Source organism: Thalia democratica, chromosome 8 (assembly GCF_965202585.1).
Source record: "Thalia democratica chromosome 8, ktThaDemo2.hap1.1, whole genome shotgun sequence".
In the NCBI taxonomy this organism is placed as follows: domain Eukaryota; kingdom Metazoa; phylum Chordata; class Thaliacea; order Salpida; family Salpidae; genus Thalia; species Thalia democratica.
In genome coordinates, this window is record NC_139172.1 from 29,048,873 (window position 1) to 29,109,820 (window position 60,948).

General features: G+C 27.6%; 3 protein-coding genes across 4 annotated transcripts; 2 read left to right on the forward strand and 1 right to left on the reverse strand.

Moving 5' to 3' along the window:
• Positions 1–9,039: 9,039 nt before the first annotated feature.
• On the forward strand, positions 9,040–14,526 carry LOC145842353 (threonine--tRNA ligase 1, cytoplasmic-like). The gene is made up of 15 exons (XM_082949778.1): positions 9,040–9,132; positions 9,264–9,359; positions 9,509–9,614; positions 9,870–10,020; positions 10,172–10,296; positions 10,415–10,547; positions 10,632–10,760; positions 11,027–11,272; positions 11,446–11,612; positions 11,986–12,157; positions 12,321–12,449; positions 12,602–12,780; positions 13,166–13,295; positions 13,634–13,855; positions 14,285–14,526. The coding sequence occupies exons 1-15, from the start codon at positions 9,087–9,089 to the stop codon at positions 14,393–14,395; spliced, it is 2,142 nt and encodes a 713-aa protein (XP_082805904.1). The 5' UTR covers positions 9,040–9,086; the 3' UTR covers positions 14,396–14,526.
• Positions 14,527–25,096: 10,570 nt separating this feature from the next.
• On the reverse strand, positions 25,097–39,021 carry LOC145842605 (threonine--tRNA ligase 1, cytoplasmic-like). 2 transcript variants are annotated; one of them, XM_082950075.1, is made up of 16 exons: positions 38,759–39,021; positions 34,704–34,803; positions 34,129–34,254; positions 33,513–33,618; positions 33,083–33,233; positions 32,810–32,934; positions 32,412–32,544; positions 32,108–32,236; positions 31,507–31,752; positions 31,128–31,294; positions 30,353–30,524; positions 29,897–30,025; positions 28,495–28,673; positions 27,306–27,435; positions 26,760–26,981; positions 25,097–25,590 (listed from the first exon to the last, which is right to left on the reverse strand). In XM_082950075.1, exons 1-16 carry the CDS (start codon positions 38,984–38,986, stop codon positions 25,474–25,476), a joined length of 2,460 nt encoding a protein of 819 aa, XP_082806201.1. In that variant the 5' UTR covers positions 38,987–39,021; the 3' UTR covers positions 25,097–25,473. The 2 variants fall into 2 exon arrangements, with proteins under 2 accessions (XP_082806201.1, XP_082806202.1); XM_082950076.1 differs by lacking the exon at positions 38,759–39,021 and adding an exon at positions 35,371–35,440.
• Positions 39,022–56,004: 16,983 nt separating this feature from the next.
• LOC145843119 (N(G),N(G)-dimethylarginine dimethylaminohydrolase 1-like) lies at positions 56,005–59,816 on the forward strand. The gene is made up of 6 exons (XM_082950580.1): positions 56,005–56,153; positions 57,213–57,348; positions 57,753–57,861; positions 58,269–58,465; positions 59,447–59,587; positions 59,712–59,816. The coding sequence occupies exons 1-6, from the start codon at positions 56,005–56,007 to the stop codon at positions 59,814–59,816; spliced, it is 837 nt and encodes a 278-aa protein (XP_082806706.1).
• The last annotated feature ends 1,132 nt before the right edge of the window (positions 59,817–60,948 follow it).

Genomic DNA, 60,948 nt, shown 5'->3' on the forward strand with positions numbered 1-60,948 from the left:
TACATCAGTTATTTTCCAAAATGGCTTTTAACAAAAAAAAAATATCATAAGTTATTAGTCATAACTTATTATAGGTATCTAACTAAGTAGTCTATGATGTGAAATGTTTTACCGGTTAAAAAAAAATGTTCATTTATTAACTTTTTACCAGGAAATTTTTGTACACAGGTTTTAACCATATTTATATAAATAATCATTTACAATAGTTTTTTACTTCATAATTTCAGTTTACAAAAAAATTCTTTCAAAAATACTGTACTAACTTGTAAAAAATTAATCGGATATAAAATAAAGATCATATCAAATTTATGCATAAATTTGAAATTATTTATGCAAAATACTAAGTTTAACATATTTGACAATTTATGAAAAGAAACAAAATTTAATTTTAAAGATAAACACTAGTGTTATTGTAAACAACAGATTTTATTTTATAAATGTTTTTTTTTAATTCTAACTTTGTAAATTTTCAACTTTAAGTAAACGTAAAAATCTTCATAAAAAATCGAGAATTTTAAACTTAAAGAGAGCATTTCTATAATTAAAATATAGATTATAGTTAAAATATTTTATGTATTTACCGTTTAAAATCTTTAAAGTTTTGATAAAATTTAAAACTTCTTTGTTAGAGTGACAGGTAAAAAGATAATGAATCTTTATTTTTTTTACTTTAAATAAACTAAACACTTCTTGAAACAAAAAACTAGTTCTAAAGAAACTCTTTAGAAAAGTTATAAACGAACTTTAAGTAAAACTAAATTTAAATTCTTACTTTTAAGAGGCAGCATAACATACGTTTAATTAAAAAAATAATCTACCAGGTTACAGTAAACAAAATTATAGTAAATTATAAAGTACACTAGCCAGAACACTATTCCGAATTCAAAATTTAATATTTTCAAATAATTACTTAAAGAAAAAATTGTAGTTAAAAATAAACTTAGCTTGTAAAGAACTAAGTAACTTTGAAAATGATCTGAGCTTTTGAAATACCATAATAAAATAAAGTTTACTAATCTGTTCACTGTTTATCATTTATAACTTATTTATTTATCAAAGAAAACAAAGCAGTTTAATGAATTAATCTAGATGACAAAAAAAAAAGTCTCTTCAACAAAATTAAGTGCTTTTCTAATTTTGACGCAACTTTTTTTAGGTATACTGTAAACACTTTAACTGTAACTTGGATTTAAAAAACAAAAATTTGTTTTACTCACCTAAAAAGTTAGTTTTAATCTTTATAACATAAATAGTTTGCTACGAAATTTTTTGAAACAATTTGAAAAAAATGTAACAATATTAGGCCAGCTACCAGCCGAAATCGGCTATGCGTGTTGCGAAAAACAAAATAAAATAATAATAAGTTATAAACAAAGTGATGCAATAAACAAAACAAACAAATAATAAATATATGTAAAAATTTTTTTAAATTTTTAATAATTTAAGTTAATTTTGTTTATCATTTTATTGACTATTCGGTTTCTTAAAGTCTTTTTCTCCTTCTTTCAGTCTTTTGTGTACAGTAGATTGCCGTTTAGCGCGGCCATTTGCAGGTAACTCCCACCCGCTAGCTTTTATTTTTAAGCCATATTGTTAATGCTTAAGTCCTTAAAACGTATTTTTGTACTCAGAACTCAGAAGCAGCTATGTCCGATAGTAAAGTGACAGATTGCAATATAAAAAATACCATGGTTGAAAAAAGTTATTATAATTAGTTTTTGTACGTTGAGTTTTTATTAGTAGTATTTAATTTGGCTAAAGGTATAATACTAGATTAGTCAGTTTAAATTAGTTATGTTCTTTATTTAAATTTATTTAGGAATGTCTCTTTTTTACTTTATGTTGCAAAATTGAAAATATTTTTGTAAACAATTATGCATATAGCCTTTTATAACTTAAAATTGACAACAAAGGCAGAGTTTTATACTTAAAAAACGATTTGTATGCTAGAATATATACACTGGTAAAAAATACATTTTTGTTGAACAAGTGACGTTAAGTATAAGTGACCATAAAGCGTTGACGATCAAAATCTGAGATGCTAACAACGATAAAAACCATAGGTTGATATAAAACTAAATTTAAGTCTTGAATTGTATTGTCAACATTGTTTTATTATTTAGCTTAAACTTAAGGAAAAATTTGCGTATCTAAGAAAGTTTAGCGGAGAACTTACACATTAACAAGTTCTAAAGTCATTAGTTTGCTCTGAGTGCTGAGAAATGATAACAAAAATAATAATAAACAATGATGATCCCGCTATCAGCTGAAATCGTTTATGCAAGTTGTGTATATAAACCAATTATGTAAATAGTACACAACAATAAAAACAAAGAAGAACACTCTGATGCAACTAAACAGTATAAATAAATAAAAACGAAACAAAAATGAATTCGTTTTAATTTCTGGCCTTTTTGTCTGGTTCGGATTTTTTAAGTATTGCTTTTCTTTCAGTTTTTTTAATTGTAAGACCGGCGTTTCTCGCGGTCAAACTTTGAGAAATAGAACAATTAGTATCATCTGTATGCACATTGTACAAGCTTTAATATTTTGAAAACAACTTTAATTGTTTCATACTGAACAAAATTCTAAACGATTGGTACTAACTGAACTAAAACTAGTGACGTACCGGACTCACTATCCGGGTCCGGATCCGGCCGGATCTTGATATGAAAAAAAGATCCGGATCCGGCCGGATCTTGATTTTAAAAAAAGGTTCAGATCCGGTTCCGGCCGGATCCTAACAGAGATCCGGCCGATTCGGATCTAGTTAGTAAAAAAGAGCATACAAAAAAGTATTTTTTTCATAAACAAACTCTGTGTAAATTAAAAAGAGTCATTTTCGTCAGTTAAGATTAAATACCTACCGTGATTGGCCCATTTAGTACACGTGACTAATTTATATTTGTTTACATTAAACTATGAAATAAACATTTCAGAAATGCAACTCTTTATCTATGTTGTAAAATTAAAAACTTTACTACCAAATTGTCAACCTTATGGCTAGCTGTTCTACTGATAATTAAATTAAAGTAGTTTTTTTCAGTTTTCAAAAACCTCATTCTGACACAGGCTAGTTTATACTAACTCTAGCTAGTTTTTTTTTTTTGACTTAAACAGTGGCAACCCTGCTAGTTTGAAAAATTTTAGGAGTTTTTGAAAATCTTAGGCTGCCTCAGGCTAGTTTAGTTTTTTATAAAAACTCAGATTAGTTTTAAGATTTTTTGAAAAACTCAGGTTAGTTTTCTTTAAGATTTTGGATGAGTTTGAGCTGATCAAGTTTTCAATATTTTGTAATTTTCTAGTATATTTAGTTCAAGAACTTGATTTCAAATTGTTAATTGTAAATATTATCTAAATTTGTCAGCCTTGTGGCTAGCTGTTCTACTTATTATTAGTTTTAAGTTTTTTTTTCAGTTTTAAAAATTAATTCTGACTAAGGCTAGTTTATACTCAATTTACAGGGTTCCCATATCCCTAAATTTTTGTAATTTTCCAAAAAAAAACCATTAATTTTCCTAAATAAAATTGAAAAATCATGAATATTCCTAGATTTTAGTGCTTGACAAATTTTTATGATACATATATAATATAACTCATTTTCCGGGTCCGGCCGGATATTGCCATTTTTATCTGATATCTGGAGCCGGCCGGATCTTGATATGAAAAAAAGATCCGGATCCGTCCGGATCTCGATTTAAAAAGATCCGAATCCGGTTCCGACCGGATTTTAATTTGAAAAAACTATTCGGATCTGGGTCCGACCGGATCCTAATTTGAAAAAAAAGTCCGGTTCCGAAATTATAGGTCCGGTAATTCACTAACTAAAATAAAGTGAGCGAAAGAATGTTGATTAAACTTATTTTACAGATGATCCTAATTGTTTTATTTCTCTAAGTTTGACCGCAACAAACACCGGTCTTCCAAATTAGAAAAACTTAAACAGGAAAGAAAGCATGTCTTAAAAAACCAAAGCAAACAAAGAGGCCAGAAATCAAAACTAATTCATTTTTGTTTCGATTTTATTAGTTTGTACTTTTTGTCAACTTGTTTGCATCAGAATGTTCTTTTTTTTTATTGTTGTGTACTCTTTATATAAGTGATTTTTTAGTACAACCTGCATAATTTTAATGTGCGAACCTCAGCTGATAGCGGGCTCATCATTGTTTATTGTTATTTTGATATTATTTCTCAGCACTCAGCAGTCTGAGCACACTGATGACTTTAGAATTTATTAATGTTTAACCTCTCCGCTATATTTTTTAGGTACGCACATCTTCCCTTAATTTTAAGCTAGATAATAAAGCAATGTTGACAATGCAATTCAAGACTTTTATTTAGTTTTATTTCAAACTATTCGTTGTTGGCAACTCAGATTTTGATCGTCAACGCTTTATGGGTTACACTTGTTCAACAAAAGTGTGTTTTTTTACAAATGTATATATTCTTGAATACAAATAGTTGTACAGCATTGTTTTTTAAGCATAAAATTTTGCCATTTTTGTGAATTTCTATTTTAAGTTATAAAAGTCTATTTGAATAATTGTTTGCAAAAATATTTTTGATTTTGCAACATAAAATAAAAAAGAGACATTCGTAAACAAATTTAAATGAATAAAATAACTAATTTAACTGGCTAATCAAGTACATATTATACTTTAAGCCTAAGTAAATAGTATTAATAAAAACTAATTAAAATAACTTTTTTATTTAAACAGTGGTTTTTTTTTTAATATTGTAATATGTAACTTCACCATTGGACATTAGCTGCTATGAATCCAGAACTAAGTTTTAAGGACTTATTTAAGTAGCATAAAAATAAGAAGAGACAGGAGTTGCATGCAAATTACCGCGCTAAACGGCAATTTACTGTACACAAAGAATATTGCATCACTTTGTTTATAACTTATTGTTATTATTTTTTTATTTGGTTTCTCTATGCACAATACGCATAGCCGATTTCAGCTGGTACCAGTCCGATATTGTTTTTAACTCATCTAAAAAAATTTCTTGGCAAATTATTTTTATAATAAAGATAAAAACTAACTTTTTATATGAGTAAAACAAAGTTTTTGTTTTATAATATAAGTTACAGTTAGATTTTTTTTTACAGTATACCTAAAAAAAGTTGCGTCAAAATTTGGAAAGCACTTATTTTTGTTGAAGAAACTTTTTGTTTGTTATCTAGATTAGATGAAAACTGCTTTGTTTACTTTGATAACTCAATAAGTTATAAATGATAAACAGTGAACAGATTAGTAAACTTTATTTTATTATGTGTGGTATTTTTAAAACTCAGATCATTTTTAAAGTTACTTAGTTCTTGACAAGCTAAGTTTATTTTCTTTAAATTTTTTCTTTAAGTAATTATGTGAAAATATTAAAATTAGAATTCGGAATAATGTTCTGGCTAGTATACTTTATAATTTACTATAACTTTGTTAACTGTAACCTGGTAGTTTAGTTTTTTAATTAAACATATGGTATACTGCCTCTGAAAAGTGAGAATTTAAATGTAACTTTATTTTAAGTTCGTTTATAACTTTTCTAATAAGTTTCTTTAGAACTAATTTTTTGTTTTAAGAAGTGACTAGTTTATTTAAAAGAAAAAAAATATTCACTACCTTTTTACCTAATACTCTAACAAAAAATTTTTATGATTTATAAAAACTTTAAAGATTTTCAACCCTAAATACATAAAATATTTTAATCATAATCTATATGTTAATTATAGAAATGCTTTCTTTAAGCTTAGAATTAACGTTATTTTATGAAGATTTTTTCGTTAAGTTAAAGTTGAATATTTACAAAGTTTATACGCAAAAAAAATCATTTAAATGATTAAATCTTTTGTTTACGTTCACATTACTGTTTATCTTTTAAATTTAGTTTTGTTTCTTTTCATAAATTGTCAAACATGTTAAACTTAGTTTTTTGCATAAATAATTAAAAATTTATGCATAAATTTGGTATGATCTTTTTCTATTTCCGATTAATTTTTTACAAGTTAGTACAATATTTTTGAAATAATTTTTTTTCTAAACTAAAATTATGAAATAAAAAACTATTGTAAATAATTATTTAAATAAATATGGCTAAAATCTGTGTACAAAAACTTTTTTGTGAAAAGTTACTAAAAGAACTAATATTTTTTTAAACCGGCAAAACATTTCACTTCACAGACTACTTAGTTAGATGCCTTAAATAAGTTATGTTATGACTCATAACTTATGAGAACTTTTTTTGTTTAAAGCCATTTTTGAAAATAACTGATGTAACATTTAATTTTAAATTTTAAACCATGCAACTTGCATGCTTCATCATGCACAGATTAATTAAGCTTGTTGCTTGTGTAGTGCTTACTAATTGTCATTAAGTTCGACAATATTAATTAAAGAATAATTAAAATTAAAAGTTGAAGCCGTTAGAAATATACATAGAGTTGTCTTTTGTTTTTAAATATTAAACAAAGTTCGTAGGATTTTAGATTATATAAAAAAACTGCGAAATACAAATGTTACATTTATTCAAACACCGTAGAATTTACAGTACATGATAACTTTCAAAATTAACTTCAGTTTAAGACTTATAATTTAAGTTGTTAGTGAGAGCTAAAATCATCAAAATTTCAAAAGCAAAAGAAAAAATATAGTATTAAAGTATAAACTAAAAGTATGTAAGAAATAGTTGAAGCTGTCTTTTTTTAATAATGCCAGTAAAAGTCTTTTAGTTGAGTTAAAAAGAAAAAGTTTGAATCAAATTATTGATATTTTTTCTAGATTGTTCCAAAAAAAATCGATATAATTATAAATGAAACAATATAAAACTTTATTACATTAAATGGAACAGATTATTTTTCTAATTTTATTTTAAATCTAAATATGTCATAATGATATCCATTGCATCAACATTTTTCTGAAACCATTTAGAATTCCGAATATCACATGCAGAATTCCAATAATTTCCTAGTTAACTCTATTTGAAGCAATAGCTCTAAATCTTTCTGGACAACTTTGATTGTTAAACATTAAAAATTTTTCTCTGTGAATTAATACCTAAAATAAATAATTGGAAATCTACTAATATATCAAGAAATTTATCTTTTGTAACACATTAAAAAATTCAGGAACTATATTACTGGTAGACAAAGTTTTAAATGTCTAACAAAATACCAAGTAAATAAGATTTTTTTATGGTAAAAAACATCAGTCTCAAGCCATAAATTGCAATGATAAATGTTTTCTGGGGAAAAGTAAGTGTGTTACATGATGTGTAATTTTACTTGACCCATTAATATTGAATCACACCAACAATCCAATTGTGTGATCACTGCCACCAGTGAAATTCACTATCAGTTGTTGAAAAAATAAATTAAACCAGTATTATAATGAAAACATTAGCATTGGATAATTATCTTAATACCTATGCAAAATGTATTGGATCCGAAGTTTGGACCTTAGAGTTTTAAGCTCAATTTTTTCTACTAATGGCTAATAGTAACACAAACACACTGTGAACGATTAAAACCGATTTAAAAAAAGTTTTATGATGTAATTTTTTGTTTTCAAAAAAAAAGATCTGGAAATAAATTAAAGTTACAAAAAGAGATTAAAATTACATAAAATCAAGAAATTCAACCACAAAACTTTTTATTAAATTGTTTTAAATTGTTTACAGTGTGTTTTTATGACAATTAGCCACATATAAAAAAAATTAAGCTCAAAACTTCAAGATCCCAATTTTCGGATCCCATTAATTTTGCATTGGATGGTTTTTAGAAAATTGGTTGGTGCCAAGGTGAAAGCTTCTTCAAATCATCTATAATTTTGTACAGAGTGTTTTCAAAACTGATGTTTTTCTACCTTTAAAAAAAAAAAAAACCATTAAGTTTTTCCAGCTGGATAATCATAAGTAGCTGTAAAAATAAGCACCCTAACATACACTCATATTTTACTACCTACTTGAGGCTATAGGGGGATCCAACGTTTTAATTTAACAATAAGGGCTGTAATGAAATATACAGCTCTAAGCTTTTTAGAAAATCTTGTCCTGATTTTCATTCTAGTTCTTGTATGAAATTTAGTTGTTCTAGTTTCAAAATTTTGATATTTTATAACCAACTTTGTTAAAATATTAGATTTTTATTGGTTTTGATAAATTTAATAAATTTTCCAAATTTATTTATGATTTTTATGGTTTTAAATATGGTTGACTCTTGAAAGTTTTTTGTCACTTTGGATAGTTTTTTTGACAAAGAGTGGCATCCCTGAGAAGACCAAAACTTCTTTTATTTCAAACAAATTGTAAAAATTATTTTTACTGGTTAAGTATAGTTGTGTAGCTACATACTGAAATGTTTGTCTAATTAAATTTTCTTCAGTTGTTATGTTTAAAAACTTGTTAAAACTGAACAGACCTTTCCTGCAGAACTTTCAAAGATTTAAACAGGTAAAAAATTTAGTAGTTGCTGCAGTACTCTCTAAAGCCTTTTTTTAAATGAATTTAAATATTTGTTTTAAGGACTAAAAGTAATTTCAGTTTCTTAACTTTTCTTTAACACATTTTATTTTAATGCAGAGTTGCCACACACTCCAGACATTTAGGATAAATCCAGATGTTTTGAAATTTTGAAATTCTAGGATGACTTAGTATAGCTCAGGATGTTTTGAATTTGTTTTTTAAATTGAGCTGACTCACTATAGTTTAGTTTTTTTATAAAAAACTCAAGATAGTTTTAAGACTTGAAAATTTCTAGGCCAGTTTTTTCTACATTTTGAATAGAATTTAGTTGATTTAATTTCAATATTTTGTTATTTTATAAACAACTTTGTTAAAAAATTTGATTTTCTTCATTAAAAAAGATTTTAATTTTTAATGGATTTGATAAAACTTAAGATGACTTACAGTTTTTTTGAAAAATTTTTGGTTACTCAGGTTTTTTTTTATGCCTTGAAGAGTTGTAACCCTGTTATTTTCATAAACTAATATACTGTTGTTTTTTTGTAATCTTTATTACAAATTTTTATTTAAATTTTCAGTTTTATAAAGTAATTAAATAAAACTAATAGACTACTTCAAAAAGTGTTATGGAAGACATCACACAAAAAATGGCATCTGTAAACGTGAAAAAAGGTAAAACTTATTTACTTAATAATAAACAAGTTTTTAATGGAAAACTGACAAACCTAAATAAATTAAAATTATTTAAAATATTTTTTTAATTTGTTGAATACTTCTAATCGGCTAATTATCTTGCTGTACAGAAGGAGTTATGGAACTCGACCCAAGACCAAAGTACATTGATGACAGAGAAAAGCTGTTTTTGCAGTTGAAGGAAGAATCTGATATGTTGATGAAAGGTTTTTCATTATAACATGTATTAAATTAGTTTAAAGTATAATAAGTATTGAAATTTTGTTCAGAACATATGTTGTTTGCATAAAGTTAAAACTTGTGTTATTACTTCCTCAAATATAATTTGTGTAAAATGAGAGTATAAACTCTGCAGAAAAGCAAGCAAACTCACAACCTATCAAAATTACCCTTCCTGATGGAGAAGTATTGGAAGGTAAATCCTGGGTCACATCGCCAATGAGCATTGCTGAAGGAATCAGGTTGGTTTTTTAATGAGTGGTTAATTGAATTGTTGCTTTATGATGCTGTAATGCATTTGTTTTTTACTTTTGTTGTACTAATAATACATATATATATTAATATATATATACATATATACTTGAAGCTGGTAAACTTTTAAAAACTCCAATGAATAAATGTTTTACTGACTTATACAATTTTCTTAATCTAAGTAAATTTTAACTAGTAGATAACATAAAAAGACAACATTTTATTCTTGTGAACCATAATAACAGCCAAGGACTTGCCCAAAATGCTGTAGTAGCAAAAGTCAATGACCAAATGTGGGATTTGGACAGGCCTTTTGAGGAAGATTCATCTCTGGAGCTGATCACTTTCCAGAGTAAAGACAAAGATGGTAACAAAGTCATCAACAGTGATGCTCAGGTTTGTAATTCTTTATTAAACAAGTATGCATTAAAAAGCTTTAAATAAAAAACAATTTTAAACCAAGCTTACGTTTTGAAGCTAAATTGCATGTGAAATGACTAATGCATTTATTTCTATAATTTTTTAATTGTGAAAATATTTAACACAGTACGTGTACTGGCATTCAACTGCTCATGTTTTGGGTGAAGCTCTCGAAAGAGTTTATGGAGGGGAGTTGTGCTACGGACCTCCAGTTGACAACGGATTCTACTATGACATGCACATGGAAAATCAGTTAGTTTAAATATTAATACAGCACTTATAATTTTATACAAAAATATCTTCAAAATTCAAGTAGCTTGTTCAGCAAGCTTCAAGTCAATTTTTAATAATACAGTCAAATGTATTGCAGGCAAGTTTCTGACAAGCACTTCCCAGAACTTGAAAAGGTGATGAAGAAAATTGCTGCGGAAAAGCAGCCTTTTGAAAGGCTCGAAGTCAAAGTTGAGACGCTCAAAGAAATGTTCAAGTACAACAAGTTCAAGGTATAATTTAAAATTTATTCAATCATTTTATTTAGCTCAGGTGTTATTAATGAATGATGATTTTCAAACCCTTTCAATTCACAGTTGCGCCTGTTGAACGAACGTGTGAAGACGCCAACAACGACTGTCTACAGATGCGGATCCTTGATTGATCTTTGCAGGGGCCCTCATCTCAGGCATACTGGAAAAGTCAAAGCTTTCAAACTGTACAAGGTGCTAATTTGTATAATTAAAAACAATTATACCTTTAGTTGGTATACTTTTAAAAAGTTCAAGTTTAAATACATTTGTACTAAATATAACTCTTTAGAAGTAATTATTTCCATTTAATAAACTAAATACAACAAAAAGAATTTAAAAGTGCAGTCTAGTTTATAAACATTGTCTAAACAAGTTATTTAAATTTTGGTAATCCTAATTTGATAAAAATGAGGAAAAAAATAGAAACACCCAATTTAACAAACAACGCTTGTACTAAGAACTCTTCAGCGTACTGGGAAGGCAACCAGGACATGGAGACTCTGCAGAGAGTGTACGGCATCAGCTTCCCTGACAAGAAGGACCTTAAAGAGTGGGTGGAGTTTCAGGAGGAGGCGAAAAAGAGGGACCACAGGAAGATCGGCAAGGAGCAGGAATTGTTCTTCTTCCACGAATTGTCACCTGGAAGCTGCTTCTTCCTGCCCAAGGGACGGTTCATCTACCACCAGCTTGAATCTTTTATAAGGGTGGGTTTGTGTTATAAACTGATTATATAAAATTGTTTAGATAAATTTTGTTCAAAATAAGGCATATGTTATGTAATATAAATCTTATTGTTTTGCTACATTACCTAGTAAAATGTTTTTTTATTAGGTAAGTTTTAGTTCATGTTTACACAGTTTTTCAATAATTCATTCAGGAGGAGTACAGGAAACGTGGATTTCAGGAAGTGATCTCTCCGAATATTTACAACAGCGACCTGTGGAAAACATCTGGTCACTGGCAACATTATGAAGAAAACATGTTCCGCACCTCCATTGAAAAACAAGTCTTCGCTCTCAAGCCCATGAATTGTCCTGGCCATTGGTATGTTTTACTTTAGTTGAATAAAAAAGTTTAACTATATACAAATTATGTATATCTTAATACTAGCTTCCAAATCACTTCAACTTTGTATAAAAAAAATATCTTAAAATTTTGTTGATAAAAAAGGTCTATTATAATGGTTGATACTAATATAGTTTATTAAAATTGGAGGTTGGTATTAAAAGAGAATTTGTAATAAGCAAAATGTTGTCAAGCTAACAAAATAACAAAATGTTGCCTCAGCTTTTCAAGACCAAAATAAATGATACTAATACAGTTATTGATTATATATATATAATGTTGCCATATCATTTTATAAACAAAACTGACATAAGAGTTGACTAAAAATGTTGATTATGTATTTGTTATACAGTTTGATGTTCCGCCACCGCAGCCGTTCGTGGAGAGAATTGCCGTTACGGATGGCTGATTTCGGTGTGTTGCACAGGAACGAGGCGAGCGGAGCGCTGACTGGACTGACGAGGGTCAGAAGGTTCCAACAGGACGATGCCCACATTTTCTGCATGCAGTCGCAAATTAAACAGGTGAAGAAAAAATTTGTATTAAGATAAAATGTTCATTTTATAATCAAATAGTTATTATTTTTTTTAAATTCTATAAACTTGTCGGTTGATAAGTGTTTTTTATCTAAGCTTCTCAAATTGAAAAAAATATACACACACTGTAATTAAACTTCTTTATTCTTAGGAAGTGGAGGGAGCTTTGGATTTCCTGGAGAAAGTATACAAGGTTTTCGGTTTCACGTTCAAGCTGTTCCTTTCCACCAGACCCGAAAAGTACATGGGTGAACTTTCATTGTGGAATGCTGCTGAAAAAGTTTGTGTTTTTAAATAATTCAGTTGTCAAAAAATAACATACATATAACCGACAAAAAAAAAATTAAAGACATTTAAAAGTCGGAAATTGTATGGTTATAAAGCCTTCATACTTAAATTTTCAAAACATTTCAAATAAACAACTTTTTACAGAAACTGCAAGAAGTTTTGGACGAATCGGGTCACAACTGGGAGTTGAATCCGGGCGACGGGGCTTTCTACGGACCGAAAATAGACATTCAGATTTGCGACGCTCTGAGGCGGCCACACCAGTGCGCCACGGTACAACTCGATTTCCAGCTTCCCATCAAGTTCGACCTCAAATACGTCGGGTGAGAGTTTTTGAATTTTCAGAATAGCATTTTAGTTTAGCAAGTAAAAGTAATTGTTCATAACAATTAAAGTAAAACAACTGGTGCAAGATTTTTTTCGGGCAGACCTAAGCAATGGGTTTGTAAGTGTTTTTGTATTTGTGGTGTTCAAGTATCTAACAATAACAATAAATATCTACTCCGAACGAGTGTTATAAGAAGTTAATGTAACATGTGTATAAAAGTTTATGGTGAGTCTGATTTATATGCTTCAGTTGATTGATAATCCTTTAAGTCTTAAGGAACTTATCTAAATGCTCAAAACGTGTATTTCGAGTATGAGCATGTCAGATAAAATGTAGCTGTTTTAATGAATTAACAACATCATTTGTATTTTTTTTATCAGACAAGACGGAAAGGAAGACGAACGTCCAGTCATCGTACATCGTGCTATCCTCGGTTCAGTTGAAAGGATGATCGCCATTTTGACCGAAAATTTCGCTGGAAAGTGGCCGCTGTGGCTCTCACCAAGACAAGTTTGTATTTATATCAGTTTTTTGTAAGTAGTTTTATAAGAATATTTTTTGAGTGTATGGTTCCCTAAGGGATATGGGTTTCAATAAAAGTTTAAAAACAGTCTGGTAGATTTTGTAATCATATTTAAATAATTTTTGAAAAAATAAATAGTTGTCTTTCTAAGTCAGTTGAACTTTGTTTGAGTTGTCTTCACTTATAACTGAACACAAATTAAAAAAAAAAGGCTTTATACATTGCTCAGTTTAGATGCAAATGACTGATTTGTCGAAACACAAAGCAATTTCATTTCACAAAAACTAAAACATCATATGAATTATATATTTTTCCATCCAATCAGGTGATGGTATTGGCGATAAGTTCAAAATTCGACGGTTACGCGCAAAAGGTGCGGGATGAGCTGTACGCCAGCGGATTGGAGGCCGATTTCGAAGATGATCCGGGGCTTACCCTGAACAAGAAGGTGCGAAACGCGCAATTGGCGCAGTACAACTTCATACTGGTGGTGGGTCAGAAAGAGGAGGAGAACAACACGGTCAATGTCAGGTCCAGGGACAATGAGGTTTGTTTTTGTTATTTATATTACTTATAAAAATAAGTTGTTTATGTTCTACAAAAAAAGCTTAATATTAATTTTTATTCTAATTTTAGTTTAAGGTTAACATTATTTTTTTATCAGAAAACTTTAAAATGTAGCATGTTTTTTAAAACCTCTTAAACTGAACTTAATTTCAAAGGCAATGTATTTTGATCTATTTTTTCTAAAAAGTAAGTTTTCTTATCTCTCTACTTTTAAAAAAAGGTTTTGAATTAAGTCATGGTTGCTACTTACACAGGAGTCTAAATTTTACTTAATATTTTTTTATCCCAGCCTAAAAGTTTATTTTGGTGAGATTTTATAGAAACAAATTAGTTTCATATATTGTATAAGTATACCAATCTCATTTAAAACAACCTTGTTTTAAGATTAAAACAATAATATTTATCACAGCAACACGGAGAGTTTTCTGTTGGAGATTTCGTGTCGAGGGCCAAGCAGCTGATCGCAGAAAGGCACCAGCACGCAGAGAAGGTTTTCAAACCTCAGCAACAAGAAGAATAAATATTACAATCATCATGAATTTTTTCAAGTATTCGCGCTGGTCTTTTTGTTTCGTTTGCGTTTGGAGCCCAATGCATTTAATAGAATTACTTGTTTTAGTATATGGTACATTTTAGTTATTTTTCAATCATTTGCTGGATGAACTTACTAGTTTTGTTGATGTAATAAAATTTTTAGAGTTGAGAGTTGTTATTTACCATGTAGTCATCTTAAGTTTACTTATAAAAACTAATAACAATCGCATGGAAACAAGTAAAAGTCAAAATAATATATATTGTTTCTTGGCCTTGTTACACCAAAGACTTGTAAAACTAGTCTTCAACTTCCGTATCTGATTTCAATTTAATCATTATGTTTTGTGTGGGATTAACTGAAAAAAAAAGTTTATATTTCGGTAATTGTCTTGGCTACGTCTTTAAGTATATTTGAACTAAAACGATATTAACCAGGTTTTCCCTTTTTTTACATAAAGCCCCTTTAAAGAAATTTAAAAATCTATGACCTCTCTCTCAAATAAATCAATGTTTCATACGTCTATGAACGTTTTTGCTCTTCATCGTTAACTTCAGAACGTCTAGTTAAAGTTTCAAATTGTGGCCCGAAGGTTCTAGGTCTTTTAACAATACATCGTCATGCGTCTAAGACGTAATTTTCAAACCCTTATGTTTAGAAAACTTTACCTGTAATTACGGTCTTGAGCAAATTTACATCTAGCTGCCAAATATATTTTAACAAAAGACACTGCTTCAGAAATGACAATATATTAGTTTCTACCTAACCGTATGCTCTAGTCTTTAATTTATAACTTTTGACAGGTGCCAAAAATTTGTTTAAAGTTATATTTCATTGAACTACATAAAATATAATATATACTACTGGTTGCTGCTTAATCAGGTGAGGTTTTGAAGTTTTTGCGAAAATCTCACTAAATTGCCATATGTTCATAAACAACCACTTCCTGAAAAGAGTAGCTGTTTTATTCTGTGGTCCGGAATAGTCTCTGACAAAGATACAATAAAAGTTGGCGTGTACTATCTTTTTTGAATTTTATCAAACTATTATTACTATCAAATCCTTATAGAAAAATGATTTAAAGCAGTGTTTTCCTAACTCATTTTCATAATTGCCCTTTGCCATAAGTAAAAGAATAATTGCCCCCGTTTAATAATTATCCTCCTTTGCTAGTTGAATACACATTTACGTTTTCAACCTTACTAGTTATTGCCCTTATTACCTAAATCGGCTTAAATAAGCCGTATCACCCTTTTTTTTGCAAAACTCTGCTGTAAAGCTCCTGTGAACTATTAATCTTTTTGTAAAGAACTTTCTAAAGTTAAAAAAGATATATATATATATTAGATATACAAAAGTTATATGATAGTAACTTAACAAAAAAAAAATAACTATGACATACTAAATGAATAGCATATTACTTGTTATTGGAACATATGTTATTGGAATAAATAGTAACTGACGTTAAAAAAATATTTTTAAGGAATAGATCAACAAAATTTTTTTATTAATAATGGTTGCCACTTTACCTGGAAAAACCTAAAATTTGACAATTTAGGCTAAAATAACCTGGAATTTTAGAAATTTTGAAAAAAACCTGGAATTTTTATCAAAAAACCTGAAATTTTTAACATTTTCAGTTGTAAATTTTGATTTGTCACAAAAAATCTATCAGATAATTAACATTTTTTGTCATCATCAAAAATATTTTTTATTAAAAAACACATTTAAAGTAACTTAACAGTATCTTTTCAATAATTTTATACTATCTAACACAGTTTCTTAAATTGAAATTAATTTAAAACTAAAAATAGACCCAAAAATGTGTACTTTTAAACACCTGGAAAAAATTTGGAAAACCTGGAAAAAAAATTTGAAAAAACGAGTGGCAACCCTGATTAATTAAGGAACTATAAATACATAAATAACAAATTATAATTTCCCTGTTTGGATTTTGAAGTTCTTAAGCAACAAATTTTTGTAACTTTTGAAAATTGTAGTCTTGAAAACTATTATGTAAGTTCACTACGATACCGATGGTATACTTACTCCCACCCGCGCATGTTTCTACCTATTTTTTTTAATCTTTTTGGTTAACATTTTCATTTATTTTTACTGCTACTGTTACTCCATACTCTTGGTCGGTAAGTAGTTCTCAAATTTGATTGGGTGAGAATTGTGCACGGGTGGGAAATGATTTTGGGTTGGAATTAAGCAGTTCCCGTACTTATAACAATATGGAAGTTCTACTTAATCTGAGCATGTAATGTACTATTCGTCAAACTAATCTGATTTTTGTTAAAATTTTATTAAAACGTAGTAGAGTGTATCTTTTAAAAATGTATCTATAGATCGATAAATAAGCCTCATAAAATTTTTGTTATTGTACTTTAGAATGGTTTGTCTAAACAATAAACTTTAAATGATACATATGTCTAACCCTGGGGTTGGCAGACGTTTGGCGGTTGCGAACCAAATTTAGATAATAAAAATATTTGCTGGCTGTAGTTTTAGTTTTTACTCTTTATATTAGTGCCGAAATATCTAGTGCAAGTTTTTAAAATCCCGTAATTTTTTTTAGCACCCTTAATTTTTACTCTTCATTACAAACCCCATAGTTTAAATTCCTCAGAATTTTTATTGCGGGTTAAAGTTATAACTTTGGTTGGTTGCATGCTTTGGGCCGCAGTTTGCCGAACGCTGGTTTAACCAGTAATACAACTGTCTTTATTTCTGGTAAGTATGTAGAGCACAGTATTTAAACATATTATGTTAATAAACAAGTTACCTGATTTCAGTAGGAAGTTTGAAATTAAACTGTTTTACGAGGAAAATAAGTATATTTAGAAGAAAAATTAAAGCAAAAAATACCAATAAAGTATTAGTAAGCTCTTCCTATTTATCATACAAAACTCAGCAGTTAATTTACTTTTTCTTTACTTTCTGAAAACTAAAAATACATACAAGTTCAGACTTCTAAATAGTTTCTTGACATAAAATTAAGTTTAAAACTTTCAGCTTTGTTTATATTTTACTGCTACTCCATTAGTCATTTGAGATACTAAACACAGAAAAAAAGCTGATGTCTATAGGTTATTAAAGACCTAGTGTTTACATCTTTACAAAGCTATATACATGGTTGCCACTTTACCTGGAAAATCATTGAAAAACCCGGAATTCGACAATTTAGGCAAAAATAACCTGGAAAAACCTGGAATTTAAAATAATTTTAACATTTTCAGTATTGAAATTTCGATTTGACACAAAAAATCTATCATATAAATAATATTTTTTTGTCATCATCAAAATTTTTTTATTAAAAAACACATTTAAAGTAACTTTACAGTATCTTTTCAATGTTTTTATACTATTTAACACAATTTCTTATATAAAAACTAACTTAAAACTAAAAATAGACCCAAAAATGTGTACTTTTAAAAACCTAGAAGAAATTTGGAAAACCTGGATAAAATTAAAAAAAAAAACAAGTGGCAACCCTGTATATAGTAAAATTCTTTTTACAAAAATATGTTTGAAAGACCTTCTAGATTTATGTAACTCTCATCAGGAATATCAAATAGTTATCGAAATGCTAACATTTGTACAACTTATGTAATCTATTGATCTTGTTCTGATGTTTAAGTCGTCACAAAGTTAAAAAATCTTTTTTTTAGACATACGAACAATTAAATTTTACTTAAACTTTATTTTAGGCTAACAACTTTTAAAAACTGCACCTAAAAAGTCTGGTTTCTAAAGTATTCAGTTTTTATGTAAATACATTTATATTTAAACTTTTATTCCAACCTGTATAAAACTACTTAAAAACATACATTTCAACTTAAAATTATAAACAATTGGTTGTTTTTAAAAAATTTAACACAAACTATGAAATATTTAAAAATCAGTAACATTTTTCTAAAATTTTAGCCAAAATTGAGTAAGTCTCAAAAGTTCATTATGTAAGAAATTAGTTCTTTCAGACTAGTTTAGAAATATTGTCGAGCAAACAGTAAGCTTATTTCGAGCACGAGGTCTCCTCACTTGAGATGTTGTAATAATGTTTTGATAAAAAGAGCTTTTTAATTTTAAGAAAAAACAACTTGAAGGCTAACTTGTAACGGATATTCAAGTAAATGCAGATAATATTTATTAGTTTAAAACTAAAACTTGTCAATAACTCTCTAATGAACGAAAAAATCTTTAGAAATAAATTCACGATGTGGTTTCAAAACTTAAACAACTAGTTAACAAAAATAAATATCATTTAGAAAAAACGAACAACTTTAACTAGGGATCAGCTCACTGCGGCCGATTGGCTAGGTATGGCCCATTAGACAAAAGTTTTTGGTCTGTGACGTGTTTTTTATCTAAAAAGAAATAATATAGAATTAATTGTTTATGGAACGACAAAAAAGCGCTCAAAATAGTTCGTCCTAAGACCTGGTGAACAAAAAAACTTTTAGTTATCAAGACGTACACCACATAGATACAGGTTAACGTCTTGTTTTAATAAATGACGTTTTGATTTAATAAAGTACTACGGTCCGTGATGAACTGTTGTTACTAAACTTGACCCGTTCCTCATTACTGGCTGCCGAAATTTGTTTTAAACCATCACTGCAACTGATGACAACAAGTATTGCGTTCCGTGCTTTTATTTTTTAAGATCGTACATATTTTTCTTTACTTCTTTTAATGTTAAACTTGTTAAATGATAAATACTTCATTTAATTTTGTTTTTAAATCTATCGAAGATTTAGGAAACACACTCAAATTTCAATATAGTAACAAAACTTATAAGTTGTTAGAAAGATAGATCAAAATAGTTATTAATGCAAAAACCTTACAGCTTTAATTAAAATATAACTGTAATAAACTTTTTAAAGTTTTTGACAAAACGAACACGCAGATTAAAGAGATAAGTTTTATGATTAAACAATATATTTTACTATTTTTAAATTACAAACTTCTTTTACACAACAAACTAAATAGTATGTTTAGAACAGTAATATATTAGAACAACTATATCAATAATAACATTACAATTCTGAATAGTACTTATTTTTAGAAATATTCTGTAAAAAAAAAATTGTTGTAAAACGTATTTGATCAAACTGAAATATTACGTAAACACTAAATAGTTTACAGTATTTTTTTTTAAACTAACAAAGTTTTAAAGATAAATCTTGTTTACTAAGTTTGAAATTTTCTAAAAATCAATAATATTTAAATAAAAAATGGTAACTATTTAACACAGACTAACGATTTAGTAACAAATTAATTTTCATTTGAGGATTTATAAATGAATCTTAGCTGTAAATAACATTAGTTTTTTGTAAATAAAAGCGTTGTAAGTAAAGTAATTGTCTTAGAAAAGACGTTAAAATGTATCTCAGGTGTGCGACTCGATAACCGAAAGGTTCTTCGTGCACCAAGTCCTAGGAATAAAAATTTTAAAAATCTTTTTTGTCGCTCAATAAACTATAAACTAATAGCTAGAACTTGTTGCAATAAACCCTTACAGTGTACAAATAAAAGTTTGTTTAAAGAAGAGTATAGGAGAATTTTGTTTTAAGTATGCTAAAAACTAAAAACATTATAAAAAGTAACAAACCTGGGTTACTGAACGTCAGTAAAACTAAAAAATAAAAATTAAAAAAATTTGTTACAACAGAGTGTAGTGAAAAGATTTTTATTCTGATATTATATCATCATAAGGAGCAATAGTTTAAAAATTTTATATAGTTTTAAATATCTAAAGACTCGTTGCATAGTTTATTAAAGTTTTGATAATTATGACATGCAAGTATATTGTTTTATGAGGAAAATAAGAAGTCTACAGGTAATGTCTTACTTTAGATACTATACAGGTTGAAATTTAACAAATTTAAGAAATTTAAATTCATGTACAGCATTATAGTACTTACTAATAAAGATAAACTAATACAATATTATCAGATAATGAATAAAAACGTTAATCTTGCATTTGATAAGCTATCTGTTTTAGATAATTTGTTAAGTTATTCAAACTAACAAATACTTACATTAAACTATTAAAAAATATCTATTAAAATAAGTAATATAAAAATATATTTATCTTATTTTCGAACAAATTAAACATATTTTTAGTCATTTAAGTATTTCAATAAATTTATGATTTGCTCTAAAATTAATAGAAAAGTTAAAAACTACGTTAAAACAGTAATGTATGAACATATCAAAAAATAATAACTTGTATTATAAATAACATAAGTTGTATCAATATTTTATTTTTGCAGGAGCTTAACTTAGTTTTTTTAAGTCTAAGCTAAAAATGGCATCTAACTGTACCAGTCAAGCAACGTACGACCGTATTTTGCGCTAGCAGAAGAAATCAAACTAATCGGTTCTGGCAGATTAAAGAACTAAAAAAATAGTTTTCATCTTACTGCTACCTAAACAATCCATTGTGCAGTACCCAGCAAGGCAACAAATTATCAAAGAAGTCAATAGGTGACAAACTTTCAGAAACATTGCACGACGAATTTTGCCTAGAACAAGTAGTTTTTTTCTATAATAATACTTAAATTAAAACCCATACAATTACAATATCAGCATTTTTTCTTATGTCTTAAAACTTTATTACGTAGTATTGTGTTGTTATTGTAATTGTAAACAGTTCAACAAATTAAAAAAGAAACAATTAGCAAAACTTAGAAAATTCTTAAAGTTTCAAAAACAGGTTATCTCGAACGAGGAGACTTCGATTAATAAGAGACTCTCAGGTTGGTTTTGAAAAACCTGCTCGGCTTTTAGAACGAACCAAGCGTCTTATTAAACGACTCAAACAAGTAGTTAAAACGTTGGAGTGTCACGTCAGATCAACAAAACAGTACTGAAAAAAGTTAAAAAAACAAAACTCTAGCTAAAACAAAAAAAAAGTTCGAAATATATGACAACCTATGTACAAATAAAGTTAATCTTGAAGAACATTCTTTGAAAATAATTTTTATAAAAATGTTTTGAACCTCACTGTCTTAATATTTTTGTTTTAAATACTCTTATTTTTTTGTATATTCCTTAAACTTCTTTATCTTGAAACATTTTACTCACTGCTGATAACAACTAAATAAAAAAATAGTTAGGAGTTAAATCTATATTCTTTGGAAAATTAGTTTAGCACAAGCTAGATAAGACTTACAACTTCAACGTTGTAGATAAGTCTATTTAGTATAGTATATTAATATATATCATTCACTTATATGGATCAAAAATTATTACATAAAAAAGGAACCTGTTTTAACAATAACAATTGTTTAATGTACTTTGTTGGTAACTCAAACAAAGTTTTAAAAACTAAACAAAAAAAACTGGTAGTAAAAATGTTAGTTTTAAGTATTGTTTCAGCTTTAGAGTAATAAAATTTCTAAAAAAAAGTAATGTAAAGTGCAGTTATTTTTGTTTAAATAAAAAGCTATAAAAAAAAGTACAAAGAAACTTTCGTGCGTATACATACTTAAAGTAAGTAAGCTTACACCTTTATTATACCCGAATACTTCGTTAAGTTTTTTTAAATGCTATAATAGTTTAACCTACAACATTGTTGTCTGGCAAGTGGTATTTAACTTTTTTGGTGACTGAAAAATCAAACCCAGTTAAATTTATATAGAACTTGTTTTCGAGACTGGTTTTTTTTTTGCTCCACTGGTAAACTGGAGTACAGACAATTTTATTATTATTCTAATTTAATTTGTTGTAAAGTTTTACCTTGAAATTAAGACATGATTAATTATTCAAATGTACCTACTTTTGCCTTATTCTTTTAAAGGGTTGCGAATTCTTAATAAATAATAGAACATCTAAAAACTAACTTTTTATTTATTTTGGGTTTTTTTAACTTCTAGAAAAAAATAAAAGGAGCAATAATGCAGTTAATGGTGTATAAAGGGTCATATAACTTAAAAAGATTGTAAGAAATTTTACTTGATTTTCCAAGACTGAAGCACTTGTTATAGGGAGGCTAAATACAAAGCTCTGTTTCTAAGAACAAAAAGTTTTCTCAAGCAGTATAGTAAATGTATGTTTTTTAAAAGTAATTAGTAAAATATAAAATAGTTTTAAAATTTTGAGCACTCGTACAACCTACTTTTTGTTTTTGATAAACACTTTACAAGCATTTCATTTTTTTTTGTAATTTTTTTTATTGCATTTCAAGACAAAAGTATAAAACACTTCAAGTAATTTCTAAACTTAAAAACAGCAAAAATTGTTTGGAATTAAACCAGTTTCAAAAACATTCAATTCAGATATATTCAACTATAACTATGTATAACACAAAGTTATTTATTTAGTCACTAAAAAAGTCTATAAAAACTTGACTTCCTTTTTCAGTCAAATAAGCACAGTATTCTAGAAAATTAAATTAGAAAAGTTGTTCTCGTTTTAAACCTAGTATAATTTTATTATTATTTTTTTAATAATGTTAACTATGCGAAAGTTATTTTTCTATAACAAACTATATAACGTAAAAAGTTTCAATAGCATGTGAAAGATCTTAAGTCGGTTATCGAGTCGTAATGATCATTAAACATTAGTTAAAACAGAATTAATTATGTAAAATAGTTAGTATTAAGTTGTTTTAACTAAAGAAAAAAGTTAATTTAGAAAAGTAGCTAAAACTAAAAAAAAAAAAATATATAATGAATCTGGGTTTTTTATTTCATTTTAATAGTATAACTTAACGGGTTAGGGAGCAGGTAATTTATTTTTGGAATAAAATTTAACGATCTGAATCTATATAACCTATAGTGGTGGATGCATATTTCAACACATTCTCGTTGTTACATCATAAAATAAGTCCACCCGCAAAAAAAACCTATTAAATGCTTTGGATTCCTGACCTATATTACTTGTTATGCATTCAGGTAAATAAAATATAATTATGAATAATAAAAATAGTGCAATTGAAAACTAACCTTTTGCTTAAGATAGTAAATTTAAAGTGTGAATGTCTAAAACGGGACAAATATGCACGAAGGGTCATTTTTGCACGAGAATAAAAAAAGTAAAAATATTAATTAATAAAAAAAAATACCGACCGTAGGTAAGGGGTAACATGATAGTAAAAAATTTTAATAAAAACTATTAATCAAAAAGACCAAAAAAATATTAAAAATATTGCCCACCGAGGGTAATATTAAAAAAATTGTAAAAAGTAAAAAAACAAAAAATTCACCCGTGAAAAAAGTGACACCTCGTGCAAAAATGTCTCTTCGTGCATTCGTTAGACTCCTACCCATCTAAAACAGAATTAAACGAACATGATGTAAGAATAAATCAATTATGTAGAGCTTATAATAAAAATGGAAAGTTGATGTGAAGAAATTTTTTGGTGCAAAGTAAATGCCAATATTATCCAAAAGTTATATTGTTAAACTAAGCGTATAACAATTACAAAAACAGCCTATAAACTATTAAAAACTGGGGTTCCCACAGTAAGTGTGTGACTAAAACTCATAGTAAAACACGGAGATGCAAACGTAGGAAAACATCAAGTCAAAACATAAGTTTCTTGTACAAATATCATCAACAACACTGGTGTGTAGTTAAGCTTCTTTACAAAACATTTAATAAAGAAAAAAAAGAGTATATGGACTGTGCAACCATAAATATTTATATTAATTAGCCACACACACGCAGTGCTTTTATTCGGCATTGTATTTTGAAACTCAAGGTTATGATGAAGCTTATGCTTTTTATTTATTCTTCATTATTTACAAAAGTAATACTGTTAGTATTCAAGTGAAAAAATAAAGAATGTAATATAACTTTTAATTACATTGTATAAAGGAAACCATATATTACATAAACTTTTTGTACTTTTGAGAATATTTTTTATATGAAGTACACGTATTTAAACTTACTATTTTTAAAAGAATTTAATTCTCTAGTTGAAATGTTTTTCGTTAACAAAAAAAAAAATTTCGTTTGTGTTCAAAGAACACAGCTTTTTAAAACTCATTTCCTGTAAATTAACTTTTTTAATGTTGCTTCTGTCATTGTTATACAGCGGAAATGTGTTTTATTCTTTGCAAACTTACTAAAACTTTTAATTAAAGGACTTTTTTTATGCAGTTTTGTTTAACATTCTTCAAGCTTGCTTTATAAAAGATATTTTTAATACATAGCATGCATTCATTTTCTTTTACTAGCATATTTTTAGTGTGTTTTAATTTATTTTGTGGGTTATTACTTTTTAAGCGGTATTCAAAAAGTTTAACGAGGTAAATTATAAAACAATTTGTTAAATTACTTTGCTTGTTTATTAGTTTTTAATTTTTCTAGACCTACAGCAAGTACTAAGTTTTAAGGCTTTATAAAAAAAGTAAACCATTCTTCAGACAAACAACCTTTTGAAATAAAAGTTTTCAACAATATTTCTCGATTTCAATTTAATTTGGCCAGACAGAATACTAAAACATTGTTATTTAGGTAAACAGCAGTAATAAAAAATCATTGTGAGACTTGACTTATAGTATCAGTAGATCGTCCATTTGAAATTTTATATCGGGTTTATAAACAACTTACTAAATCGTTTTAGCTAAAACTAACTTACCGATCGAAAAGAGGGAAACAAATTACAGGCCAAATATTTTGAGTGTAACAATATGGTGTTCTCATTAAATAAAACATCAAAAAACACACTAGCAACTTAATGTTAATTTATTTTAGTCATCAATAACAAAAAAAAAAACTACAACAACAGACAATACTACAAATTATTTTTTTTTGATAACAAATTGTATTAAATTTTATAAAAATCGTGATTAAGGTAAAATCTTTACCAAACTGAATCTTCATTGAGAATAATATTCAACAAGCTTTTTACTGTAAAGTTTAAAACAAAACTGACTAAACTAAACCGTTAATTCATCAAAACAAAGATTCAGGCATCAGACTGAAAAAAATAAAAACAGCAAGTACATCAACATTGCTTAAGTAGATTTTCTAAACTTCCACACTAGAGAGAGGGATGCGCGAAATTACACCGAAATAAATATGAGTACACCGAAAAGTAAACTTTCTTATTGTTGTGGTTGTTCTTGATGAGGTTTGAAAACTTTCTCGGCGTGCTGATGTCTCACCGCGATTAGCTCCTTCGCCCTCGAAATGAAGTCCTTCATCGTGAACTCTCCGTGACGCTGTTATTTTATTTTATTTTTTTGATTTTACTACATAATCAACATAAAAGGGGTGTGACTTTTCTGTTTTAGTGTTTAATACATGCGTTGTGATAAATAGTTGAACAATATGTTGTTTTCAGCATAATAATATTTTTCGCGGCTTCACTGTGCAAACAACGGTCACATGAGAGTGCAGGGAAATTCAACACGATAACAACCTGTTTCAACTTTGCACGAGTCACGTTAGACGCAATGATATATTTTTTAATTGTTCTAGTTAACAAGTGTTCAAAAAAGTCAATTTTCATAAAACTTTATGGCTATAATATCTAAATAGGTCTGTTTGTTCCGTACCTATTGCAAACGCACATTTCTGAAAAATCTTATTTTAATTAGACACACTTTTTTTTTAATCATAAGTATCAATGATTAAAAAAATAGGACCAATTTTTTGTAATGTTCTAAACCAGTTTGCTCCAAATTATGCACTGAAAGTGTTGAAGTGGTCTCAAATTGTTTTAGCAGGTTTGCTTTTTTTTTTCTTAAAATAGTCAAGTATTACAATGTCTCAAGATAATTTTACTTCTTTTTTTTAATTTAGTACACAGGAAATTTTATATAGCCATCGTTCTACATCACAGTTTATTGGTTTTAAAAATTAAAAACTTACAACTTAAACTTTAATTAAAAACAATATTTTTATGATATATAAAACCTAAAAAAATAAATCGTTTATGTTACATAGTATGAAACGTCATCAGTTTAAAAAAATTAAAACGAGACTAAGTACAAATTAATTTATCAAGTGTAACTCATTTTTATTGAATACGAGTGATCAGATTTACTCCAGCATTTTTGTTAGTTTTTAACTTGATGTATTACAGTAACTTCCGCTTGAACTAACTATCTTTTTTATTTACAACTTAAATAGCTATTTTCGTTACAAAGGTTATAACAAAAAACCAATACTTGTTTAATCTTAATTGATAATAGCACAAATGAAAGTAAGTTAACCAGCTTTTGAAAAAAATGTTAAACTTTGAAAGTAAGTTTAAGCTTAAATAAAACTTAATCAACATTTTAACACAGCAAAAAAACATTTACTTCCTACATTCTAAACAGCTTATTTTCTATAAATAATTGTAATATACAAACAATACATGTTAACTCTAAAAATAAAAACAAACCTCATTGTCCCTGGACCTGACATTGACCGTGTTGTTCTCCTCCTCTTTCTGGCCCACCACCAGTATGAAGTTGTACTGCGCCAATTGCGCGTTTCGCACCTTCTTGTTCAGGGTAAGTCCCGGATCATCTTCGAAATCGGCCTCCAATCCGCTGGCGTACAGCTCATCCCGCACCTTTTGCGCGTAACCGTCGAATTTTGAACTTATCGCCAGTACCATCACCTGATTGGTTGGATAATTATATAATTCAGAATATTTAATCTTTGTGAAATAAAATTGTTTTTTGTTTGGATAAATCAACAGTTCGCATTTAACAAAGCAATGTTTAAAACTTTCTGGTAAACTTTCAGATTAAAAATTTCAGTTCAGTTATAAGTGAAGAGAACTTAAATATCTGCCAAATTTTTTTTATAACCACCTAATTGATCATATAAAAATCCATATTTTATTATTTTTACTTTCAATGCGACCCATATTCATTAAAAAGCCATTGATCCACAAAATCTTCTTATAAAACTACTTACACAAATCTAATATAACACAAACTTGTCTTGGTGAGAGCCACAGCGGCCACTTTCCAGCAAAATTTTCGGTCAAAATGGCGATCATTCGTTCAACTGAACCAAGAACAGCCCTATGCACGATGACTGGACGTTCATCTTCCTTTCCGTCAGCTCTGTTATATGTTTTTCATCCAACTTGATTTAGTTTTAATAGCATAATTAAAAAAAACAAGTCGTTAAATAATTTTCAAAAAACAAGTCGTTAAATACTTTAAAAAAAAAGGCGTTAAATACTTTAAAAAAAAAAGTCGTTAAATAATTTTCAAAAAACAAGTCGTTAAATACTTTAAAAAAAAAGGCGTTAAATACTTTAAAAAAAAAAGTCGTTAAAACACATATTCACTTAATAAACTTCAAGTAGTCGTTACAAAGTTTAAAAGTGATATAAAAGTAACTAATTACATTTTAAGTACAAGATTATTTTTAAACTTCAAACATAAAGATATGTAAGCTTATAGAACAAAACTGAATTTAAATATGTTTATAATTATTTTCCTATAAATACTTTGAGACTGTCTACTAGTTGGATACTTTAAAGCAATTATACTGTGTAAATGTGCAAATTAGAGTCATAATTTTAGCTAAAAATCAGTAAGTGAAAATTAAAATAGTAATTTTGACAGTAAGTTAAGTGAAACTTTTGAGTAAAATGTAAAACTTTGGACATAAATGCAGTTATGTCTTTGAAAAACTATAACTCACAATTAAATGCAAATAGTTAATATTTTGTAAAACGGCTTCAAACTTTCAAGTTTAGAGAAGCTAAACTAATTTTAACTAGGCCGAGGTATCCAGTTTCAAACAAGTCTTAAATAGCCTAAAGACAAAATGCAATCATATACTATGTGATACACATACAAGTTTACAGATAGCATTTTATTTGTAGTTTTTCAGCTACTAGTTTCATTGAAACTGCTCATTTTGTTGTTTACAACCTTTTAATATTTTTAGCAACAACCATATATTGTTAAATCGCTATTAATTTTAAATTTAAATTTTTTTAAACATTTCATATTACAACCTTATAAAACAAACTAACGAAGCAAATACAAAAATACTTACAAACCCATTGCTTAGGTCTGCCAAAAAAAAAATACTGCACCAGTTGTTTTACTTTAATTGCTGTGAACAATTACTTTTACTTAAATTAACTAAAATTCAAAAACTCTCACCCGACGTATTTGAGGTCAAACTTGATGGGAAGCTGGAAATCAAGTTGTATCGTGGCGCACTGGTGTGGCCGCCTCAGAGCATCGCAAATCTGAATGTCTATTTTCGGTCCGTAGAAAGCCCCGTCGCCCGGATTCAACTCCCAGTTGTGGCCCGATTCGTCCAACACTTCTTTCAGTTGCTGCGTTTTGTAATGAAATACAGATAACAAGAAATATAAACGATTTGCAAACAAACTAAACTTTCATTTCATTATCATATTTAAAAAAAAAATTCAAGACTCACAAAGAAGGAAAACCACATTTTCCATTTATATACCATTTGATACTTAATATGACTACATTTTTCATTTTTATAAATTTATAAACTTAAAGCTTTTTAATCTTATCTCTGATTTTTTTCATAAGTTAAACGAAATGTAGAACTTTTTTATTTATTAATCAATTAAAATGAACTCTTTAGTTATATTAAATTGCAAATGGTACTTATATACAACAAAATTCCTTCCGAAACAATTATTATCTAACTAAAATAACTGCAATTTCTAGTCATCTATTTAGTTACATAGTTATAATCTACAATAAATATTATAGAACCCTACTTTTTTTAAAATATAAATAAGTTATAAACCATCAAGAGAGTTTATTTTAAAAGAATCATAAACATTACAAGCAAAGAAAATAAACTTTTATAAGTTGAGCAACTTAAGAAATATAAACTATTTTTGAAGAAAATCACAACAAAACGTGTTTAAGTGTTTAGAAGAAAATAAAACGACACGTATATAAACTCAAGTGGCGCCTTTTGTAATAACAACAATAAAAAATCGCTTTTTGTAACAAAAAATAATTTTTTTAACATTACAAAAAATTTTCCATCAGTCAGCAATTTTTTTATTGGTTTAAAAATGGGGTGAGGGCATTCGAATTATAATTAAAAACCGTTTAAAAATAAACGAGTTATATTAAGAAGTTTTGAAGAGTTATATTTCAATATTATTTTATATTAAGATGTTTTTCTAAACAACTTTTAACTAAGCTACTTATTAAACGCTTTAGATAACTTAAATAGAGATAACTTAAATAGAGTTATAAATTGTTTAACGTCATTACTGCGATATATAATGCATGTAAAAAACAGCTGCTTAATTAATAAATAAATCATAAGCTAAGAAACAAATTATTTAAAAAAGCTCTTTTTGTTTAAGATTACTTCCACTTATTGATAAAATTCTTACAAACTTTTATGACGACATAAAATGCTTACAGTTTGAATACTGCTGTTAAACGAAATCGTTGAAAATATGTTTAATAAAAAATTAAAATGTAATATTTAAATACAAATAAATGTTTCTGTTCTATCAGAACAAATTAATCTTAATTTAATATTAAATACAAAACAAACTTTTTCAGCTTCATCCCACATGGATATTTCACCCATGTATTTTTCGGGTCTGGTAGAAAGGAACAGCTTGAACGTGAAACCGAAAACCTTGTAAACCGTCTCAAGGAAGTCCAAACCTCCTTTGACTTCCTGCAAATAAATCAACTCTTTAGTGCCAAATTGAATGCCAACTTCGTTTTTATGAAGCTTTAATGTGTTCGGTAGTGAGAAAGCTGTATTTTACATATCTTATTTTAGATAGTGCATATAAATTAGAAACAACAAGCTTTATTTGTGATACATAATCTGTTGATTCCATTTTTAGCATTGTTATTCTGGATTTATAACGTTCAGTACTTATAACTAAATGAGCAAACAATTATTTACAACCATTTGATTTTCTTTCTAAGGTCCGTTAATAAAAACAAACGTATAGAGATAACTTAGCAATTAATTTAAAATTAATTTTTTCTTCACCTGTTTAATTTGCGACTGCATGCAGAAAATGTGGGCATCGTCCTGTTGGAACCTTCTGACCCTTGTCAGTCCAGTCAGCGCTCCGCTCGCCTCGTTTCTGTGCAATACACCGAAATCAGCCATCCGTAACGGCAATTCTCTCCACGAACGGCTGCGGTGGCGGAACATCAAACTGTATATCAAATATAATTGGTAAGTGTAATCAATTAATATGTTAGTTTTGTTATTAAAATCATGTGACAAAATCATATATATTACATATGATCAATAGCTAGAATCAATAATTATGCTAGTTTTGTCTTCAAAAGGCCGTGGAAATATTTAAAAATTAGTCAGTTAAACAACATGTTCTATATACCGAATACTCTTTTTATACTAACCTGATACTAAAAAAAATTACAAGTTAAAACTGTCTCGTGTCAACTTGCAATTCTGGTATAACAACTCATGCCTGAGATGTTTTCAAGTTGATGCTGTGTATTTAGTATACTTATCGCCTTGTAAACCTTACTGAATGTAAAGCAAATCATTAAGTTAAAAACGAGTTGCTAGTATGGATATAAACTTAAATAGTTTCTTGACCATTGACAATTAAACATTGATAACTTTGTACAACCATAGAAATGAAAAAATGTTTAATTGTTTTAAACAGTAGCATAAATATGAGTAAAAACTGTGTGAAAGTGCAAAGTAGTTTTTTACTTTTTTCGCACAAATTAAAACAAACACAACATGATATAAGGATGAATAAAAAGTTTATAAACAAAATGAATACCAATGGCCAGGACAATTCATGGGCTTGAGAGCGAAGACTTGTTTTTCAATGGTGGTACGGAACATGTTTTCCTCATAATGCTGCCAGTGACCGGATGTTTTCCACAGATCGCTGTTGTAAATATTAGGAGTGATCACTTCCTGAAATCCGCGTTTCCTGTACTCCTCCTGAATGAATTATTGAAAAACTGTGTTAATGTTATATAAAAAACTGTCATTTAAAAACATAAAAACTTAGCCATATAAACGTTTTACTAATTTCTTAAAGTTTATTTAAAATGTAGCAGAAACATTTTAATTTTATCACACAAAACATATTTTATTTCTAAAAAAACCTATCCTAGCAACTTTTTAGAAACTCCAGTTTACCAACAACCCACCCTTATAAAAGATTCAAGCTGGTGGTAGATGAACTGTCCCTTGGGCAAGAAGAAGCAGCTTCCAGGTGACAGTTCGTGGAAGAAGAACAGTTCCTGCTCCTTGCCGATCTTCCTGTGATCCCTCTTTTTCGCCTCCTCCTGAAACTGCATCCACTCCTTAAGGTCCTTTTTGTCGGGGAAGCTGATGCCGTACACTCTCTGCAGAGTCTCCATGTTTTGGTTGCCTTCCCAGTACGCTGAAGAGTTCTATGCAAAGTTTTTTTTTAACAATGTTTGTCATTACTGAGCATATCTATGCTAGATAAGCAACTGTGCAGCATTTTCCTACGAAATTAATGGTTATTTAGTTTATCGCTTTATGCGGAATTCAAGCATTGTAAGTTGTTATTACTATTATTTGTAATTTTTTTTTGTCTTGTTTAAAATGTCTCATACCAAAAAATCTTACGATGAAGTAAAAGCTTATTCAGCTATTTATGCATGAGTTTCAAAAATCATCTTTTGTTCAGTGCAAAATATTATTAATAGTTTCTATTTTCATTCTAATTGACAATATGCTTTTAAAAAAGTACCTTGTATGCGAGTTTAAACTAAACAGTACCTTGTAAAGTTTGACAGCTTTGACTTTTCCAGTGTGCCTGAGATGAGGACCCCTGCAAAGATCAATCAAGGATCCACATCTGTAGACAGTCGTTGTTGGCGTCTTAACACGTTCGTTCAACAGGCGCAACTGTGAATTGAATGGGTTTGAAAATTATGAACAATTTTCAAAAAAAAAAATCTATTTTAATAATAAAACAAGCTTGTGAACTTTAAATTTACATTTAAAGTAGACTATTTTTTTAGCAATGAAAAAAAAATCCAAAATAAGAAAGAAAATTTATGACGAAGATAATTTAAAGCACCTTGAACTTGTTGTACTTGAACATTTCTTTGAGCGTCTCAACTTTAATTTCCAGCCTTTCAAAAGGCTGCTTTTCCGCAGCAATTTTCTTTATCACCTTTTCAAGTTCTGGAAAGTGCTTGTCAGAAACTTGCCTGTTACATGTACACAATACACATTTATTAAGTAACTTTCTTCATTTTATTTTTACCTACAACATAATTGCAAAATTGTTTTCAAAAAACAAGTTCGTTAGCTTCAGATAAGCATATTTAGGATCGTAAAAACTAATAAAAGTTGTGTATGAAATCAGAAGAGGTTACACTTACTCATTTATTAGCTTGAGTCAAAAGAAAAAAACTGGCTGAAAAATATATTTTTCTATAAAATTTTAAGTTATGCATTAATATTTAAACTGACTGATTTTCCATGTGCATGTCATAGTAGAATCCGTTGTCAACTGGTGGTCCGTAGCACAACTCCCCTCCATAAACTCTTTCGAGAGCTTCACCCAAAACATGAGCCGTTGAATGCCAGTACACGTACTGTGTTAAATTTTTCATTTATTTATAATATAAAAAGAATAAATGCACTAGTCACTATAACTGCAATTTATCTTCAGAGTTTTAGTTTAATTTAATAAAAAAATATTTGTCATAAAAATGTTTACTTATTTAAATAAGAATTACAAACCTGAGCATCACTGTTGATGACTTTGTTACCATCTTTGTCTTTACCCTTGAAAGTGATCAGCTCCAGAGATGAATCTTCCTCGAAAGGCCTGTCCAAATCCCACATTTTTCCATTGACTTTTGCCACTACGGCGTTGTTTGCAAGACTTTTGCTGTATGAGTTTAAAAAATAGTTATGACTACAGAAATATATCAAGTTTGTATTTCTAAACTAAAAATCAGAGAACAGAAGTAACTATAAATAATACCTAAAATATCAGAACTTCAATAATTTTGCTTCTATTGTTAAATTGATATTATTAAACACTGTAGTTTTTGGTTTTTCATATTAATTTTTGATACTTTAGAATAAAATTTATAAATTTTAAAGGGTGTTTACAAAAATAGTTAAATTCATATTCAAGGATATTCATAAAAAATTAATATCTAACCTAATATCTTCAGCGATGCTAATTGGTGAGGTGATCCACGATTTGCCCTCGATTTCTTTTCCATCAGGTAGCGTGACTTTGATAGGCTTGGAGTCTTCCTGTTTTTCTGTTGAAGAAAATTTTTCAAAAAACATACTGTTAGTTTAACTATAACACCCCAAATGCACATATTGTTTAAATAACAAACTTAGGAATAAATACAACATGCAACGGTCAGGGTTGTCAAAGGTTTTTTGCAAATTTATTCCAGGTTTTTATAAATTAAGTTGTAGTATAATATAAAACTTAACTTAATTAAAAATTTGTCTTTAATAGTATAACAGCATACTGTTAGACACTGTAAAGCTACTTTATATGTGTTTTTAATGAAAAAAATAAATGATACACATTTTTTTTATTCTTATGACAGACTTTTATTAACTTATCTGAATTTTACTACTTAACATATAAAATAATTTAAAACTCAAGGTTTTTTTAGTAATTTTTGCTTGAAATTTAGTTTTTTTTTCAAAATTTCTCAAATTTTAGATTTTTTTTACATAAAATATCAAATTCCAGGTTTTTCTAGAACTTCAAGTTTTTTGGCAACCCTGAACAATTCAAAAAATATTCTTACTTTTCATGATCCTGTCAGACTCTTCTTTCAATTTCAAATAAATTTCTTCCCTGTCATCAATGTATTTCGGGCGTGGGTTGAGTTCTCTTGCCCCTCCTTCCGATTTCTTGCTTACTTCCGATGCAGCTGTTCAATGTTCTACTTTTATACAACTAATATTATAAATTAAATGTTAAAAAAGTATAACATACAAAATCATACAGTGTGGTTACGATGTATTATGGATTAAAGAAATTAAAATCTAGTGTTTTTAAATGCCCCTTGGTCTTACAAAAAATTTAACAATAAATATTTCCTCTAAAGTCCTGTATTACTTACAAAATACAAATTTAAAAGTGGATGCAACACCTAAAAAATGGTAAACCATATAAAAGCATGTAGTCAGCATAAACCGAACTTTTGGTGCAAACTTAATTTAACAATAACAATCAGCAAATTTTAAATACATTATTTTTTATTTTTACTGCTTCACCAGTTAGAGCACTATGTAATGGAAGAGTTGATTATCAGTATAATACAAGTCACTATTTATAAGTTGAATTGTAAATTATTTAGAATGTAGATGTTTTTTTTACCTTTCTTGTCCTTCTTTTGTGACTGTTTCATTTTAGCCTGAACGTCCTTAATCTGTGCTGAGGCCATCTTCTGCGTGACTTCTTCCATTTTTGCTTTTGTCTAGCAATTAATTAGAATATTACTTAAGAAAACACTCTGTTAGTGAAAGCAAAGTGGTGACTATGATTGCAAGCACACAAAAATGAAGTTCATGTTAGTAAAGTTTAGTGTGTGGTCACTCCACTGTATTAAAATCATCTGTTGAATCTACTGACTAATTATCTAGTTTAGAAGCTTTTAAAAATTTATATGATAAGCAATGCTCTAAATTTTGGTTAGACGACCTGATAAATAGAAAAACCTTTCAGTCAATAAACTTCTAAATATAACAAAATATTTATAGTCAAGGATTTATGTTTTAAGTTTGGGTAAAACTTTTGACAAAGATTTAAAGAGATAAAAGGTAATGTCTGTACTCTGTATAATACTTGTTTCATTACACATATTAATTTAAACCATGCATTATTACACAAACAAAACAGTCAAGAATTTTTCAAAGATCAAAATCTCAACATGCTTCAAATTTCTAAAACATTAAGTAAAAGTATTTATCTTTGATTGTTATTTCAAAGAATTAATTGAAAAGTTTATATTTGACAACAACTTAAAAAACTTCAAAATTTTCACCTGTTTAAACCTTTGAGTATAGACGTTCTGCAATAAAGGCCTATTAAATTTTATAAACTTTTTAAACATAGCACCTAAAGAAACAACTTTTTTAAATTTCAATATAAAAATTATATTAAAATTCAAACCAATAGAATGCAAAACACAAGTATAATGATTAAAGACAAAAATAATATATAAATAAATATCACCAGCGCTAAGTGTGATAAACAAACATACTATTTGCTTATAAAGTGTATTCATTTCACATAACTTCTTGTGTCTCAAGTAGACAATATAGCATATATGGTTACTATTATTACTTTTTAAAAATATTTTTTAATTTAAGCTTTCTGTTTCACTAAAAAGGTGCAGTAACATAGCTTTAAATACTAACTACCACAATTAAACGAATAATTTAGATATGTTATACTAAAATATCAGTTATTATTTTATTAAGTACTGTTTTTTTTTAATATTGCTTAACCTACTTTTTCTTAAAAAGTTCCTTCTTATTATATAAGAACCTCAAAATAAGTTCTAATATTTAATTTTAACTTTGAAGATAATATTTAAAAAAAATTATAAAACGGATCTAAGTTTAAGTTTTGATAGTTCCTTTTCATAAAACTTTTGCATTAAAACTTTAAAATGACTGATGATTACATCAAATTTTATAGAATAATTTAAAGTTACTACTCTGTAGCAACAAAAATGTGATTAAAATTATTCAAATTTGACAGATGACTAGTATCTAATAATCTAATGAAGTTTTAGTGAACAAACTTTCGATAGGGTTACTAATGATTAATAATCATCAGGGATTGGTTAGCTTGTCTGTTAAAAACAATTACAAATTTAGTATCAAAATATCAAAGACAAAAAAGGCTTATGTTATCTTTTTATCATAAAAACTAAAGATTCTCAAGTTTAGATAGTTGATATAACTATAAAAATACAAAGCCAAACTTTTTTGATTTAACAAAAACCTAAAATTTTACAAGGCTGATATTAATTAATTATCAAACAACATGTTGCATTTCGAAATTTATAAAATGAATGTATATTAAATCATAAATTGTAGTTTTTTTCTTTGCTGTCACACCCTTTTTACTTCATAGCAAAATTTTAGATATAAGGGGCCAAAGTTGGTAAATCCAATAGTTCTCTTATGGATAAAGCAAACTAAAAACATGAAGAAAATTAAACTAAAATATTTTTCAATGTTTAACTGATAGTTCTTTAAATGTTTTTTTAATTTTTCTCAAAATAAAACTTTTTCATTTTATAATTTCAAGATGAGAGATTCTAAGTTCTTTTTAATAAATATTTATGGAGAGTTTGAAACAAAAAACTCACTCAAAAAACTAAAAAGAAGATATCAATTAGGGACCTTATCAATTTAAAAAAAAAAAACACTAATAAAAATTTGCATACTTTTGGTATTGAAAACTATTGTAGGAGTGACTGTATCTTAAAAATATATTATTATGTTTAAATTAAATACTTACAGCTCAACTTAAGCCCTCATGTAAAAGATAATATCAGTTTACTATTAAAGCTGTGTTAGCATGCTGTTTATTAACTAATGATTTCAGAAATATTGCAATAAACAAAATAACACTTGGAATAAAAATGCAGAAACCATTTTGTATTATAAATTTATTGACTTGGTCTAAATAAAAATTGTTTTAATTACCTTAACTAAGGATGCTCAGAGACTTAAAACACATTTAACTTTTTTTAATATTAATTGGATTTAATAAACTTTATGTTTTTTTTTCAATTTAATACAAAAGTAAATTGTATTATATAATGATATGTTTATTTTTAATAAAAAAACCTTCCCTAATTTGATTTTAGCAATTAAATTTTAGGTTACCACTTATTGAAGCAAAACAAGTTTTGAAAGAACTAAAATCAAGCTGAGTTTATTAGAATTATTTTATGTACTAAGAGCAAAATATCGAAAAAAATGTATACTACTGTTATTAAACTTAACAAAAAATACCTAACAATATTATTGCAATAACAAAAGAACTTAATATTTAAATTTTGAAATAATTTTTAAGAAAAAAAGGTCTCTTAAGGAGAAAATATAGCCTAAGATTTACAGAAATATTAAAACTAGTCTGAGTTTTGCAAAAGTTGTCAAACAAGCCTGAATAACCAAAGTGTATAGCAACCTGTTTAGATGTAATGTTTAATTTTATCTAGTTCAAAATTATCAGAAATGTTGTTTAATACAAACTTGTTAGTACTTTTTTAGTAATTTAAAAGCTCCCAAGGTTCTAAAATAAAGTTTTTAAGCTTAAAAATTCCAAACAAACAAAGATTCATTAGCTTTTTTTTCAGACTAAAGAAGGTAAGTTATCAATGACCGAAAACCATGCACAGTACTCATTACATATATATATATTTATATATAAAAGACTAATTGTAAATTTCAACCATCTTGATAATAAAAATAATTGTATGCATAAATTTTTAACATTTTTATCTATTGCACCTCTTATACTTTTACAGAATTGCCACTTACTTTATTAAATTCATAAGCTTTTTAATTAACTCTATTTGTCAATTTCTGAAGTAATCTGTTAGTTAAACTAACACTAAACCAAACTATTGATTTTGTTTACAACATTTTATTAAATTTCAAAGGAAATTGTTTCAGGTAAACACTACTATTTTTACACTTTTAATTCATAATACAAGACAATAAAAGTCTTACTAATATTTACATGATTAAATTAACACTGTTTTCTTACTCTGACAATACAAATTTATTAAATTATGTTACATCAAATACATGGTAAACCTTATTTAACAATTCATTAAACTTTAGTTAAAGTTAAACGAGTGAATCTTTTAAAGCAGGGAAGTAGGTTGAACTAGCTTGCAGCATTTTAATATTTTTGATGTATTGCTACTTTGTAATATTTTTTTGAAGGTATTTATTTTAAAAAAAGTTAAAAACAACATCCTTTTAAACAAAAAATATAAATCAAAGTTAATACTTAATTTAAATAAACTGCAGGTTTGTTCAAGATAGATCTTTGATTTAGCCTAAAAAATATTTCTTGAAATTTGTTTTATTTAAATTGCTGTAAGCTTTATAAATTGTTCTCGACTTCATCATTTGCATCATTACAAAGTTTTAAATGAAAACAGTAAAGTTAATATTAAAAAGAAATAAAATGACTTAAATGCAAACTTTTTAAAGTTTAAATTCAACTATCTATAAGAATTGTCTGATTAATACAAAATTAAATGGCTGTTAAAGAAACGTACTTCTTTTTAGGATTTGTGGCAACCCTATTTAAATTACTACTGATAAAATGACAAAACAAAACTTTCAACTGAATTTCAAAGTCAAGAATTATGTAAAACAGTGCTTGAAAAAACTTACAGGCTTGCAACTTTTTTTTTCTTCTTCTACTGCTCTACTCAAATGCAAAGCCTGATACTTTAGCTTGTCATTTTGATTTTCCAAATATTTTATATCCTCATTTTTTTGATCTTCATTAAGACAGCAATCATTTTGTTGCAAAAGAGAAACACTCTGCATAAGTTGGTCTGCCTGATTACATTGATTTTCAAAAGTTATTGAAAGATCTTTGAGATTAGAGCCATCCATGTTCTATTTTTGCTAATACTTATGGTTTTATAACATTAACTATTAAAGTGTTATATTAAAAAAATATATATATTGCTAAATATAATTTAGTTTATATTTATCAAAAATTGATCAAGTGTAAGCTCTTTTACTGTATAATTTGAAAGAACTAGAACAGCCTTGAACAGGGTTGCTATTTTTTGAAGTAAAAGTAGCCTAAGTGAACAGAAAATATCCTGAGTCACTTAATTACTAGCTAGAGTTTACTAAGTCCCTTGAAATCGAGTTTACATGCCACCAGTACTATCTAATTCTAATTTATGCTAATTTTAAGCTAATTAGACTTGCATGTTTTTGAACAACTAAATTATTACTATAAAAAACTTTTGTCATTTAAATTGATAACATGTTAATGTCAGTAATTATAACTTAAATTTTTAATATTAACTGTTATACTTTTTTTGACTAATTGGGTAGCCTTAAGTCAAAAAAAATCTTTCCTGAACTTCTGAGTGACTTTAACTGTCCTGAGTTTTTTCAAATTCTAAAAAATACTTCTTTTAACTTAAAAAAAATCAGGTTGTTTAACATAATTGGTAAAATAATATCAAGGCTGTAGTTTTATGGACATTTAAATTCAAGATTCTCAACACATTCTCATTTTTTACTTATGTTCATTACCGCACTTTAAAACAGCTGTAATCACATTAGACTACAGGGTTTCCCAAAGTGGGCCAAGTGGCCCCCTAGGGGGCCATGACAGATACTCAGGGGGCCAAGAGCAGCAGAGGGGGGCCATGAGCAGTAAAGGAGCCACAGGGGGGGGGGGGGGGGGCATGAGGCCAATGTGTATTTTATATGTTAGTTTAGAAACTTACACTAGATATTCTTGAGTTGCAGATGAGAGCAAAAAAAAAAGGTCTTTGGTAATTTTTATTGTAGTTTATGAGTAATCTTGGTGAAGGGGGCCATTTGCAAAAAAGTTTGGGAAACCCTGCGTTAGAGTAATAAAACTCTAGAAATTTGTTTCATGTCCGTAGACCTATAGAATAAGATTTAACTTTCTATTTTAATAAATAAAATAGTTATGGTACCTCAAAAACCCCTCAAAAAAAAAAGAGTATGTGTTGAGAATCTTGAATTTAAATGTCTGTAAAACTTCAGCCTGGTAATATAATAAGAAATATTGAAACAAAACCACATTCAAAATCCAAAAAAAAACTGGCCTGAGGTTTTCAAAAATCTTAAAACTATCCTGTGTTTTTCAAACTCATCATATCCTGAAATTTTCATAAATTTTGAAATATGCTGAGTGTGTGGCAACCCTGACTGTAATAATAAGTCATAACTTTATCATTAAAAAAAAGGGAACTTTTAAGTTCAACAAGCCACTTCTCATAGACCTTTATCAGAGTGTAGTTAGAGTATTGGTACATAATTAATACTAAACAGATGAATTTAAATGCTGGATACCAAAAAATAAAAACTATCAATAGTCCACAGACAAATTTTATAAATATATCTGCATTAACTTCAGTGATAGTTGGTTTTTGAGCTAAAGCAAATTTTTGGTTATGACATCATAAATACTAAGTATCTATTTTAAATTTAAATACTGTGCAATCAAAGTCTTTAAGAGTATACATGTGATCTTTATAATTTATTTGTGTAAGAATTTTGTTTTTTATAAGAACTCTACTTCCATCATTAGTACATGCCACAAGGCTTAAAATTTTACATGATAATTTTAATCAACAATAAAAGATAAAACAAGTTAATTTTTAGAAAATAAATAAAAATTCAAGATAACTGAATCAACTCAATCTCATATAACTTCTAATAAAATCTAGACGGATTTTTACAAATAATTTAAAAACATTTCGAGTACACAACAAAATTTCCAAGATGGGAATGGACCTTGGTCTTGCTAGATCCTTTTGAAGTTGTGAGAGAACCTAATCAAAGAGGCCAAATCCCAGTTGTCTGGGTTGGCCTGACTTAGTCATGAGCATTCTAATAACAATTCTTTAATCTGCTATATATAGAAAAAAATTGAAAGTCATTTAAGAGTACAAATAAAGTTGATGTAATATTTGTTTTAGTAACTTTATAATGAATTATTTCACATAATTATAGAGAATTTTTTCACTACAACAAAACACAATGTTGCATCAGCTTAACTTTCTAAAATGGTGAATAACCATTTTGTACTATTTAGTTCAAGAAAAATGACATACATAGTTTGGTACTAATCAAGAAGAGAACAAAATGTATATCAAGTTTTTGAATAGAACTGTGTTTTTACTTTAACTCTTAAAAATATCTTGACCAAGTAAGTATGTGTAAAAAATCCTTTGATTGCTAAAAAATATTAAGTATGTAACTATTTTACTTAGATGCATCTTTTTGAAATTTACATTAAACTTAAATTTATTTTAAAAATTTAATGTATTTAGACATGTTAAAAACCTTTAATTTAGACTAACTTTTTTTTTAAGTTTTATTTTTAAAATAATGTTTAAAGTTTGCATACAAACTAATAACTGTTTTTATACCTTGTACGACTACAAAATTAACCTGATACGTAATAGGAATGACGTGCAATTTAAATAGAGTTTATACATTGTCTCACGGCATACGAAAGTCCAGGCTCCAGGCTTAGTCTCTGTACTCTTTAGACTTTAACCGATATTTTTTTAGCTAAATAGAGTACATATATTTTTAATGATTTTACCTTGTGATCACTATAACTTTTAAAACACGTATTACGCTTGCTTTATTTTACCAATATGTATTTCACTTTACTTTAAATGTTCTTTTTTATATATATTTGTTTTTTAAGTCAGTTCTAGCTAAGTTAGATTGTGTTGTTCATATAAAAAATATAATATATATAGGGTTATCAAAAACAAAACATGGTGTTTGTAATTTATTTGCAAACTAATTTTGTTGTCTTAATAATTTATCCCGACAAAACTTAAATAACCTATGGATTTTATTCTTTACTTCAACATTTAAGAAAAACTATGTTTGTAAATATTTTAGTTTAAAAGTGTACCTAGTTTTTTTTTTTGTTTTCGTAGTATGTTAAGTGTGTTTTATTGAAAATATTAAACTATAATTAAAGTTTTTATGTTTTAGCACTTTAAATATATAACAAAAAGAAGTTACGAGATGCAATAAATTAATAAACAAAATGTAGTTTATATTAGTTTTCAAACTTTCAGTAGTACTTTTTGTTTTTGTTTTCATAAACTTATTAGCTAGAACCTGATTTTTTTATCAATGGCATAAATTACAAGAGTCGACTAAAATAAAAACATTCGTTCAAGATATAGTTTTCAGCTTAAAAAGTATTATAAATAAGCTTCGAAAAACCTAAAAGCTCCTAACTTAATGCTTAGAAAATACTATTGTGTTTTTATCTTCTTTTTATCAAATTTTTAAGAATGAAGTTGTATTTTATTATTATTAATACATTTATCTACCCTCAAAAAATGTTTTTAATACGACCTAAGAAAAACTTGTACTAGGATAATTGGCCTGTTAATTACAAAAGGGACCCTAAAACAAACCTAAAAATAAACATAGAATTTTACAAAAGTTGTAAATAAGTGAAACATCTTAACGACTGTACAAAAGTTTTAGAATATAACACTTAATTACAATAGCTTTAATACTTAATTTTTATATGAAAAGTTAACTTGAATATTTAAATGAGGTTTTAAGCTTTACTTAAAGGGTAAATTTTAAACTTTGATAAATGTCTTTACTTCAACTTAATAACTATGTAAACTATAAAACAACAGCACCTTAATGAATTTTTATTTCACACAGTCTAACTAAACTCTATTAAAATAAGTTTTACTTCGATCGAAAAAAATAAGTAATAGTTTAAAGAAATGATTTCTAATAAAACGTTTTTAAGTCAGTAAATGATAAATAAGGTATAACTTTTTTTACATAAAATTTTTTTATCAAAAACTACGAAAATTTCAATTTTTTACACAATGTATACACATTAAACTACGAAATAATTAAACATCACAAAAATAAAAACAATAATAAATAATATTTTTTTAGTAACTTACGACAAAATATTTAACCTATTTTAAAATAAATCTATCTTTGCCAGAAGCGCTTTTTATAACTAAGAAACTTTAAAAATTTACTAAAACTTTTGTTGCACAACATAATTGAAGTACTATTTTTTTCTCAAATACTTCAGCACATATTGTAAAATTAATCTAGTTGTAACAATTTTTTACTATAAAATTATTCGATATAGTCTTTCAAATTTCTTATTTAAAGGTAATCATTTCAAAGTTTTATAAAAATACAAACAATATCTATGTAAATTTTTAGTTAAATAAACTATTACTGCTTAAAACAAAAAAATTAAATTATCATAAACTTTCAAAGAATATATTAAATACTTCAAATAGTGCTTTAAAATTATACAATATTTTTAAGCTAAAAAATATATTGAAAATATGATGATTTGTTCGTGCTAGTAGACAAAAGTTAAAAGTTTTTATACTTTGTGTTACTCCGTAACAGCGTTATAAATTATGGAAACTGCTGAAAGTGTAATGATATTTTCAATTCGCCTGTAATACATTTTTAAAAAACCTATTTTAGGAACTTTGATAAAAAAAGCTCCAGTCATATGTCGTTTCATAACAAAACTCTTCTGAATATTATTTCTTATCTTACATCGTAACACCAGATTTTTGAGCTTTTCCCAAAAAAAAAAATAAAACAACTTTTTTTTTCAGAGATATAGTTCTAAAAATAACCATACCTATGAACTGTTGTATGAATGGAAAGAAAATTTTCAAAAGTGGAACGTAGACCTCAAAAATTTCCAAAGATCCCCGTGTTGCAATCAGTTTGTTCTTTACAGCAACTAAGCTGTGTCCACACGACGTGTTTATCATATCCGACATGTACAACCATTCAAAGCTGACCAATTATACGCCTCAACGGATTTTAAGCAACCATCCTCATCAAGCCGACTGTACCCACCAGCAACAACGATTCTTTCTTCAAATACCGCGCAATCTGCTCTCGATCTTACTTCTCTCAAGCTCGCCACATGTCCCCACGAGCCGTCGTTTGTGTCAAAGTATACGCAAGTTGCTGTTCGTCCGTCGTTTAAATAGCCTCCGATAAAAAGTTTTAAATCAATAAAACCACAAACAAATAAGATTAACGTTCGTTAAACATATTTCCTATAATTTCTAGATATTTGTAAGAAATTGAGCACTTTTTAATCAAATTAAAATTGTTTTCATCATTAAGTTGACAATCTAATAACTAAATGTGACCTTTCAAATCGGTGAACAGTTTTAAATCTACGATCTTTTGGCAATAATGAAGTTCTTCTATTTTTCGTCAAATTTCTACAATTAATTTAGTCAACAAAACTTAGAGTGATATAATTGTTTTCATGTAAATAATAGTCTCCACATAACAAAACATCAAAGTTAACTAAACTGCAATAATGGGAGTAAGTAACTTGCTTGTAAGTTTGAGACTTTTTATATTTTCAATACTGGGAACGTTTTGTTAAAAGACTTCATTCATAAATACTTCGTGTTCTTCAATCTTTTTAAATGACAAGGTTTCCTCAAAAAGATACTCTATTTTAATTTTAGACGACACCAAATGAACTCGGATTTTCATTAAAAGATCTTTAGCATGTTTCTTCCTTTCATTAAATCTTTAGCTTATCCAAGCATCTGCACCACTAAACAAGTCAGTTTCTGGTGTAATGTGAAGATCAGAGCTTAGTAGAACTTGCTTCACTTACTCAATATCTGACTCTAAAAAATGTTAGTTTCAGCAACTGTTGTAAACCAACGATAGTGTATGCCTTGGTTTTCTTTGAAATATTATTAAGCCAAAGAAGTTTACATAAATTATAGTCTGTAGCTACATTTTGAAGAGTTGTTTTTGTCTTTATATATTTGCATGTTTTGTATTCCACATCTTTATTAAGTTTTATGTGGTTAAATTTCAAAGCTACAACAATTTTGATGGTATCTTGTAGAAAACAAGTAAAAAAAAAAATTAGTTTAGGACCATTTAAAGTATTTCTAAAACTATCATTAACCATTTTCTTAATAAAGTATGTAGTATTAAATTTATATAAATTATTTTTTTTGTAAAACTTATTTTCAAAAGTTAATTACAATAATGATAAATATAAAAGTTTAATTTATTGTATAAAACAAAAAAAAAAAAAAGGATGTTAGGTGTTTTAACCTAATCTTTTATTTAATACTTTACTAAACAAATAAAAATCAAAAAAATCACAAGGTTGTTCCATTTGTTAAAAAACTTCAGACCATCATTTTCAATGAATATCAAATCATTTTTTTGAAAATGTGTTAGAAAAGCTTTGTTTTCAGTCAAAGTCACATGACAAATATTAATTTATCTGTAAGAACTGCCTTTTTTATATCACAGCAATCTTCCACTAAAACTTCTTTTGGTATTACATTAAACAGATTTTCTTATAAATCACTGAAATTACATAAAGTTTACATGCGTTCACATAAAGTAAACTTTGTATTAAATTTTGAAATAAACCAAAGTATCTCTTTTTTAACTTTGTTCTATTTAATGACAGCGTATAAACAAAAAATATTAGTAAGATGATGAAAAAGGATCACTTATATATTAAATTCTAAAGCCTGCAGCTAATCGCAAAAAAAAAATTATCTTTTTTAATAATTTTATTGAGGAACAAGTTTTATATACTCTGGGTTCCATTAGTCTATCGAAAGTTAATTTAAGAATGGTTATCAATCTAAAAACCTTTTAAACTTATAAGCTGTGCAATACAAATTTGTAGGTTTTTCTGAACAATCATTTGAATTTTTTGATGATTTTATTGTTATACTAACTTATAAACTTATTAATTACAATTTGATAGTGATTTTGTGCTAATTAATATTATTGTAATTTTTAATTGAAACAACTTTTTCCTACCTTTTTGCAAGACGTACACTAAACATTACATCTGTTGATTTTTAAGTTTGTTTGTTTTTATTTCAAATTACGAAGGACACTTACTCAAATTTTAACATTTTCCGTAAAAATATAACCAAGAAACAATCTAAACCGGTAGTCAAAATATAAAAATACGCTGTTTAAGTAATTTAGATTATATATAAGAAAATGTTTTGGATAGAATATAGTCCTACTGAAGTTTATTGTTTTTTTATTTGTTTTAGCTTAATTGTAAAAAATAGATTTACTTAAACTTAAAATTATCTGTAGTTCAGTTGTAGTAAACTTTTTTGTTCAATTTAAAGTAAAAAAACAACTATTTCGCAACAATTTTTTTCAAGAAAAGCAGTTGTAAAAAATGACTGCCAACAAAATTAAAATATGGTCACATGTTATTTATAAGTGACATTTAGTTATCACAAGTTTTTAATACTAATTTTAAAATTTTTCTTGTATAAGTATTCGCAGTATATTTAAATATACTTAGTTGCATTTTGACTAGTGCTTAGAAGTTACTTTGAGTTTACAATTAGGTTAGAACTAACTTTTACGAAAATAGCACTACAATATAATACCAAGTTTGCTAGCTTTGTCATTTTAGGTCTTTGTTTAAATTTTGTTGATAAAACGGTAAACCTAAAGAATAAATCAGCAATCAGCATATAAAAAATTAAAATAAGAAATGCAAACTTTTTTCACAAATATTTTTTATTTAGCTAAACTGCGAATACTTGCATAACATTTTACAATAAACAAACAAGCATAAATAAGTTTAAATAATTAAAACTAAACTGAATATTGTACTAATTTGATATATTTATGATGTTTTTGAATTCAATAAAAGGCTTTTTAGTATTTCATTTAAAAGCTTAAAAAATATCCTTGTTAAAGAAACTGAAAATTTAGTTTTAACTTAAAGTTTTAGAATTTATACAATTAAAAAAAACAAGGTATTTTTTTTTAGATTTAAATTTTTTAAAGATTATTCTTTAAATTAAACGAAAAATTAAAAAAAAAACTGTTTTTTGAATATAATTTACTTTTAATCAAACATTTTTTTTATAAACTAAGCTATAAAACAAAACTATGAAACTAAATTAAACACTTAAGCAATAAAATTATGCAGTGGTGGTAAAACTAAAGTTTTTTTCTATATCTTAGAAAACAAAGTTCAAAATTTAAAAACATACCAACTGTATAAATAATCAACTATTTTCAAGAGGTAAAAAATTTTTATGCTTAGTGAAGTAAACACTTTTAGCCATAAAAAGTACAAAACTTTTGTACACTTTCAATATTTTAACATAAAATTTTATTTTATTTTAGCATTTAATTCAATTTTTTACGCAATACAACAAAAATGCTTTAAAAAAACTATAAACCTGGTGTGTATCAAAAAAGAAGTTAAGCAAATAGAAAATATAACCAATATAATAGAATGTTCTTACATTTTTGTTGTTATGTTTAATATTTTATTTTTAGTTTAAATAATAAAATTACTCTATACGTTTTATTTATTTTTAGGCATATATAAAAAACATCATGAAAAGACCATCAAAGTTTTTCTTTTGTAGCAAAAAAAATTATGTATCAATGCAATTTAGAATAGTATTTTCACTTTTTCTTGAATTTCATATAAAAGAATATTGATATAAGTTTTTTAATAAAAATAAAATTTAAAAAATAAATTTTTGTTTAGCTCGACTTTTTAGCTATTACAATGTTGATAAAATACATATCAAGTCTTTCCTTTGAAAGCTTTATAATGTATGATACGTTAAAATACAACATATTTAAAAATGTTTAGAATATTTAAAGTAAGTTAGTTGAGTTTAGAAAAACTTATTAGTACTAAAAAAAAATTTCAACTGGTCCTTTTTTTATAACAATTCTTCAAATAGCTTTAAACAAGTAGTAACTACAGCTAGAACCAGTTAAAATGTTTTTTTTTTTCATACTTTATTTCATTAATACCAAAAAATTTCTTTTATACTACTCTTAAATATTTATTCACAATAATTTTAAGTTATAGTAGTTTAAGAAATTGTTTGCGCAGAAGCTAATGAAAAAGCTAGATTCTCAGTTTTTTCTAATTTAGTACATACATATTTATACGAGCGTTAACTTGGCTTGAATGGCTTTTTTTGTATTTTTTTAAACCAAACTTTAAAACCATTTATTAATTAATTAATGCTAACTTGGAACTTTTTTTTCATTCTAAAGAACGTTCTTTTGCTTAGCTTTTCACAATAATTTTCATCGAATTTCGGTTTTACTTTTGTAGTGGGTCCTCTTTAAAAATTTAATATTATTTTGCATTTTTTTACTTAACACCTATTTTTTCCGAAAATAGTATTTTTTTTTAATTTTCATTTTTTAACATACTTATTAAGCTGAGTTTAAAGACGTTGTTCTTTTTTTTTCAATTTTTTTTCTTATAACATATGCTTAAATAAATTTTTCAGAAAAGTTCCAAATTTTCACGGTTTCGGCTTTTTTACATTGTTTTATAGAAAACTTAAATTATTTTTTAATAAATTTTATTTTTAACAGACTTATATAATTAAGTTTTATAGCGTTATCATACTTTTTTCCAACTTAATATTATATTTCAAATATATGACCCATTTAAGTTTTAACTAAATTATTAGCATTAGATTTATATTGGTCATATATTCATAAAATAATAATAAATTCGGAAAAAAATATAATAACGTCATACAACTTAAATATATAAGTCCGTTAAAAACAAAAATTATTATACAAATATTAAATTTTTGCAATGAACCATAACCAAAAAAAAAGAAAATCGTGCAAATTTGGAGTTTTTCTGGAAAATTTATTTAGGCATACGTTATAAAAAAATGTTTTGCAAAAAAAAAAAGAACAACGTCTTTAAACTCAGCTTAATAATTATGTTAAAAAAAGTATGTTCACGCTCGTCATATTTATTATTATATTAAACAAGTTTTGTATATTTTCTACCGTTTTAATTTTGTTTATAACAAAAATTTATAACAGAAAAACAAAGAAAAAGGATACAGTGAAATGGACATAACTTCTTTACTATCAGTTAGAAATTTGTAAAATTTTTTTTTTTAATTTCATTCTACTTTGTTATTACAATCTTTATTTTTTACGTTAAAAAAGTAAAACCCCATTAAAACTTAATTTTAATACTATTCTTATACATACCGCAACGGGACTAAATCGTTTGAAATGGAAATAGTAACTTAAATTTTATAATTTTTTATCTTTTTAATTTAAGAAATTTTAAGTTTAAATTTATCTAAAGATTCTTTTGTAAACACAGTCGGCGAAATTCGTGCTGAACCAAAAACTGTTATTTATAAATTTTATATTTTATCCTAACACCTGACTGTGTTTACCTATATTGTATAACGCTTTCTCAGTTGCTAGTAAAATGTACATAAAACTAATAACACATCAACATTGAAAAAAAAAATTAAACAATGAAAAACTAGTTTATTTTTCATTAATGTAAGTCACACACGTAAAACAAAACAACGAAACATAGGCAATTGCAAAAATGGATGAAACCAACAAGGACACAGACGCACGATTCGGACCTCAGCTGGACGTCACTGAAGGAAACGATCGATTTTACAGCGGTGGGCGTCGCTCAGCTTCCAACAACTTGTCTAAAAGTGATATGAGAAGCCCTCTGAGCTCGAAGGCCTTGCAAAGTTCTCGCTGGGGTAAAAATAGCATCAGTTCCAAATCCGCAAATTTACAAAGCTATAACGATCTTATATCATCCGGAAAATTAAACAGCGCTAGCTCTTATGGTTTAATACCATCGACTTCCGTCTCCAAAAGTCTTTTAGCAAAAACTTTCGAAAACGTTTGTTCAGCTAAAAAAGTCTTGCTTCGTCAGTAAACAGTTACAAATATGGTGATAAAATAAAACCAAACGAGTTTTTGTCTAAGGCTAGTAGTTCTTCCAAAAACGTTTCAAAAAGTAGCTATTCGAGTATCGTAAAAGGCCATATAAATGCTCTGAGTACCACGAAAATAAGTGGTTCGTCTAAGAACACGAGTGCTTGCCCGGCGAATAAGAAAAGTCCATCAGCTTTGGGCAGCTTTGAAAAACTTCAAGAAATGAAAAATAAAAAAACTGCGACAGACATGGCCAAGAATGATATCTGGGCGAAAACAAAGGTTCAAAAAAGCAAGAAAAGCTCGGACAACAACCTTGTAAAAAGTTCTGGAACTTTTGGAAGCAATTCATCTGCAAAAAAAGCTTTTAACAACAGCAAGAACAAAGTTAAAAGCGACAAGGAAAAAAACAAAAAAGACGGTAAGTCAAAAGGTATAGATAGCTCTAGCAATTCTCTAAACAGGTCTAAAGGGTCTCTAATGAACTCAAAAATTATAAATTATGCCACCAGTAGCTCTGTCAATGCAAACGCTTCCAGTAAATCACTTAAATCTGGCCAGCTTACCAACGATTTAAAGAATAAAATACACGCAAGCATGGAAAAAAGAAAAAGCTTCAAAAGAACTTTGGAGCTCATCTGCGAAGCGGAAAGGCACTTGTACCGGAGCGACGACAGACATTTGGTCCATTTGGGAATAGAATCGAAGTATGGGAAACAACAAGAACACAAGAAGAAAATTCTGAAGCACCTGTACGAAAACTACACGGAAAAGTTGCCCAGGAGCTGCAGGTTCACGAGGTACGAGGATTTCACCGCGCACATACAGAATGCTGAAAACAGGAGGCGACGCGCGGGATGCGTTTTCGTGCACGAGGACACGAAACAAGTCTTGGTCGGGGTCAACACCAAGGGACAGTGCACCGTGCCGGCGGGAAAAGAAGACTACAACGACAGAGGGGACATGATGACGACCGGGTTTAGGGAAGGAGTAGAGGAGGCGGGGGTCAAGCTCAAGCTCGAGCACTGCGAGGGGTGCGAGAAAGGGTACGACGTAGAGGTTTGGGGCAAAACAACGAGGTTGTACAAGGTGGAGGTTGGCGACGGCGACGTCAACATGCAGCACACGGTGCCAGGGGAGATAGTACGAGTAGAATGGGTAGACCCTCGCAAAACGCAGGGCAAGAGTTTGACTAGGTTAACCAGGGAGTTGTTCAGCGTTATTGGGCAAGAGATGAAAAACAGGAAAGCGTGGCTGCAATACGTCAAACGTATCACCGTCCAAGGCCCATCACGGGAATTTTTTCAAAACTTGCAAGTTGTACTTCCGGGTAATGGTATAAAAAAACCTTAACCCATATAAAAAATTCCATAGGAAAATTAAAAGAAGTTTTTTAACTAAAAGTCAATTTTCAAGTTTATATTGTTTAACTTAAGATAATTTTAAGTTTAACATGTAGTTTTTATCGGTCAACTAAATTGCGTTATTTCATTATTGATATCTGAAAAGTTTCTAAATGTTTGAAGTTGTATTAACGACAAATTTTTATACCTGTCATTTTTATAAAATAAAAAATCAGTTTTATAAGTTTGTTTGTCTTTAGCAGAAATTTACGACAATGTATATTTAAAAAGAAAACTGTTTTAAACATCATTCTAGTTCTGTATCTTTTAAATAATCAAGTTTTAATTTTTAGTGTTTTTTTTAATTTTAAATTTTCTTAGTGTTTTTAATTCATAGTTTACACAGAAACTTTATTCTATTTAAATTTGAATAAAACACTTTATGCTCTAACGTTATTTAATTGAATACAATTGGTAAAAAAAAAAGCGTTATTTGTTATCAAAAGGCCAGTTTTAAAAACCTTTTAATTGAATAATTCTAATTTCGTACTTAAAGTTTTATTTTTTCTAAATTAAGTTAATGAGTTTATAAAACTAATTTATCAATGTTTAAAATTCATTATATTTAAAAAATGCTTGAAAAAGGTTACTAATGCGTTTAACATTTGTAACCTCAGTTTAATAATTAATGAAGCTATGTGAACGGATTTAATTATTTTTTTTATCTTAAGAGTTTTTACTAAAACTTTATCTTTTGGTTAACTTATAAAAGCGTTCCAATTTTCATGCAGTTTTTTGCATATTTTTTAAATACAACAAGGAATTTATTTTTTTGTTTTCTAGGTTAAGAGGTTTACCCAACGTATTCTATTTTTTATGATATATTTGTCGTTTTTACAAAGCTTTGACTAACATAATGCTACTGCTTGAGAAATTAATGAAGATATATATCTTTAAATAATAAAAATTTAACTGGTATATATTATAATAGTTTAAGAATGATTTAAAATAAATATTACTAAATTAAAACTAATACAATGCGAAATTTATTACTAAATTTACCAACTATTCAAAAAAAAAAATTTAAAGGTATATTTAAGGTTAGTGCAATAAAAATTTGTTAATTTCTGGTTTGCTAATAGATATTGAAAATCAATAACCTTTTTGTCTTTTTTAGTGTGAGTTTAATTTTACTTAGTTTAATAGTACACTTGGTAAAGCCTATGAGAGTTTAAATATATAAGAAACAAAACTTATCTTGGGTTTTATTTGCACAGTTTCGTTTATATTTATTTTCTAATGTTTTGTACTCATTTTTATGACAAAATTAAGCTAGTTTTAAACTGTAACATCATTTCAAAACAATGTTTTCTACACGCAAACTGCAAACTAACTTTTTTCTTCTCAAACAAGTCAACCGACTTACTTTTTTTTATTAAAAAACTCTTTAAAACATCACAGAACGATATTAATAAAAACTGGTCCGCAACGCATTGGTGTGATTTTGTGGATTCTCCCCAATAATCGCGTCTTGTATTGTCCTGAGAGATCCAATATCCAAATTGATCACCATTGAAGTCAATCAAAATTTATCTTTTACATCTGCACTAAAGCAAAACAAATTTAACATTGTATAGCTGTACTACTAAAATTTAAAAAGTTATTAAACATTTTTTTTTTTTTTTAATTAATTTTGGTTTTGTTTAAATAAAACTGTCATAGCATTATACGGCTGTGTAGAAATGTGTATATTTTATATAAGTATAAAAAATAAAACTGAAAATTTTATAACTAAAAAATTAATTCTATGTAATTTTCTAAACCAGCACTTGATCCTCATATACATTTTAAGCTTATTTAACTTTTGTACTACAAAATCATTTTGTGCTATAATTAAGTAAAAACACCATATAGTTATCTTTACATGTGTTTTTCACGTATGTAAACAGTTAGGTTTTCTTTTCATTAACCAACAGTGCTTTTTTTGAGTTTTGAAAGTTTTAGTCGCGAGATTTGGAGCATACTTATTTATTTTATAAATTTATGTCAGCGTTTAACTTTGGTTTAAAGTAGCGCAAAATACTTATATGAAGTTGCGACAGTATAAATGAGCATCAATAGTTTCTATATATAGATTGGAGGTACTTCTTGCACGACCAGCTTTTGATATGAGAACTTAGCTTCAAATACATTTAAATTTTTTTCGTCCTGAATGTTGTGATTGCTGTTTAAAGTTTGATAAAAATATTTCAATTCCACTACTCTATGTTAATTTTTTAAAGATTTATTTTAGCATTTGCTTAAAATAATAAAAAAAAAACATTTTACTTATCTTATTTACATATTTTTTGTAAATAAGCGTTGAACAATATGTTAAAATGAGCAAAAAATTTAACAATCTTAAGTTTTTACGTTTTTTTTACTTTAGTTTTTCATTAAACTAACTTTAAACTTTAATATATTTGAGACTAATAAAAGTACAAAAAAAAAACAAAAGTAAACAAATAATATTATCAAAAAAGATTTGATTAGCTTTTTAAATTTGAACTTTTTTTTAAATGTAGACCTTCGGATATAAATCACTTTATATATAAACAAGTTATGATGTTATCAATTGACAATTTAAACGTCATGCTTCGAACTGTTATATCAAAATTCAAAAAACTACCCGATGTTCTCAATAAGTTTACAAAAACTTCCACGTAATTATTTCCGGTCGGGTTCAAAACGCACATGCCCGAAATAGCGCCCTCGTAAAACTTTTCCGTTTGAATTGCTTCCACGTTCGGCGACGGTCGGATTGTTCTTCAACTCGTCCGAACGTCGCTTCAGCTCGCTCATTCTTCGTTGACGGCCTTCGGTTAGTTTTCTCGGTGTGTTGAGCAGAACTCGGTTGTTTTCAATTATTTTCTCTTAGCCTCCAACGGCAGACTTCCAACGTCCACCTTTTGATTTAACAAACTCAATTAACAACAGCTGTCATTTTAATTAAAATGTTAAAAATGTTTTTAAGCACATGAACCTGTATAACCGATTTTACCTTGTCTCCTTTACCTCCGGTGCCTCCTTTGCTGCCGGCGGACCAAAATTCGAACTTTCCCCTTGCTGAAACTCCTGACGTTTGTGTGCAAGCTGGGACAGCCGTTTTCCCGAGCAAAATAATTTTATCGAGTGATAAAGATTAATAAAATAAGCGTAGTTAACAAAATAAAAAATGTTCAGACAATAGTAATAAAATAATAAAAACAATAAACACTATGATATAAAAATAGAAACTTATAAATACAAAATACAACACAAATAAAAAAAAAAGAAAAACGTATAAATAACAAGAAATTCTCAGAAATAAATCAAATCATTTGATACAAAATGATATACAAATTTTGTCACCATTTTCTTTTGAATCTAGGTTATAGACCTTTTTTTTGTCAAAATAATATTTATTACCTTTTTAAAATAAGTCAAAAACAATAATTAAAACCAAATTTTTATGAGTTAATTTTTTGTTTCCGTTGTATTTGTTGTATTTATATTTAATAAAATGTGTACACCATTTAAAAGATTATTTTAGTTTTCAACCAACGGTTTTTAATAATGTATTAAAAATTGTACGATCTTCTGAACTATACCCTTAAAAAACGCTTATAGTTGCTTCTTTAAAGCATAAGCAGCTACCAAATTACTCTGTAACAGGATATCAAATTGAACTAAATGACTGTTTAAATTTTATGGAAAGTTTTGAGCTAAACTCCTTGTTCATCCAAGCGTTTAAGAGAAAGCTCGCAAGGTCAAGTGTTATACTGATGCAAGTCAAGATAAGGAGAAAATAAAGAGCAGATAATAAATTTATGATGTAATGTTGAATAAAGTTAAGAACATCGCTATACAAACCCGCCACAGAGAGTGGCGGTGGCATTCTAGCCACAGCCTGCTGCAGTATACATGACATTCTAGAATAGAAATTTATATTGTTTTCTGTGTTATAAGTACCTTTTTCATAATGTTGCTTCTTATGTTGCTAAGTATATAAGTATATATAAATATACTTTATTTTTAATTTAGTAAACTGGAAACAATTAATTCTAAAAACATACGGTTATCTTATTGACAAACTTTTTGGCTAAAAATAAGTTTTTAACTAATCTAAACTTTGGGTTAAAAAAAAAACAAAATCGTTTTAAATTTAATATGTTTCTTTTTATTTATTATTACAAATAATAAACTTATCAGTTTTCACAAACCCACGTTATAAAGTAGTAAATGAGGTCGAATCCAAAAGTTAGAATTTGTAAAAAAATTATAACATTTATAATTTAAAACGCTTAATGAAGTTGTTTATTTGTTTAAAATATTTTGTTTTGGACTATTCTAGTAATACATTTTGTAACCAGGATAAATAAATATCACGTGTAACCAAATAAAATTTACAAATTGTTTGTCAACTTCTTTATTTAGGTTTTTAGTGTTTGCTTTTTAATCAAAACTATTTAGTATGCTTAATTTTATATAACACAACACAGTATTTAACACGAGTAATCATTTTTACTAGGAGTTGGCAAGCATTTGGCCAAATATCATAAACGAAATTGTTTGCGGTTTAATTTTAAGTTTTAATTACATTTTAACTTACATACAGAGTTAGTCACAAATTCAGTTTTGTTACGTCATATGGTGACTTGACGAAAGAAACGTCAACTTTTTTAAGCCTATAGAGTTTGCTCAGATTTAATAACTTTAACAGTTGTTTTTGTAGACAAAAGTTTAAACAGTGCTAAAATGACCAACAAAAGCCAGTTCATGTGCAAATCTGCAGTGATGCGCAAACCCGCCAACTCCCTCGCAAAAGAGGCCCTCCGCATGGAGTACTCCGAAGTAAGCATGGAAAAAGTCAACTTTCAGCACAAACAGCTGCAAAACGCTTTGGAGTAAGTTTTAACTGAGGTTTTAGTTCTAAAAATTTTGTAGTTTAAAAAAAAATTGGAAACCTGAAATTTGAAAAATTAGGTTGAAAAACCTGGAATTTGAGAAATTAAAAAAAACCTGGAAAAGCCTGGAATTTTAAAAAGCTTTTACATGTTAAGTAGAAAAATTTTGATTTGACACTAAAAATTTACTGTATAGATAATTTTTTTTGTAATCATCAAAAGTTATTTTATTAAAAGCACATTTAAAGTAGCTTAACAGTATTTTTTCGATGTTTGTATACTACTTAACACAGTTTTTTACCTTTAACTTAACTTTAAACTAAAAATAGACCCAAAAATGTGTACTTTAAAAAACCTAGAGGAAATTTCTAACACTTTAAAAAAATTTCCAAAAAACATTTGGCAACCCTGATAACCCTAATTTCGTTATGTAATTACAATGTAATCTACTTAAAAAAATGTTTATGAAGTGGACTAAAATAAATTTAGCTATTGTGTTTTAGAAAATATTTACAACTCTATCAGTTGTGTTTTAAAATAAGCAAGTTTGAAAAGTTACTATTTTTTAATTGTGTGACAAAAAGCAACATTTTATAGAACAGATATGTTTAAAAAAAAATTTTTTTTTAATTTGTTTTTAAGTGTAAGCAACAAAGTTTCTAAATTTTAAACTTAAAAAGCGAAAAGCTGACATAAAGTCTGATTGAAAATTTCCTGTACAACTTTTTGCTCAAAAATTTTGACTAACTATAACAAAAGGTTTTACAAGTTTTTGTATGACTCAAAACCACTACAACCAAACTTTAAAAAACATGTTATTCTTTCAAAGTCAAACTTTCAAGTCATATTTAACTTTCAAGTCATATTAAAGCAGTTTTTTTACTAATTCAATAAAAGGCTTATATTTCAATGCCATTTAACAAAGTGATTTAGTTTACAGAATGTTTATTATTCTGCTTTTTGTTACATCAAGTCTACAAACTAAGTGTACTTTTTAACACTCGATACATGGTTCAAAAACTTGTACTACAATCAAACTTTTTCAAATTTATTTTTCAGAAGCTTGGGTTTGAAAGTGCACATGATCGATTCCGATGAGAGTCTTCCCGACTGCGTCTTCGTGGAGGACCCGGTCGTGGTGATGGGAAACAAGGCCCTTCTGACCACTACCGGCCACATCAGCCGCAGAAAAGAGGTTTGGTTTAAAGATTGTAAATTTTTTACTAAAACGTTCATGAGACATTTCTTTTTAAGTGTGGTCAAAATATCGTTTGTTAAAGTCTTTAAGACATTTTAATCTAAACTGGCACGTACTAAATTCTATTAAATTACAGATTACAAAAATAAAATTATATTTTAATTTTTCTTAAAGTTTTTCGCTTCTTATTGCAAAAGAACTTTTCTATTTCATATTATTACCCTTCGAAAAACTTTAAAAACGCACAAGTTTGATTTAAACCTCTGTAAGTGATTGTTTAAGTAAGGCAAAATACCTTTTCAGAACTATGTAATGTACCTAACAAAAACATAACTATAACCCTAACTTAAACTTTTTATTTTTCATTCTATTGAAAAAATAACTTTGACACCAAACATCAGAAAGAAGCGATGAAAACTCAACTGGAAATGATCGAGGGAATGCAGGTGGCGGAAATGTCGGTGTTGAACGAAGAAGCCACTCTGGACGGGGAAGACGTGATGTGCTTCGGTAAATAAAATTAAAACAAATAAAGTTAAAGTAAATAAAAACAATGGTTGCGCAAATGCGCGTTATTTACTCACTTGGGGTTTTTAGATAAACATTTCGTTATTATTTATGCAATAGTTAACACGCAATGCGGTCAACAGTATTTTTTTGAAGTTTTATTACATACACAATTAAAAAAAAAGCAAGTAAAATATCCAGCAGTTTCGCTCACAAGGCAAAAAATACCCAGCAGTCATAATATTATTGAAAATTAGACTTTTTATGTAATTATATAATAACTTTAACGCTTATTTTTACAGTTATTATTTTACTTGTTTGCTGTCGACGGCTTCGAACGCACTTCAAGCAAAATCAACAAGTTCAAAATACAATTTTTGTTAACTTAAAATTTTTTTTTAATACTAAAGAAAAAGAAATATTCGTGGGGGTGAGCACGAGGACGAACCAGGCGGCGTTGGAGGTGATGAGGGGGTACTTCCCCGACCACAAGGTGCAAAGGGTGAAGGTGGGCGGGGAGCTGCACCTGAAGAGCTGCGTCACAATAGCGGGGAGGGACACGATACTGGCGAGCGTTGAAACGCAAGCAACCAGAGACATTTTGAAGGTTTGTTTGTTTGATTGTTGATTTTGTTGCAATCCGTTTTTTAATGTTTTATAGAAAATTGTAACATGACCAGAGTTGGTAAAAGCTAACAGATTACATGCCAATTGAGCACTGAAACTTATAAACTCTTGTTTGTTTTTTGTTAATAATTTCACGCTTGAGTAAATATAGTACTGCTTTTTACCAAGCCTGAACATAACCATCCGGAACAATTTTACTTTAATTTGAAGTAGATCAAATTTTGTAAAAGTTATTGTTATTTTCAAGTTTAAAGTTTAAATGCCTTTTAGGATTTTTTAATTGCATGACTGTCAACTGCATTGTAAGCAACATTTTTAGATGGTTTTTGCATGACATACATTTAGATCATTTTATAATTTTCTTTCAATTTAATCAAAACACACGCAAAGCAAAACTTTAAATATTATCAAGCTATTAAGGTTTAAAAAGTAAAACTGTAGTATTTGAAAAAAAAAGCAAAGAATTATAACATAAAAAATTTAAATTACTCAAGATATTTTTGAATATATAACAATTTCAATACTCACATGAATACGATTGCTAGACATGCATTTTTTTTTTGTTTATTTTTGTATGAATAAGTTAAATTTCAAGGTTACAATGTTATAAAAACAATATTTAGACATTGTTTACGCACTTGGGGTTTTTTAGGTAAACATTTCGTGATTAACATAACTCATTTATGCAATAGTCAACAGTAATGCGGTCAATAGTTTCTTTTTTGAAGTTTTATTAAATATGAAATTAAAAAAAAAAGCAAATGAAATATTACTTTTCACAGAAAACTAGTAATGTTCCTTTCACATTTTGGTCATTTATTTTTTAAACTGTTTTCAAAATGAAAATAATTAATCACAAAAGTATACTTAAAAACAGTTTGTTATCAAAATCAAGTTTAAAAGCAATATCATTGATAATAATCTTCATAAAAACTTTTATAAATACTAAAAACAAATTCAGAACTTGAAACAAGTAGCAACAGAAAAGTATAACTATGTGGAACTTGATAGCCAGTCCACAAAAGCAAATGTGATTTACCTCGAAACTGAGCAGGGTTCGGTTATAATCCACAAACCCATGAAAACTAGCAATGAAATCGAGGTTCGTTCCTATTGGTTGTTTATTTTTTGTTAACATATTCTAACCTATTTTCAAAGCTGTTTTTTAAATAAATGCTTTTAACACTGTATGAGGGTAAAAGTAAATACTAAAAATCGCATTTCAGGCGCTCAACAAATTAAAAGCCGACAAGAAGATAGAAGTAAATACTGACGAACTGGCCAAAGTTGACGGGTGCTTGACATGCTGCTGCGTACTTATTTCAATATAAATTGTTTAAACTAAATTCCTTTCCTGGACAAGACATTAAAAGGTATCCGTGGTGTGCCACTCCAAAACCGTAAGGTTCTTTGTGCACCAGATTTAGGACCAAATATTTTGAGCTTTTTTCTATCATTCAATAAATTGTAGTGTTTGCTTTTTTTTTTGTATGATTGAATCCAACGTATAATTAACAAGTTCAATATATTAAAACTTGATCATAGTTTTTATTATAAATAACATTCTTATTTTAGAAAAATAAGAATGTTATTTTTAATAAATACTATTATACGTTTTTATCCCATCTGCTGTGTTTAGCAGGCTCTACGTAATTTATTTTGAAATTGTAGCCTAGAGGCTACGCGTGGGGAGGGGCATTGAAGCAGTTGCTACACCCAAATAAATTCAAAGAAAAAAACCTGTTCTAACGTTTTAGCTGTCTTTTAAAAGTTGCCTTTATATAAGAATCCAATTAAGAACAGAATTTCCTATACTTTTTTTCATAAGACCCCCTTCAAAGAAATAAAGTAAAGCTATGGCCGCCTTCGAAAGAAATTTTCCAAAAAGCTTCCTTTAACTACACCTAGAACCTTTGTTTTGTATTCACCATCAACTCCAGGATATCTAGTGTAAGTTTCAAATTATGGCTTCATGGCAACTTCCTTTGGCCCTTTTGCTGCTTATGACTCCCAAGGGGCCATATGATACTCTTTGAGAAACCCTGATTTAAAATATGACCATTTTGCTCAAAAATCGAGCGCGTCTTTGTTAAATTTTGTGAATTTTAGTAGAAATGAAAAACTCAAATGCAAAATTGTTATAAGAATTTGAGCATAGAGTTAGATTGGCCCATTGAAATTACCCTATAACCGAACAAGTTTGAGTAACTATCTATACTACACACAAGCTAGTGTGAACAAAAAAATAATAAAAAGGGACATAACTAATTATATTCATTGTGTGAAAAAATCAGTAAAATTTCGCATCCATGTAAACCTTTAAAAAAGATAGTTTTTCTTAATGTTAAACCAAAAGAATACACATTTATGAGAACAAAAAGCTAATGACTTAAAAGAAGTTTTAAAGTATATCAAATTAATACTATTTTTTTTTACTAATGAGTATTCTTCTTATTACTTTTT

Coding starts and splice junctions, on each gene's coding strand:
- LOC145842353 (XM_082949778.1), top strand. CDS start 9,087: ATGGAAGACATCACACAAAAAATGGCATCTGTAAACGTGAAAAAAG. Junction 11,273..11,445: donor AGCTTGAATCTTTTATAAGG/GTGGGTTTGTGT, acceptor TAATTCATTCAG/GAGGAGTACAGGAAACGTGG. Junction 11,613..11,985: donor ATGAATTGTCCTGGCCATTG/GTATGTTTTACT, acceptor TTTGTTATACAG/TTTGATGTTCCGCCACCGCA.
- LOC145842605 (XM_082950075.1), bottom strand. CDS start 38,986: ATGGATGGCTCTAATCTCAAAGATCTTTCAATAACTTTTGAAAATCAA. Junction 32,545..32,809: donor GACATGCACATGGAAAATCA/GTCAGTTTAAAT, acceptor TACATGTAACAG/GCAAGTTTCTGACAAGCACT. Junction 31,295..31,506: donor AGCTTGAATCTTTTATAAGG/GTGGGTTGTTGG, acceptor TAATTCATTCAG/GAGGAGTACAGGAAACGCGG.
- LOC145843119 (XM_082950580.1), top strand. CDS start 56,005: ATGACCAACAAAAGCCAGTTCATGTGCAAATCTGCAGTGATGCGCAAA. Junction 56,154..57,212: donor CAGCTGCAAAACGCTTTGGA/GTAAGTTTTAAC, acceptor TTTATTTTTCAG/AAGCTTGGGTTTGAAAGTGC. Junction 57,349..57,752: donor ACATCAGCCGCAGAAAAGAG/GTTTGGTTTAAA, acceptor ACCAAACATCAG/AAAGAAGCGATGAAAACTCA.